The 59,624-nt window shown below is 56.3% G+C and overlaps 3 protein-coding genes and 2 long non-coding RNA genes across 16 annotated transcripts; 2 read left to right on the forward strand and 3 right to left on the reverse strand.

Moving 5' to 3' along the window:
• Positions 1 to 6,274: 6,274 nt before the first annotated feature.
• Positions 6,275 to 8,962, reverse strand: LOC144285731 (uncharacterized). The gene is made up of 4 exons (XR_013353964.1): positions 7,792 to 8,962; positions 7,403 to 7,499; positions 6,756 to 7,004; positions 6,275 to 6,506 (listed from the first exon to the last, which is right to left on the reverse strand). It is a non-coding gene; the product is annotated as an uncharacterized LOC144285731 (long non-coding RNA).
• A 2,558-nt stretch (positions 8,963 to 11,520) lies between these two features.
• MRPS2 (mitochondrial ribosomal protein S2) lies at positions 11,521 to 14,849 on the reverse strand. Its single transcript, XM_077851261.1, has 4 exons — positions 14,510 to 14,849; positions 13,903 to 14,028; positions 13,243 to 13,372; positions 11,521 to 12,649 (listed from the first exon to the last, which is right to left on the reverse strand). Exons 1-4 carry the CDS (start codon positions 14,832 to 14,834, stop codon positions 12,064 to 12,066), a joined length of 1,167 nt encoding a protein of 388 aa, XP_077707387.1. The 5' UTR covers positions 14,835 to 14,849; the 3' UTR covers positions 11,521 to 12,063.
• PIERCE1 (piercer of microtubule wall 1) lies at positions 14,395 to 18,439 on the forward strand. Of its 3 annotated transcripts, none has more exons than XM_077851264.1 (3): positions 14,395 to 14,978; positions 16,073 to 16,151; positions 18,065 to 18,439. In XM_077851264.1, exons 1-3 carry the CDS (start codon positions 14,833 to 14,835, stop codon positions 18,119 to 18,121), a joined length of 282 nt encoding a protein of 93 aa, XP_077707390.1. In that variant the 5' UTR covers positions 14,395 to 14,832; the 3' UTR covers positions 18,122 to 18,439. The 3 variants fall into 3 exon arrangements, with proteins under 3 accessions (XP_077707390.1, XP_077707389.1, XP_077707388.1); XM_077851263.1 differs by having other exon boundaries at positions 14,414 to 14,978; positions 16,002 to 16,151; positions 18,019 to 18,439; XM_077851262.1 differs by having other exon boundaries at positions 14,441 to 14,978; positions 18,019 to 18,439.
• Positions 18,440 to 21,642: 3,203 nt separating this feature from the next.
• On the reverse strand, positions 21,643 to 30,156 carry PPP1R26 (protein phosphatase 1 regulatory subunit 26). Of its 5 annotated transcripts, none has more exons than XM_077851257.1 (3): positions 30,084 to 30,133; positions 29,165 to 29,262; positions 21,643 to 27,229 (listed from the first exon to the last, which is right to left on the reverse strand). In XM_077851257.1, the coding sequence occupies exon 3, from the start codon at positions 26,704 to 26,706 to the stop codon at positions 23,158 to 23,160; it is 3,549 nt and encodes a 1,182-aa protein (XP_077707383.1). In that variant the 5' UTR covers positions 26,707 to 27,229; positions 29,165 to 29,262; positions 30,084 to 30,133; the 3' UTR covers positions 21,643 to 23,157. The 5 variants fall into 5 exon arrangements, with proteins under 5 accessions (XP_077707383.1, XP_077707384.1, XP_077707385.1 ...); XM_077851258.1 differs by having other exon boundaries at positions 29,215 to 29,262; positions 30,084 to 30,101; XM_077851259.1 differs by lacking the exon at positions 29,165 to 29,262 and having other exon boundaries at positions 30,084 to 30,156.
• Positions 30,157 to 30,328: 172 nt separating this feature from the next.
• On the forward strand, positions 30,329 to 53,232 carry LOC144285737 (uncharacterized). Of its 6 annotated transcripts, none has more exons than XR_013353966.1 (4): positions 30,329 to 33,946; positions 39,520 to 39,619; positions 48,708 to 50,627; positions 50,794 to 53,232. It is a non-coding gene; the product is annotated as an uncharacterized LOC144285737 (long non-coding RNA). The 6 variants fall into 6 exon arrangements; XR_013353967.1 differs by having other exon boundaries at positions 52,978 to 53,232; XR_013353970.1 differs by having other exon boundaries at positions 30,332 to 32,147; positions 33,074 to 33,946; positions 48,708 to 53,232.
• The last annotated feature ends 6,392 nt before the right edge of the window (positions 53,233 to 59,624 follow it).

Here is a 59,624-nt window from a genome sequence, read left to right on the forward strand (position 1 = left end):
TGTCATATCAGAAGAGCCACTGCCTAATTCATGGTCTAAAACTTTTTTATTTCCTTATATTTTCTTCTAAGAGTCTTCTCTTATGATTAGCTGTAATCTGTTTTGTTTGTCGGGCTGTAAGGAAGGGATCCGACTTCCTTCTTTGCCTGTGGATATTCAGTTTTCCGCGTGCCATTTGTGGAAAAATTTCCTTCTCCCTTGGTCTCATCATTCACCAAAAATCAGGTGACTGTAAATGCGAAAGTTTATTTCTGCACTCTTAATTCCATTCCACCAATCTGTAGGTCTATGTTTATGCAACTACCACAGGGTCTTCCTTGCTGTGGTTTTGTAATGAGTTTTGAAATCAGGAAGTGTGAGTCTTCCCTCTTTGTTCTTTTTCGATATTGTTTTGGCTGTTCTGGCTCCCTGGAATTTCCATATGCATTTTATCATTGGCTTGTCAATTTATGCAAAAAAGGAAAAAGAAAAGAAAGGCACCTGATATTTGCAGGGGATTGCACTGAAGCTGCAGTTCTGTTTGTGGAGCATTGCCATCTTAATACTATAAGGTCTTCTGGTCCGTGAATACGGGATGACTTTCCATTTATTTTGGTCTTCTTGAGTTGCATTGAATAATCTTTTGTAGCTTCCTGGTAGCTTTCATGGTACAAGTCTTGGGCTTTTTATTCTCAATGTCACATTGTTTCAGATGCTATTATAAAGCAACTGGCTTTCTTCATGGAGTGTATAGAAATGGACTTTTCATTGATATGTGCTGTTCTTTTGGTTCCAGATATACGTGATGGCTCCATGGCTGTGCATATTGCGGAATGATCACGCAATAGGTCCAGCTAACATCTATCGCCTCACATAGTTGCACATTGTTTTCATGTGATGAGAACGTTTACAATTTACCTCTCTGCAATTTCCAATGTGCAACACAGTATTAACTATAGTTACCATGCTGTGTACTACATGCCTGTAACTTATTTGTTTGAAACCAGCAGTTTGTACCTTTTGACCACTTTCACCCAATTCAGTCATCCCCCAGCCCCTGCCTCTGGCAACCGCCTGTGTTCTCTGTATCTGTGAGCTCTAATTTTTTTCCTTAAGTTTCCACATATAAGTGAGATAATATGATATTTGTTTTTCTCTGACTTACTTCATTTAGCATAATATCCCCAAGTTTCCTTTCTTTTTTCTGAGGCATTTATTTATTCATGAGAAACTCAGCGGGAGAGGCAGAGACACAGGCAGATGGAGAAGCAGGCTCCCTATGGGAGCCCGATGTGAGACTCGATCTCAGGACCCTGGGGTCATGATCTGAGCCGAAGGCAGACGCTCAACCACTGAGCCACCCAGGCATCTCGATATCTTGGTTCATCACTCTTTCATCCGGGTTGTCACAAATGGTAAGATTTCCTGGGTAGTATTCTATTATGTATTTACACACACACACACACACACACACACACACCCATATGTATGGACACACAAGCCCCCCATCTTTATCTCTCCACCCATCATGCACACTGTGGTGGTTTCCATGTCTAGACCCTTGTAAGGAATGCTGCCATGAACATGTTGGGAGAGATATCTTTTTGAGTTAGTGTTTTTGTTTCCGGTAGATAAATACCCAAGAGTGGGATTGCTGGATCATATGGTATTTCTATGGTTAATGTTTTGAGGAACTTCCATGTCGTTTTCCACTGCGGCTGCCCAAGTTACGGTCTCACACAATTGCTCTTTTGTCTCCTGCAGCCTTCTGAGCTACTTTATTACTCCAGTAGCTTTACTGGGTATTCTCTATGATTTCCTATATACATGGTCATGTGGTTTGCAAATAGAGATAATTTTATTCCTCCCCTCCAATCGAAAATGAATTTTTTTCAATTCTTTTGCTTAATTGACATGAATGAAACCTCCAGTAGAGTGTAGACTTAGAATTGGGGAAAGTGCACATTGATCATCTTATTCCTGACCTCAAGGACAAAGCTTCCAGGCTTTTCTACATTAAGTGTGATATGAGTTGGGCATGGTTCACAGATGCCCTTTATCAGGCTCGGGAGATTCCCTTCTGGTTCTAGTTTCTTGAGTGTATTTATCGTGAAATAGTTTTGGATTTTTGTAGAGGATTTTCTGCACCAAGTCATCTCTCGTTATCTCTTCTTCTGTTTATCTCTCTCTCTCTCTCTCTCTCTCTCACACACACACACAGAGAGAGAGAGAGAGAGAGAGAGAGAGAGAGAGAGAACTTCTTTGGAAGCCAATCCAAATCTAAATATTAAATCCTTGCTGCAGGATGGTTAAATGAAAGTTCTGGATCTCCCGGCCCTGGCTGTCCCTGTTCTGGCTGCTGTGTACCTGGGCGTGGGCTGCTTTAGTTGACAGCCCAAGTGAGTGAAGACTAGAAACTGAATTATTAATGGTAATATCCAGGCCTTGGTTCCCTCTTCTCCTTACTGATGTGCAAAATTTTAGCATTAAAGGAGAGGACTATACGGGACACAGAGCATATCAAGTGTGTGTCCTCACAGGTAATAACCAATAGGCCACCTCCCCTGCGTACCCAGCATGCATCCTTAGAGGGAGGATAGCATATTCCGTACTGACCTCCTGTTGTGGACATCCACGGTGTGAAAATACTGTTTTAGGTATATTTTCAGAGGTTGCACGTCTCCTCTGTTCTATTCCAGGAGTTTGGATGCTGATGGTGTTGCCAGCTGGCCTCAGGAGTGAGAGTCCCCCAGTTTGGCCCGTTATAGGTAAGAGAGCTTGGAGCGTCATTTGTATGTCTGAGGCCGGGAAAGGCAGGCTTTTCTCAGAATTCCCAGAAGAGGGTGCAGAGCCCACTATGAGGTGTGAGGTCTGGACTGGGTAGACACTTTGTCGGCACACTACCTGGCACTCAGTCTCTAAGGCTCATATATAAAGTGATAATAAGGTGGGATTGAGAAGGACAAAGATATTTTATCATTGTGTTAGTTGGGGCTCTCTAGAGAAACAACCAATGGGACACATGCATGCACATGTGTACACTGTGTGTGTGTGTATGTGTGTGTGTGCAGAAAGAGTTGAGATTGCTTTTATTTAATATGTTGGTTTGAGTGATCGTGTGGGCTGACAAGTCCAAAATGTGTAGGCTTGCAGACTTGAAAGTCCGGTGGGTTTCCAGTTGTTGCAGGTCCCAAGGCAGATTTCCTTCTTGGGAAAACATCCGGTGTGGCTCATAAGGCCCTCACTTGATGAGGTTCAGCCATACTGGTGACGGCACTCCCCTTAAAGTCAACTAACTGTGCACGCTATCTGTGTTTACAAAACACTTTTCCCGGCAAGGAGATTAAACATCCAACATTGGGTCACTTCACGCCACGGCCTGGTCAGGTTGACATGGAAGACTGAGGGTCACAGCCCACCCAGCCTTAACTTGGCACCCACACATCCCCTTTAGCCATATGTAATCTCCAAATGAAGAGAATACCTAAGTCATTTTCCTCCTAGCATGGCACATCTCTCCAGTGTACAATTCAAACCACACAAAAACTCTCCCAACGAGGATTCAAGGTTCTTGGGGGAAGTCCACTCTTTTCTTTGATATCCTGTAACTTGCATAGTATGATGTGAAGTTAACTATTCTCAATGCATCTATATTTTGCCACGTGACGAAATGAGATTAGATGAGATGAGAAGATAAGGAAGGGAAGAAAAGAAATTTATTTGATAGGCATACACACAGTCTATAGGGGAGGAAGACGTCCTGGGGTGGGTCCTGGGTTGTGGCTTCTCTGCAAGGCACTGGAAAGTAGTCTGTTTCCGGACAGGCATGTGGGAAGGGGATCATGTTGACAAACCTCTGTCCTCTTGCAGCACCAGTACCAACTCTGGTGCCTGCTCCACCCCAGCTCCAGAGCTAGCACCACTTTCATTGCCAGCTCCTGTCCAGCACCCGTACCAAATCTGGAGTTAGAGTCATTTTTGGCACCAGCCCAACAGCTAGATGTGGTGCCAGGTGTAGAGCTAGAGCCAAGTCCAGCACTAGTGCATGCGACAGTTCCAGAGCTGGAGCCAGTACCAGCTCCAGTGCCACTTCCAGATTCAGAGCCAGTGCCAGTTGCAGACACAGAGCCAGCTTGATCACCAGATATGGTATCAAATCCAGAGCTGGTGTTCTAATCTAAGCTCCTGTAAAAGCCCTAGAACTCTAGCCAGCTCCAGAACAAGTTCCAGCCAGCTTCAGGGCTAGAACCAGGTCCAGCACCAGCTTTGTCACACTACTGCAGAGATAGAGGCAGCTCTGCCAACATCCTTGCCAGCTCCAGTGCCAGCCAGCTCTAGAGTTTGCATCAGACCCCACATAAATTCCAGATTAACAGATGACAGAAACGAACTGGGGCCTGCTCCAGTATTAGCGCTGGCAACACAGCTGGAGCTACAGGCAGCTGTAGAGCTAGAGCCATCTCTAGAGCTAGTGCCAGCGCCAGAACTAGCTTCAGCACCAGCTCAAGAGCTTGAGGGAGCTCCCGAGCCAGCTCCAGCCAAAGCTCCAGACTCAGTCAATGCTACCACCAGCTTCTGCACCTGATCCCCTGCTATAGCCGGTTCCATTCTCAGCTCTAGCAACAGAGTTCAGGCCAGCTCCACAGCTAGAGTTAACTCCTGCTCTGACACTTGCATCAACTCCGGAGTTAGACGCAGCTTTTTTTTTTTTTTTTTTTTTTTTGCCAACTCTAGTGCCAGCCCAGTGATAGTTCTAGTGCCCACTTGAGAGTGAGAATCAGCCTGAAGCACATTCAGAGGCAGTGCCAGTTTCCAAGGAAGAGCTCGCTCCAGCACCTGTTCTAGCATTGGCTCCAGAACTAGAGTCAGCACCAAGATCAGAGCTAGAGGCTACACCAGCAACTGTTCTTGTACCAGATCCGGAGCTGGAGTTCTCACAAGTGCCAACTCCTGCACCAGCTCCAGAGTGAAAGCTGGCGCGGACACCAACCAGTAGCAGACTTAGATCCAGTGTCCCCTCAAGAGAAAAGAACCGGCTTCAGCACCCACCTCAAAGCTAGATCATGCTCTGGCACGAGCTATACACCAACTCCTGGGCCAGATCCTGTCCCTGCTCTCGTGTTAGCCTCTGCCCTGATGCCAACCTCATCGGTGGAGCCTGCACAGAGCTACAACCAGCTCTACCACCCATTTTACCACTGGCTACAGAGCTAGACCTAGGACTGGCTATACACTAGAGCCACAAGCACCAGATCTAGCATGCAAAGCCAGAGTCAGCTCTAACACTAGCTCTCACGCTGGTGCAGCTCGTGCACCACTTCCATGATTAGAGCCGTCTGTAACTCTAGTGCCAGCTATATCACTAGCCCCAGAGCAGCGGCCAGCTTCAATACAAGATCCACAGCTAAAGCCCCTCCAGCACCCACTCGGAAGTCGGAGCCAGCTTCAGTGTCAGCTCCAGAGCCAGAGCCACAGCGGTAGCTCTAGCTTCAGCACCAGAGGTAGCGTCAGCTCTAGAACCATATCCAAATACAGAACCAGCTCTAGATCTTCCATGGAGGTGGACTCAGCATTCTCTCAGCTCTAACACCTGCCCCGGAGCTAGAGCCAGGTCCAACGCTGATGCCTGCACCAGCTCCAGAAATTGGGGCAGCGCCAGTCTCAGCTCTCCTGCCAGTTCTGGGATCAGATTTCAATATTGAATAAGGGGAAACCTGGTCAAATAAACACACACATAAGGGTCCCTTTGAAAATACGTGGGCAGAGACACAAAGGTACCTGTTAGGTGAATGTACTTGTAGGAAACATCCAGAACAGGTAACGGAACAGAGAGAGAAAGCAGCTTAGGGGTTCCAGGGGCTGGTTTGGGTAGAAATGGGCAGGGAGGGCTTCTGGTTCAGGTGGTCCTTTGGGGAGCGATGAGGGCTTCTGGTTCGGGATGTCCTTTCCGCACCTAAGTTCTGTGACATTGTGTCTTAGCGTTGGAAATGTACTTAATGCTCATGAGTTGCTCAATTGAAAATAACTAAATCTATTTAAAATCCAAAGTAGAGAACAGCAGAAATAATGTGAAAAAACAAAAACAAAAAGAGACAAAGCAAAAACAAACACAAAAGCAAACAGAAGCCACAATAGGGGAGAGGAACACTCCACAGAGTGTTGAGTGGGGCATTGGGCTGAAACTGTGCATTGGGAGCTGGCAGTGAGGGTAGCTCCAGGGCTGGCGCTCCCTGAGGGCTGCTGGGTCCCAAGCTGGCTCCATCTCTTCTGCAAAGGTGCAGAGCTGGCTCCAGGTCCCCAGGTGGTGGATCCTGCCCTGGCTCTAGCTTGCTTTCTTGAGCCCCTGCAGGAGGCGGGCACTAGAGGCGGAGCTGCTGCTGCAGGAAGCATGACGCGGACTGATGGAAAGGCCTGTAGATCCCGAGCTGGCGTTGCTTCTGCTGCTGCTTCTGCAGCTGGATCGAGATCTTCAGATTGTAGAGGATCTGTGGCTGCAGCCACCACGAGCTGCTGAGGCGACCATGAAGCTGCAAGAGGAGATCAACATGTCTGCCTTCCAGAAGGGCCTTCCAGAGTAGGAATATCCCACTGCATTTTCTAGAAGCCGCCGCCAATATCCCACCATGGAACGTCTCCCCGACTGCCATCCCCCAGCTAGGTGCTCTGAGCCCAACTGTGGCTCCTGGCCCCACCCCAGCCTCTGGGGGCGCCTCCCTGTGGGTCCCAGCACCCACCCCTGCCCAGACACCCCAATTCCCCAGCCCCAGGCTTATCACCCTCAGGCTCGGCCTCTGTTAGCTCCTCCTCTAGGACCAGAGTCCGGTGTAGGACCTGGACCAGGTACAGTGGCTTGGGCAGTGTCACAGGCCTTCCCAGACAAGCCCCGGTCCCTTGTGAGGGGAGCCATGTGCGGCTACTCTGGGTCGGATTCCATGCTGGCCCTGCTGGGCAGCCTGGCACAACTGCCCCTCGGTAAGGGTTGAAGTGGGGTCTGCCAGCCTCCTTTCCACTTCATTTTTGATGTTCTGCAGAGAGGGGGACGGGCAGCCGCCCAGAGACCTCACAGCCCCGCCCGGCCCTCCTCCCTGTGCTCCTGCCCACTCCCCCTGTGCTCCCAGATCACACACAGACCTGGGTGTGCACAGCCCTGCACCCGGGACGCAGCGACCCATCCCTGCAGGGCCGGGGTCAGCCCTGGGCCGAAGGGCACGGCCCCCCCACCCCATCCCACCAGCCAGCCTGCACCTGGGGAGTGACCACCACCTGCCCACCAGGTTCTGACCCCTCATCAGCCTTCTCCCGTTCGCATGCCACATGACCCCTGCCGCCTCCCACATGCACCCTCGGGGAGGGGACCCGGGGCTGCAAAGGTCTGGTCAGAGGGGTGTGGGGCTGGCGGGATGGCCCTGGGGTCCCGTGTTACCTTTCGACCCTTCCTTCTAAGTGGCCAGAGGCGTCGGGGAGCCCTGCCAGGACACTCCCCGCGGGTGGCACTGCTGGCAGGGCGTGCAGTCCTCCCTCTGCAACATCCAGACATGTGGAAGCAGCAGGAAAACATGCTCTTGGATAGATGATCTCCAACCAAGTGAGCATGTAGAGGCCTGCCTCTGGAATGCGGGTGCCTGGTTACCCGGTTCCAAAACGGGGGGGGGGGTCTGGTCAGGGAGGTGAGGTCAACATGGCCTCCTCACCCAACTACTCCTCTCACAGGTGCCCCTGACCGCCCTCCACCCGAGGGGCTCCTTGCTCACCTTCCATCCTCGCCCTGTCCACACAGTCTCACCCACACAGCGCCCCCACCCCTGGGGTCACCCTCAGGCTCGGCCTCGTGAGCTCCGCCTCTAGGAGCAGAGTCAGGTTCAGGACCAGCAGGGCAGTGACCCGGGCAGCATCTGGCCAGGAGGACTTCCCCGGCCTTCTCCGGGCCCTGGATCTGGAAACCCTTCCTTGGCTGCACCCATCCTGAGCCTCTACTGGCCTGCACTGGCGGGGTGGTGCCCCTGCCCTCCCTCCAGAAGCTGGAGCAGGTGTCCGCTGCCCAGCCCCCTGCCCATCTCCTGTGTGGCGCTCTGCAGAGACAGTGCCCAGCAGCCCCCCTGGAGGCATCGCAGCCCGCCTGGCCCTCTGCACTGTCCTGCGCCCCAACCTCCTGCTCCCAGGTCGGACACACACGTGTCTGAGTGCTGACAGAGGTCCTCCGAGGACCGGTCCCGCCAGGTGCCCTGGAGGCAGGAGGGCAGACAGCAGCTCAGGGGCCTGGCCCTCCCTCCCACGCAGACCCCTGAGCCCCTGGGGATGGTCCAGCCTGACCCCGGGCCCACCCCAGCCACCCCCAAGGCCACCCAGGCAGGGGCAGGTCTGGGCAGCAGGCGGGGCTGGATGTCCCCACAGGGGGGAGCCCTCCATCCATGGTGTGAGCGCCCCTGCCTGCCTCCGGGGAGCTGACCTCCCTCCCACCTCCCTTGTCTGTCTGGGTCCCCCCTCTGCACTGGAGATGCCAGGAGGGTGAGCAGGGGGCACCGGGTCTGTCCTGTCCCTGCTCTGGCCGCACACAGTAGGTGCTGCTACTTCTCTATGTGAGGGGGAGGCACAGGCGGATCCCCTGCGCAGCCTGCCCAGTGTCCCTGTCAGGGCCCTTCGCCGCCCCGCCCCTGCACCGACAGCTGTCCCACTCCCTTCGGGGCACATGGGGTCTCCTCCTCTCCCTGAAGCTGCTCTGGGTGACGCAGCCCCCACCCCGTCCACTTCCCACATGCCGCGGGGCTGGGGGACTGAGGTGTGAGGCCTGGATGTGAGTGGGGGGCCCCAGGGTCGGGTCAGGACAGGCCGGTCTGGGTGGGCAGTGGAGGGGCCACTCCCCTCAAGGCACAATCTCAGCCCCCAGCCTCCCCGCTGCTCCCTTGGCTGCGGGACCCCGGCCACAGCTCTCTGACTCCCGTGCTCCTGCACGAGGGGCCCCCACACCTCAGCCCTGCAGCAGGAATCACAGGATGTGGGGGGCCAGGCTCTGTCCCCCACCCCCAAAGCCCTGCATGTCCCCTACCTCGGAGACAGGGTCTCTTCGTCCTCGGGTCCCTCATCCTTCTGACAACGAGGCAGAGGAATCCCTGTGGAGAGGAGGCCACCAGGCCCAGGTCCAGGGCTCCTGGTGACTCCCCGACTCGAGCGGCAGCCCCGAGCCCAGGGAGCTGTGTCTGCCGCGGACGCTGAATCATGCACAATGTCCTGAAGGGGCTTCGTGTCCATTTGGCGACTGAATGAAGCCCACCCAGCAGCTTCCAGGTGGCTGAGTGGGTCTGGGGCCCCCTGCCAGCCCCCAGGGCTCCCTGCTCTGGGACACCCAGGATGGGGCCCCGGATGGAATCTGCGACCTCATCACAGCCAGACTGTGAGGACAGCGGCTTTGCCCCGACACAGGATCTGGGGCCTGAGGCAGAGAGCTTCTCCGGGCGGAGAGGACCCACCTCAGCCCTGGGCCCTCCGTGGGCGGCCACAGGACAGGTGACATAGGAGAGGGCGCTGCCCTGGCTCCAGCAGCTCCCAGGGTGGCAGCACGGACCTCCACACCCTCGGGCTCTCACCACCTGCAGGGCTGACTCATTGTCACTACGGGGCTGAGCTGTGGACAACGGAGGGACACTTCACAATATAAACCGTGCAAAAATATTCCTGTTGCCTCCTGAAGGGCAACCGTTTGTGAACAGGTGATTTGGATCATCTTACACGTGTGTGAAGAGTGGTTTGTCCCTGGCCAGGGCTGGGGCTGGACCGGGGTGGGGAGGGGGGGGTGGACGGAGGGAGCGGCCCAGACTCCTTGGGTTGAGGTCATGGCCACATGAGGGGCAAAGCCCTTGGGGAACTCCGGGGAGTCAGTCTCCTGGATGACCTGGGGCAGGAGGCCCTCCCTTGGCCCTCCCCAAGCCGGGGTCTGGGGACCTCTCCACATCACAGCCCCCTGAGCTCCCCGGCCCCTGGTTGGTGGCATGGTACTCATCGCACCGTGGTCCTGAATCCCTAGCCCAGCCCTCCCGGGTCATTGTCCTGGTGACCGCCCCCAACACCGTCAGGTCACCAGGTGGTCAGGGTGCGTCCCCGCCGGGGCCCAGAGGTCAGATAGAGTGGGCTCAGCAAGCACTGCAGCAGCAGGGGGAGGGCTGGGGGCGACCCTCCTCTCCTCACCCGGAGGCCGGTCCCTGCCTCCCTCTGGCCTTAAGCACACTCACCTTCTCCTTTGGCTGCCTGGGCTCTCTTGGGGTTCATCTCCAGGGTGGCAACCTTGCAGGTCCCCTCCTGCCAGGATCATCCTTCTCTGTCGGTTTACAAGTAGCCCCCAGGGCCCCCTAGATATTCTTGGAGCACCCCAACCCCACCTGCCTGTCCCAGAAGCCCGCCAGTGCCTTTGGGTCCTTAGTGCCCTGAAAGTGTCTTGCTCAGTGTGGCTGCGCGTCCAGGTTGCTATTCACTTGGCAGGGGCTCCCCCCCTCCCCCGTCCTGTGTCCCCAGCACCCCCAGTACCAGGAGCATAGCGGTGACCAGTAACAAGTCCCATTACCCCTGGGTTTTCACCAGCCTTCACCCTGCAGCATTCCAAGGGACCCTCTGGGGACAGGGGATGACGGGGGCCAGGTGGGGCACCAGCACAGTATCCTCGGTGGTGTGGGTGGGGGCCGCTGCCCTGCACCCAGCCCCTACATCCAGGGCAGGACGGGGGCCTCCTCGTGTCGCTGACTGTGCTGCCCAGACCTGAGTAGTCCCGGGGGCAGCCTGGGCCGCCCCTCCCCACAGGGCCTGCTTCTGCAGCCTGGCATGCCTCTGTCCCCCCACCCCACCCCCAGGAACCGCTGCTCACAACTGGGTTGTATACTGTGTTTGCATTTTGAGGTCTCCTAGCTCCTCACCGCTGGCCTCTCTGCAGCTCCGAGCGGTGGGGGGCCAACACCTCCCTGAGACCTCAGGGCCATGTCCTTCCCACAGCGGGAAGCACCGTCTGGTGAAAGCCACAGAGGGACCCTCAGGTCACCTTCCTGAAATCTGGATTTTCATTCTGAAGTGTGCAAGTTAAAGCGGTGCTGGTCAGCCGGTGCTCCCTTCCCTGCACCTTGTAAATCTCATGGGCACATGGCGCCCGCAGAGGACAGCAGGGACGCCCTGCCATGCACCCTCACCTGCCCCAGGAAGAGGCCAGGTGGACGCCGGAACCCGTCTCCCTGTGCCTCTTTGCACAGGACGTGGACTAGCACAGGTGGCACGTGTCCACCTACAGGTGGGCTGCCTGATCCCAGATTCCACTCCTGGATGCCCCCTGCAGAGGCCTCCCAAATGAGCAGGTGTCGCCAAGTGCCGCGTTGCTTGAGCACCGAGAGTGCGGGCTGTGTGGCGGCCTGCCCCTTGGTGGTCAGACCCCTGACCCCTTGGTTCTGACCCACATGAGGCTTGAGAGCACTGTGTGCTCTGTGGGCCCTGTGGGTGTCGCACAAATGCCATATCCACAAGCAAAAGCACATAAACCACAACGTGGAACTCGCAGGCCCCAAACAGTCATTTGTTCAAACCTAAGTTTTATTCTGTGGGAATCCTGGGGTTTGCTTTGCTGGTTTGTTCCAACCTGGGTGTGCTCCTCTGCGGGGACTTGCCCTGCAGCCTTAGGTTACAAAGCAGCTCCAGAAACAGTGAAGTGGAGGAAGCAGCCCAGCCCTGGCATAGTTTGGTAGGGAACCAAAAGTCACCTGGCATGGGAGCATCCGATGCACACAGGACCCGATTCAAGGCATGAGTGAGGCTTTTCAGAGTCCAAGACAAGCGTGTTTCCTGCCGGGTCCTCTCTGGACAGGCTGCGTGTCCTCCGTGGGCCTGCTGGGCCCCAAAGGTCTCAAGTGGAGCCCTGGGGGGGTCGGGGGGGAAGGGGGCAGCTGCCAAATGGTGACCAGGAGCAGGGACTCAATCCATGCCTAGAGCAATGGGGAACCTGCTAAGGACCCGGCCAGACACAGGAAGAGTCTTCCTGCTCAGGGTCAGGGTGGGCTGCCACTCTACTTCAGGACCAGAGCAGGCAGGTCCCCAGGAGTGTCCCAGGAGCAGTCTGGTCTAAGCCTTCAGGGAAGGAGGGGCAGCCGTCCCCTGGCCCCCGGCCCCCGGCCCCTCCTTGCCCTGAAGTTCATACAGGGCCTCGATCTGCCTCCGCTTCTGCTTGGCCCGGTTGATGGTGGTCCGGAAGAGCCTGCAGAAGAGGTGCACAGCCGGGGGCGAGTCATCATTGCCAGGGATGGGGTATGTGATGAGGCATGGGTTGCAGTTGGTGTCCACGATGCCCACCGTGGGAATGTGCATCTTGGCCGCGTCTCTCACAGCCACATGGGGCTCGAAGACGTTGTTGAGTGTGTGCAAGAAGATGATGAGGTCCGGCAGGCGGACCATGGAGCCCAAGAGGAGAGAGCTGTTGGTCAGCAGGCCACCCTTGAAGTAGCGGGTGTGGGCATACTCGCCGCAGTCCTGGGCTGTGGTCTCGATCAGGTGTGAGAACTGCCGGTTGCGGCTCACGAACAAGATGATGCCCTTGCGATAGGCCACATGGGCAGTGAAATTCAATGCCAGCTGCAGGTGCACGGCCGTCTGTTCCAAGTCGATGATGTCCTGGCCCAGGCGGCTCCCAAAAATATATGGCTCCATAAACCTGCCATAGACCCCACCAAGGCTAGAGTGGGCAAAGGGCATGTGGCCAACCCCCCACCCACCAGCCACAGCCTTGGGGGCTGCGAGGCATGTTCCTCCTGGGGCTCCCCAACCCTGGGCACAATTTGCGACCCCGCCACTGTGACAGCAGTGTCCAGAGACAGTCAAGCGGCAGTGAGGATAGGGTGAGGGTGCCCCAGCTCTTCTGCCCCTGGGAGCTGGGCCCCATTGCTGTTCCCCTAGATGTCTTCCACCACCTCCCTCCCTGGCTTCCCAAATGTCCCTCCAAAACATCGTCAAGGCAGTTGAGCCTTATCTCAGCAACCCTGGAGTCCCCTGGTCCCAGCTCACAGGACTTGTTGGTGGTGGGTCTGCCCCGGGTAGGACCCTGAGACACAGAGGAAGAAATCTGGGGTGGGGACTGAAGTGGAGTCTGAGGATAGAGCCCTGCTTCTCCCTGAGCTTCAGGGGCCTCGTGTGGAACAGGATGGGGCTGCACGCATACTGATAGATGCCTTGGACTACAAGGACCCCAAGGCAGGAGTGCCCCAGGTCCCGCAGGTACCCCCACACTGGGCCCAGGGTGTCCGCTACCTGTGCCGACAGCCGGCTTTGTGTCCCAGGTGCACCCGGGCGTTGAAGAGACTTCTCACAGAAAACAACTCCTTGACGTTGAAGAAATCTGAGTGCTTGAGAGGCTCACTGAGGATATGGTGGCTGATATCTGGGGCAGGGAGAGGATGCTGTGCTCTGCGACCCCTTGGCTCCCACTGTGGAGGGGAGCTATATGGGGGCAGGAAGGCCCAGCAGCAGATGGTGATGGCCACAGGGTCCTCCCCACACATTGGGGCTGGAGCCAGGTTCTGACCCCGGCTTTGCTCCTGGGCAGTCCCTGTCAAGTCTTCACCCAGAAAGGAGGGGCCCAGCTGGCTTCTGAGGTCCTTCTGCGACGGCCCAGCCCGCAGAGGAAGGAAGGTCCCCATCAGGAGTCCCGGGAGGGCCCTTGCAAGGAGCCAGGCCGCACGTCTACCCCCCCACCCGCCGCTGCAGGTGCAAGTGACCCCTGCCCCCAGCCCCCAGCCCCCAGCCCGCGGGTCTGCTGCCTGCCGGCCTTCCGGGGCCCGCTCCCCGCTGCTCCCCGCTGCTCCCCACCCCCCAAGCTTCGCACTCGGGACTCCTCGTGGCAGACGACTCAGCCCCCGTGGGAGGGCCAGGCGCCCCCTCCCCCCCCCGCCGCAGGGGAGCCTGCCTTACCCGCGCTGCCCTCCGGCTCGCCGACCGCGGGGATCGCGGCGCCTGCCAAGGTCCTGCCGCTGGGCCGGGCCCGCCCCGGGGTCGCCGTCCCGAGCAGAGGCGGCCGCAGCGCCCGGGGCCAGACACCTGCGGGGAGAGCCGGCCGTCCTCGCGCTGTCCCTGCCCGCCCACCGCGCTCCCCGCGGGCCCCGGGCAGCTCCCGCCCGCACCCCCACGCCCGCCGCGGTCCCCGGGGCCCCTCCGCGCGCACTCACCCGCGCCGAGCAGCCGGGGCGCGGTCGCGGCGGGAGCCATGGCGCGGAGGACGACCCGGCGGGGACACGCTCTCGGGCCGCGCTGCTTCCGCCCCCGCCGGCGCCCCCGCCGCGCCCCCGCCGCAGCGCCGCCTGCCGGCCCGGAGGTGCCCCTGCGCGCCCCGCCCCGCCCCGCCCCCGCCCCCGCCCCGCCCCCACCGCTCGGCCCCGCCCCGCCCCGCCCCCGTCCGCGCGCGCCGCGAGCCCCACTTCGGCCCGCCGCCGGCCGGGAGTCACCGGGGCGCGCCCCCCGCCCTGCCCCCGGCTCGGCCCTGCAGCCCGCACGAGTCCCGGCCCCGGGGCGCCCTCCTCACCTCCGGCCGGTCTAGCACAACCTGCCGCTCTCCCCAGGAGCATCCCGGAGGACCAGGCGCAGGTGGAGTCTGCCCTGAACCTCCGGGCGCGGGCGGCCGTGCGGAGCTGGGCGTGGGCTTCGCGCTCCCCCGCCTGAGCCGGCCCAGGGGCAGGTCCGCGCTCGCCACCCCACCGCGAGGAGCCGCCACGGTCGCCGGCCTCCGGGAGCGCGGCGCCTTCGGGGCGGGGCCGCCCGGGCAGCTGACCCGGCCGTCGCCTGGCAACGGGACGCCGCGCCGCCTCTCGCGGCCTCCCACCCGCCGCAGCGCGGGAGCCCAGGCGCATGTCGGAGCCGAGCCCCCGAGAGTGCGCGGCGGCCGAGGAGCCCCCCGCCCCCGCGGGGCCCCCGCCGAGGACCAGCGACTACTACTGCGTGGACGAGAACCTGCCCGTCAGGTTCAACAACCCGGCGTGGTTCCGGGGCTACGGGTGAGGACGGATCGGGTCGGGGGCCACCGGGCCAGCGCCGGGCCTGGAGGGGGCGGGGGGCTCCCCAGTCCCCAGCCCGCCCTGCAGCCCAGGTCAACGGACTTGCCCGCGGTTAGCACCCAGGGAGCGAGGAAGTGCTGCCCGAAGCTGCAGACCCGCCTGCGGGGGTGCTCGGGTCACTGCAGGAGGGGCGGGGTGGCCAGGCAGCCGCACCCAGCCGCACGCCTCTCCAGCTGAGCAGTCTCTGCAGAATCCGAATCCCGCAACCACCACCCCCCCCCCCCGCAGCTGTTCTTGCAAAGCCTTAGACCCAAGTAGTAAAGTAGTAGAACACCCGCCACCACACCTGCCCTGCCCTCCCTCACCTAGTCTCCTCTGCAGGCCGGTAGACCAGATCTGTTAGTATTCTTGCTTTCCAGGAGAGACTGCTGAGGGTGGAAGCATAGCATCCTGCCCCACATCTGGTGGCATAAGGCACGGCTGACATCCCAACCACAGCCTGGGCTTTAGAGACTGTAGGCATGTTTTCTGCCCAGGGCTCTGAAAGTGAAGGGACCCTCCCACCCTGGGGTGGCAGGGTGTGGAGGCTGAGCCCTGGGTCCTGACCTACCCATCTTCCCCGGGAAATGACGGTATGTGCCAAGCCTCCACCCCGGTTGAGGTCTGCATTTGCCCTCCAGGAGTTCTTTTTTTTTTTATTTTTATTTATTTATGATAGTCACACACACACACACACACACACACAGAGAGGCAGAGACACAGGCAGAGGAAGAAGCAGGCTCCATGCACCAGGAGCCCGATGTGGGATTTGATCCCGGGTCTCCAGGATCGTGCCCTGGGCCAAAGGCAGGCGCCAAACCGCTGCGCCACCCAGGGATCCCCCTCCGGGAGTTCTTTAGGGCTTTGGCCTCCCTTGGGGAAGAGCCAGGGTGGAAGTGAGCCGAGGAGGCAGGGAGGCTCATCGTGCCTCCCGCGGCACCCCACCTTCGGAGCCTCAGCACCAACCTGTGGCATTCCCAACAGAGCGCCACCAAGTGAATATTCTAAGACTACAGGCTTGGGCAGAATTGGAGTAACTGTTTCTCATCTGCCAGGACCAAGGAGCCTGTCTCCATGTACAGGACCAGTAACCAAGCTTACGGGAGCAGGGCCCCCACCGTGCATGAGATGCCGGTAAGCCAAGCTTGGAAGCACCTGTGTGTCATTGGAACATCTCCAGGAGGAGGCTGTGACCCTGGATTTCTCATGAGGGGCGGTGGGGAAGGGCCCAGATTTCCAACCTCACAAAACTGGAGGTGGCACATCAAGTCCTTTCCAGACAGAGCAGAGCGGAAATGAGTGAGTGAGCAAACTTAGCGATGGAATGTGTCAAAGATGGAAAAGGTGTGTGTAGACTGGCTTGAGACGTCCCACCCCCTCTGTCATCTTAAGGCCATGAGTTTTGAGGCAGACAAGTGAACAGTTGCTTTCTTTCTGGAATAATACTTGATTTTAATGAACTTGTGGCCTAAAGAGACAGGACGGGCCAAAATCACAGGTGGCAGGAGGACAAGGCATCCTCTTGGCGGACAAGGCATCCATCCCCACGTGGCTGGATGTGGGGATCTGTGCACCTTTGGGGAATCCTCACCCCCTTCTGGAGGTTGATGTCACAGTCTGGAGCTCTAGAACCCCCTTCTGAAGCCCCCTGGTGTCTCTCTTGGGCCCAGGTGAAGGGCCAGGCTGACCAGCATAAGCATTCCCTGGATAACTCAGGACAGCAGGGCCACCCACTTTGGGCTGATGATGCTGTTGTTTCTTTTGAAATACTCATCATTTAGAGATCTGGCCAAGTTGCTCATTTGCTTGTTTCACATGGGAGATACAGCCCTTGTGAGGAGATTATTTATCTAGAAAGTTTCTAAAGCATTTAAGGGTCACTCACCCAGAATCAAAATGATTCCACATTTTTCCCAGGATCAGGTATTAACATGAAAAATACCAGCACACTCAACTCACTAACATGGGTCCAAATGTTTTACTTTTAGAAACAAGACCATTGAAAAAAAAAGTTCCTATTTTTTTTTTTAAATTGTGGGGGTTTGCCCCTCGCTGGTCTTAGCAGGCGATGGGCCGTGAAGCAGTAGATGCTCTGCAGGTAGGGTCGGAAGGAGGTTCTTCCTGCTACTAATTGACGGGCTTTACCTGCAGACTCAGGTCAGGATACCGAAAAGCGGGCTGCAGCTAAAGCTGGTCAGTAAGCAGCAGGAAGAACCTCCTTCTGACCTACAATCTTTTTTTTAAAAAAAAAGAAAGAAAAGAAAGAAATGCACTGAAGACATTTATTTTTGCCCCTGCCTCCTGCCAAGCAAAAAGAGTATCAGGTGATCTTGACACGAGGAGAGCTGAAGAGCGGGTCACCTGTCCGGGGTAAAACACCTAGCCCTGGCCCTGTACGTCAGAAATCTCAGGGTCTCCCCAATGACGCTGTGCTGCTGGTCCAATCACCACCCTGGGTGCCTGCGCACACGTGCATGGACTCGGCTGTGCTCCCCACCGCGCCCTCACCTCACTAGGGCAGCGCCTCCCCATGCCCCTGGGCTGGTGGGGTGTGGGCATCAGAGGCATCTTAGAGCTCTACAAGGGATCTGAGTGTGCAGTCGGGGTTGAAACCCACGGATGTGGAGTTCGTCTCTTCTTTACAGAAGAGAAAAGTGTAGTTCAGAGAGGTCCAGCAACTTGCCCGGTGGCACCATTGGCAGGAACAGAACCAGCTCTACTTGGGGTCAGGTGTGGCAGGGTTGTCTATGCCCGTGTATGATCCTCCTGTCCGTGTAGGGTGAATGGAGGTACTATTAGTGGTTATTCCCAGACATCAGGTATAAACGGGGATGGTCTGGGGCAAACCAGGCCATCCTGCCCACCCTGGCTTCTCTGCTTCCTAGGAACAGAGATGACATTTTCTTACAAATTCTTATCTTTCTTCCAGAAATGCCTGATGGCTGACTGCTCAGGGGCGTTCCCACACCCTATTAATTCCAGTGTCCCTTTTCGCTTCCAGAAAGTATTTTATCCAAATTCAAGTAAGTTTTCCAGACAACTTGCAGCAGGTGGAATGTTCCGGAACAACACTTTCAATGTCTACATGGAGAAGAGCATCGTGACAGGTCCCGACAACTACATCACCGCCTATGACCGGTTCAACTTCCACCCCAGTTACAACATCAATAGGCCATCTATCTGTGATTGAGGGGCCTCGGGATGCCAGTAGGGGTGACCTCAAGTGTGACCCCTAATCTCTCATCATTTGCCCGATTGTAAAAGTACAGACTTCACTGCTTTCTCTGGAAACATTTTTTCTCTCTCTAGATTAGAAAAATATGCAGATGGCGCTGTAATGTCCTATTTGCTCTGTTTTAAGTGTAAGATGGAAAAGATCCTCATGGCTTGACTTTCCATTAAAAACGTTGCCACATCCTGAATTCCTGACTCATTGGCAATTGGAGCAGGGCCATCCGGGGACCCAAATCTTGGCCTGATGCTAGGAATGTCTGGGTCCCCTACCCTATGTCGGGAGCCGGTTTATACTCGTGACAGGTTATGGAGTTCTAACGCACCCTGGCGGAAATCCGCACAAACTTGGCAAGGCCATGGCGTGGCAGGAGGCTTGGGTGCCCTGCCTGGGGCAAGAACAGGGGTTGCTTGGGGAGGGAAGACCGTCCCTTACCCACGCTGGCCAGCCTGTAGTCCCCGGGAATGTCCTGCAGGCACCGAGGGGGCTGGGCCGGGAGCCCTGGTCAGCGGTGCGGGGTTGGCAAGTGCCTCTTGTTGTTGGCCGGAGGGTGGGGGGGGGGAAGGGACTTCTCCCATTGTGTGCACTTTCAGTTTTCAATAAAAAGTTCAAAAAGCAGCAGGCAGGGAATGACACACTCTTATCTCTGTAGCTCTCGATTGATGTTTGCTATGCTCTAGGGGGTCCTCAGTGAGAAAAGTTTTCCTATACCAGAATCTTCCTCTTGGGCCTCAGTGTCCCTTCCCCCTTCCTGAGAGCAGGGCAGGTTCACCGTAGGAAGCCTGGAAAGCACTGTCCACGGGCAGCATCATCGTTACCGACCACTGATGGTAACTTGCTTACAAAAATTCTAGTCCCATGAAAATGGCAAGAAATCAAACACCCTGCCTGGTTACTTCTTTATTAAAACCTTTTAATTTTTAATACACAAAAGTAAACACGTTGGCAACATTCCTGGTGTCCAATTTGGGATGGAAATGGTTTCCAGAGAAAATCGATACCGTTGATGAAAAGACACGAAGCGGAGCCTGATGCCAGGACCGGTGCGGCACCTTTTTTAGCTGCAGAACCAGTGGGCTCTCCAGGCGTCAGACTGGAAGGGAATTTGTACAGCCCTTTGCTAAAAATACCAAAATACTGAGGATACTTCTGTGTTTAGCTTCTGTTGAAACCAAAACAAGAAATAGAGTGCCTTTTAAACCAAGTTTCTAAACTCACCAAAAAGAATGAATTCCTTCCTCGGTGGTTATGAAAGGCGGGTTAGCGACTCCGGGGAAGGACGAAGTGCCAGCTGGCCAGTGGGCTTCCCAGCGTGACCCGTGCCTCCTAGGGAGCGTGGGTGCTTTCACGCGTCCTAGCCAACAAACTGCTCTCTGTGTCAGAGCTGCGAACGAGGTAAAGCTTAGACTCTGCATGTATTCTAAATAGAATCCTCTAAATAGAACAAATGTCTGGGAAGATGGAAAACAGAAGTAACTTTGATAGAACATATGTGCCCATCTTGAGGAAAGACCGGGAGTGACTCTGGCTCGAGCTCCCCATGGCCACATCCTGGCGTCGGGGTTCTGGAGCATGGGGTGGCTGTACTCCTGCTCCTGTCTGTCCACTGGGGTTCTGGACGAAGGTGACATCATCTCCTGGGGCAAGTCCCAGCCCTGCAGCCCCTGGATTGAAGCCCACCTCGGGTTGCCCAGGGAGGGGAGGGTCCGGGCATCGGGCATCAGGGCCTGTGGGCCTGGCCTCGACTCTGCACACAAGTCATACAGAAACTCTGGTGATGATGAATGTCTCTTTTTTGGTACGTTTTCTGCCTGGAATCTCTACGCATGGAGTGAGGAGAAGAGTCTGTCGGGAGGTGGTCCTATGGGGGCTACAGGAGCACACCCCAAGTCAGCCTGCGACTGGGGTCGGGGTGGGGGTGCTGAGGGGCGGGAAGGACCTCTCCACTCTCTGACCTGGGTCCTGACTTCTCTTGAAGTACTTGCCGCAGTTACAAGTTAGCCAAGAGGCAAGTGCAGCATCTCCAGACTGTGTGGCCGGGGAGGCCTGTCTTCACCCCCGAGGAGGCCTGGCCCCGTGGGGACAATTTCCCCACCAGAAGGCTAAACCCCGAGAGGTAGGGCTTCAGAAGACTTTGCTACTTCGTCACTCGGTGTGGCTGTGGGTGGGGCCGAGAGCAGCGACCTGCTCACTGGACAGGGGTTTTCACATCAGTCTGTAGACTTCTCTCCAGTAGCTTTTCACCTTTCAGTTATAGTCACTTAGAAGAAACAGCTTCAAACAGATAGGAGGTTTGTCAACACGGCGGGGGTGGGGGGGGGGGTGGGGGGAAGAGTATCCCTCTGTCCAGAACACAGAAGAGCAGAAGTACCAAAGATTCTGGAAATAACTGCTCCCCACTGCTGGTCAGCCTCGCCTGGAGCAGACCTGGCTGTGGTTTGCAGACAGGGATGGTGGGTCCCTTAAGTAGTCCCTTAAATTAATTTGGGGGAGGGGGATTGGGAATCGAGGTGGCAATACTTCCATGTTTTTATAGGAGCAGGTGCTAGTTACTTAGAGTTAGGGCCTGGTTTCCTGATGCATGTGTGTCTCAGCTTGGGAAAACCTGACAATTCAGATTCTGAGCAACAGGAAGAACTAGTGACCCTTGCCTGTGGGAGAAAGACCCTTCTTCTCTAGATGTGGGTGGTGGGCATCACATATTAGCCAGCAGGGCCCTCCCTCCCTTCCCACCTCCCTTCTATTCCACCTGTGCCCATTCTTTCCAGAAAGATGCAGTGAGTCCCAGGATGACTTGAAAATCAGGCTTCTCCCCCTCTTTGCATGAAATGAATGAACCTCTGGCCCTCCCACCCCACAAACCCCTCCTTCCCTGGGAAATGAGGGTGTAGCTTGGATGTGACTCATGGAAGCTCCTAATGATTACAGCTTGACTTGGTAACACATCATCCCTCCGATGGCCCAGGTGGGTGCCTATCTGGCATCCCACGCGGGAGCTCCCAGGACACTGCCCTTTGCAGCTGCAGCGCCAGGCCTTCCTCGCTCACCCTACCACAGCCCCCTTTCCAGACAGGGTGCAGGGGCCCAGCGTGCGCCAGAGTTGACTGTGTGGGTGCAGAAGCAAGAGCTTTTTGGCAGTCCCAGGGACAGGACCCACGCCCAGCGTGTGTGAACACAAGGCGCGTGTGAACGGCTTGGCCTGCACTGCCCAGTAACCACGCAGAATGGAGGTGGGTGTCGCAGAGGCCGCAGGAACCCAGGAGGCAGGGAGGGGGCATGTGCAGAGGGTACTGGGTCTGGGGGAGACCCACCATGCTCAGAGCTAAAGGCACGAGTGGACCCTATCACCATCCCACAAAGGCCACCCCAGGGAAGACAGGCTGGGTCAGCTGATTCATGAGCAGTGCTTCATTTATTAGCATTTTAAAAACCCATTTCTTATGTACAAAACAGGCTGATTTTGATTTTCAAGTGTTAAAAGCACTCCTTAAAAAATTAAATAAAATTTAAAGCATGGATTACAGGAATTGAATTATTTTCCCTAGAAGCCAAGTGAGCTGGAAAATGCACCCCTCGAGAGCCAGGCAGGCTGAGGGCACACAGGTGCTCACTGGCATGCGGGTACAGGGGTGGATCGCTGCTAAACCCTGGGAAATTCACTTGTATGTTAGAAGACCAACTAACCTCGGCTGGGAAGTCAGCCTGGCTCCAAGCCCATCATGCTAGCTAAATTGCTAAGATAAGTGGTAAAAGTCGGGGTCACTAATGAACGTCTGCCACACAATGGCATGCCAACACTGTGACTGCTGAGTGCCCAGCCCATGGGACAGGGCCCCTCCTGTCTTCACAGCGGCCACAAGCACAGAGCCTCTGGGCAGAAGGCACTGGAAGCCACGCTCTTCTCTACCCTGCAAGGCCCTGGCTTGGCTCTGATGCAACATGAGGCCCCGTGCCCTGCCCACCTTGTGCTGTGCAGTGTGAGCTTGCCCTGAAGAGGCCCTGGTCCCTGGAGGGTGCTGGGCCTCATCCTGGGCTCTAGAGGCGTCTGGGCACCAGAACTCGTCCAGCAGTTCTCACCTCGTGTATTCCTGCACACGGATCAGGACGGGGACGTTTAAAACATACACATTGTCTGTTAAATTTTGGAACCGTGACTGAAAATGGAGAACAGTGGCTCCAATAGAAAAAGAGCTTTATTAAGCTGTTAGAATCACGCAGGGGTTGCACAGGGCTGGACATTAAACCCCATGGGCCGGGGCATGGACCAGACGTGCCACCGAGCCTCACTCGGTATTTCCACATGCAACTGGGGATGGCCGGCCTGTGCGCTCGCTGGCCTTTGTGCTTTGAGATGTTCTCTTATCGAGGCCACAAGTGCTGTGTCCAGAAGGCTCACTCTGGCCTTGTGGGGCTGGGGCCTTCATGTTGCAAGTGCTGTCCAGCAGCTTCCCAGAGGAGACCTCTGCAGGTGCTTTTGTGAACCTTGGGGCGGGTGGGTGGGTGGCGACTGCTGCTTCCCAGATACTACCAGCCCTTTCCAGCAGCGATCGGCCCAAACTATCAGTCAGGGTCACTTTAACCCTGGCTGCGGTGGTCAAGTGTCCACTCGTCTAACACTCACATGGACACCACGCAAAGCTGCAGGTAGGCACGTCCTACGAAATCCAACAACTGTATTTTCCAAAAATACTTTTTACAGCACTTTAAATAATTTACAAAAAAGCTACAAAAATCATATTTTCCAGGACACATCTGTTAAATAACACCATCACTCCCAGCGGATATAATATGTACAGGGCGGCACAGAGGGATTTCTGGTTTCTCTCCTGGGACGGCGAGCGTCATGGCACACACATGGATACATGTGTGTCTATCTGCTTCCCATGAAGACGGAGCCTGCAAGTGTCCTTACGGCTGGAGGGCTTTGCCCTGGGTCTCCGGGCCACCACCCTCCTCCATGGAGGTGTCACTGAGCTCGCTGGAGTCACTGCCCAAGGCCTCCCGGGCCTCATCGCCTCCACTGATAACCCTCCGCCTATACCTCAAGTCTAGAACGTCCTCCTCGGAGCCTGAGTTCCTCCTGGTGGGCAGAGCGCATGCCACCTGGGACTTGCAGGCCGGCCAGTGTCCACCCTCCTTCTTCGTAAGCAGGTGCGAGCTCCCAAACACGGGACTGTGGCCAGCAGGAGTCTCTCTGAAGGCTGAGAAGGACGGGCCCTGCAGGGGCAGACTCAGGGGTGGGCTGAAGACACTGGCCTGCCTGCCCCCCCAGGTGACACTCTTTCCAAAGTGGAATAGCTGTGTGGACAGCAGCGAGGAAAAACCTGTGAAGGGCAGGCTTTTCTTGGGGTCCTGGCCCTCTGGCCCGTGGTCTCTCTGGCCCCCGAGGCCCCCCCTCCACGTGGCCTCTCTGCCTTCTGGGCTCAGCGCCCATGTGCTCTGCAGCCGACTCTGGTGGGCGAAGTCGGCCCACGGGAGGGCGAGGCCGGCCTGGGGGCTCCCTGGCCCATCTGCTCCCAGCTTCCGAGTCCGTGGGCCCTGGCCCTGTGTGGTTGCAGCAAAGGCCACACCAGGGCTTTCTGCCTGGGCACCCGCTTCAATTTGAGTGGGCAGGGGGCCGAGAGCACGTTGCCTGGCACACTCGGTCCTTCTTGAGCTCTGATCTTTGTGAGTGCAAACCAGTCTCCGACCAGCAGCTGACCCTTTGGCAGACAGGGCCCCTGCCCCGCTGGTGTGCCTGGCCACAGCTGCAGGGAGGCAGGCCTGCTCTGCTCGGGGGCCGCTCCTCCCGCCCGGAAGGAAGGCTCTCCCTGTGCCCCCCAGACCTCTGGCCGGCTGCAGGCTGCCCCTGCCCCGCTGGCTCCGTGTGCACACACCAGGCTGAAGGGCCAGGGCAGGTGGCGGCACCTTCCGACAGGGCAGCTCCGGCCTGGGCACGCTCCCCATCCCCAGGGCGGCAGGGCCCCCTCCTGGGGCTTCTGAACCGCTTCCGGACTCTTTGGCCTTTTCAGCCAAGAACTTCCTGATCTCCAGCTCGATGCTGTCATCACTGTCCACAGAGCTGCTGTCGTCCGGCGGGGGCTGGGAGCTGGGGGCAGTGGCCTGAGGTTCACAAGCATCCACTTCCGGGCAGAACAGATTCCCTTCGGAGACTTTTCTCCTGAGCTGGAGGGCCGGGGCTGCATCCCTGGGGCCGTCCACCCTGCTTCTCTCTGTGTCTCTGCAGGAGACGCTCAAAGGCTTTTTCCCCAGGTTCTCCCTGCCATCTCTTTTGGGCTTTGAGAGGCAGCTTTTCAACAGATGGGGGCTTCTGTCCTTCCAGTCCTTCCGGAAGCTGCCTAGTTTATCCAAGAACTGGGGCTCAGTGGTGCTGAACCTGACCTTCCTCTTACATGCAGCCCTGGGGTCCTTCCACCTCTTCTTGAGCCTCCGCCTGGACCGCAGCAGGTCCTTGATGGCAGTGTCCAGGTCCTCGTCGCTGTCCAGCGAGCTGCTCTTGTCCTCGGAGCTCCCCCGCTCACCAGTGCTCCTGGCTGGGGCTGCCTTCCCGCGGCTGGGCCATGTGCTGCCCCTGGCATCAGGGGCACCTTGCTGGTCACTTAGCTCAAGTGGCCTGCAGGGGATGGGCTGGCCCCTGCTCTGGCCTTCCACCCTGGGGGCCTGGCCAGGCTGTGTGCTGGCTGGGCCGTGGTCCACATCCCGGGCGGCCTCTTGCACTGCCTCTCTCGCTTTCTTAGGTGTGGATGGCGGCACAGCGTGGCTGCCTCCTCTGCGTTTCCTCTTGCAGCTCAGTGACAGGCCCAGCGTTTTAGAGCCGGGGACCCTGGGGCCTGGTGGTGGCGCGGGGCTCTGTGTGGATGGTGGGCAGCTCTCCGTCCGGGCCAGCCAAGCCCCCGACTGAGCCTTCAGAGCCAGGAACGTCCGGATCTCCTGCTCTATGCTGTCGCTGCTGTCCACAGAGCTGCTGTCCCCGTCGCAGCGGGAAGGCACGATCAGGGGGTAGGAGAGTGAGCTGGCAGGTGGGGGTCTCTCGCTGCCCCCCACAGGGGCCGGCAGGATCGTCTTGGAAATGTCCAGGATAGCTTCAGCGCACATCAGCTCGGCGGACGTGTCTGCCCGGCATGGTGGCCGTTCCAGCAGCTCGTTTTCAGTGGCTCTGGGATCCTTGGGTGGCTTGGAGGGGTGGTCAGGGTCAGGGCCACCTGGGCTGAGGTCCACAGCCTTCGGGGCCACTGGCTTCTTCCTGCCTGGTGTTTTCCTGTGGGTTTCCGGGAAGGCACTTTTTGTGGAGTGGCCTGTGCTGTGTGCAGGAGGCTCGGGCCCCTTCCCCTCCCCGAGGGGCGTCCTCTGTGGCAGGTCTCCGCCTGCCTCCTTCCTTTTCTCCAGCTGGTACAGCTGGATGGCCTCCTCAATGCCATCGTCACTGCTGGAGCCGGATGCCTTACATACCAGGGCTGTGCTCTTGGCTCGCTTTGCCCTCCGCCCGAGGCCCACACTCCTCCTGACCACACCTTTACTCGGGGCTGCTTCTGCAGGGTGGCTGGCAGTGGCAGCTGGCTTCGCGCCATCCACACTCTCTGGCTCAATGGTGGCCCTGGACCCGAGGCCTCGGGGCCGTGTGCTCACCTTTGCTAGCCTAGGAGGTTTCCGGAAGACAAAGTCCTTGTAGGTTCCCATCACATCCTGCCGATGTGCCTTGGCCGTCGGCTCTTTGCTGGATCTAAATGCCAATCTGGCTGCATTATTGCTGGGGTCAGGTTTCATGTCCATGGAAACATCACATCTTGGGGTCTCATGCTGTCTTTTCTCATTCAGAAACTGTTCGATCTCTGCCTGGATGCTCTGCTCGAAGGAGTCGTCACTGCTAACACTAACTGGGGAGGCGGAGCCCCGGTCCTGGCCAGCTCCCACGCGGCTGCCAGGGGCGCCTCCTGAGCTGGGTGGGAGCTTCAGAGGACACGGGGCAGTCGGGGTGCTACTCAGACGAACCTCGAGTTTGGACCTCCTGCCCCCGTCTGTGGCCCCAGGCGGCTGGGTGGCCCCACTCTTGGCCTTTAGGTACTCTTGGATCGCTTCTTCGATGTCCCGGTCCACGGAGTCATCGCTGTCTGAATCCAGCACCAAGGGGCCAAAATCCGCTGCTTGTTCCTCCCTCGAGGGCACAAAATCAGCAGCGAGACCACAGGCGGCAAATGCAGGGTTGGCGGCCAGCCTGGTGTCCCGGCCTTTCTCTGCCCTCTGGCTCCTCTGTAGGGCAAGCTCATCGCTCATGCCCAGAGCAGCCTTGTCGCTCTGGAGCGTGCTGATGACCATCTGCACTTTGGCACTCACAGAAGCTCTCGAGACACCCTCTTTCGGCTCCGAGAAGCACCCGGGAAACCTAAAGCTCCCAGGTGTGCCAAAAGCCTCCCATTTTGACTGGAGAGCAACCACAGGAGGAGCGTTCATTAGAAACATTCTAGCAGATAGGGAGGGATGTGCAGAGAGGTGATTCTTTATTTTTCTGCCTGTTTCACATCTTGCGAGGAAAGAGAGGATGTTGGTAGGATGCTACCCTGCTGGCACACACGGCCGCCGAGGAACAGTGTACCAGGCTAGAGTCCAGAGGGCCGGGTCAGAGGCCGATGCCGGGTAAGCTGGGGGTGCCGGGCAGGTCACTCATGCTTCCTAGGCTTCGGTGTGCTCAGCTGCAGGGGAAGCGCCGGCTGTGGAGACCGAGGAGGGAACCGCTCTGAGCCACAGGCACCGCACTTACACAGAAGCACACGCCACGGTCCCTTCCTGTCCTGTGTCCCTACTCTGGCCTTCCATCTTTTTGGTAACAGAATTGAGGTTTTATCTACAGTGAAGGCTGTCAAGAGGTGCCGGCGAGAGATCAAGTCCAGACGTGCTTCCTCATGGGTTAAACAGAATGACTATGTGAATCTAAGCTTAGTGAGACTTCGTGGGTCATTTCACTCTTGATGCAAAAAACAAGCTCCTGAAATAAAAAGTGATATGATATGAACAATTAAAAAATTACTTCCTCGAACATCTTGAAGGAGTCACTTATACTAAAGCCTTTTTATTTAAAGACATCAAACGTGTATCTGTCAGGTAGTCTTATGGGCTCGTATTGCACTATCTAGCTAATTAGTAGAGAAGCTGCCCCAAACGCTGCCGTTGAGCCCTTTTTCATCCAGTGCAGTTACTCGGGCTCCCGCATCTCAGAGCAAAGGTGGCTGCACCAGCAGAGCTACTAGGCCTGTCTTGGGGACACTTTGAAGCCATGCTCGCACACAGCCTTTCCAGTAAAGGTTAGGACCACTCCTGCAGAGGGGAGCACGGCCTACACTGGAAAGAGTCACAGAACTATTCATTCCTAACCTGCTCTTCTGATCTCTCCTGACCACCTGCCTGCCCATGCACCCTCACACTGGAATGCAAAATAGCTGAGATGCAAGAGAACAGCTCCGCAGCATTTATAGGAACAGGGAAGTGGATTTCCACCCCAAAAGAGCACCATGTAAGGCACCCATACAACCCCAGTGGGTAGGCTGGAGCTAGCCTGCCTCTCTGCTTTGCTTTCAACTTGGATCCTCTTCTTGGATCCTCTTCTAGCAGGAGCTTTGGTCCTGACAAGCACGTGATCTTGTATCTACGTACCATAGTCCTTTCTAAGAAAGGGTGGCCAGCCACCTAGGTACAGACATGCCCAGGCAGTTGAAACCAGCAATTAACCAGAGGGCACAACAAATTCAGAAGGAAGCCGCTTGCTATGACAGATCCGTGCCCAAAGAGTGAAACTGTAATGTAAACACATTTGTTGTAATTCCTTGAAATTCTCAAGACCAGTTTTAGTGGCAAGATACAGCAGTCAATGTTTGCAAAGCATTTCAGGGATTCTCTCTTCACCCCACCCCCCACCCCCCTGCATCCTTTGTCCACTTCTGAAATAGACTTTTGGCTGCCAGGGTAAGGAAAATCAGAAACACCTAGTTCAGAGGCTGAAGCTTCAGCTAGTAAAGATTTTTTTTATTTTTTTGAGGGGGGGGGGAGCGGGGGGAGAAAGAGCATGAATTTAAGGACTTGAAATTAACATTTGGAAAATCTTAATCCTCCGGTCAAAGGCAGTTAATCACAGCTAATTCACAACTGTCCTGGGCCACAGCTCTGATGCCAGGGGCAGCGTGTGTATATCTCGCTGCCGGCCACAGCCTCTCCTGAGACATCACCCTCTGAAGAGGTTCCCAGTCACAGAGCAGTGGGTATGACGAGGGTGGGCGGGGGGCTCCTGCATGGGTCAGGGGCCCATGCCCACCTTGTTGTGCTCATTATCTGAGCTGCCTGGGCAAAATGACAGATCGTGAGATGTTCACATCGGCCTTGGGCTGCAAAGAGTCTAAATCAAGAATGTTAACTCCTTAAGCAGCAATACGGTGTTTAAAAACAGGCCCAGGGATGAACCCAAAGGTGCTGGGCGGCAGTAAATTCTACTCTAGAGCAAAGCTGCGGGAGGAAGAACTCTGGTCTCTACCAGCCATGTTCCCTGTGTTCCCCATGGGACTCCCAGTGAGCGATTTTCTGAATTGTCAAATCACCTAGTGCAAGAATGAGGTTAAAATTTCAGAGGGAATCTCCAGCGACCGCTTGTGGCTTTAAAACAATCAACTACGTAAGATGAATCATTCTGAAAAACTCCCCAAAACTGTACTTGGAGAGAACCGTGAGCTGCAGCCAGGGGCTCTGGCTTTGTAAAACGGCCGCCCTTAGCCCCAGAGCCCGGACCAGGTGTGGAGGGTGCCTGCAAGGACAGCCAGCCCCGCACCGAAGCCAGGTGGTGCCAACACAGAGAAAGCGGCAGAGGGCACAGGGACATCTTCCCGGTCTGGACAGCAAACCCCAGGGAGGAGAGAACCTTGCTTATGCTCGTCACCTGAACACTCTGCTCCCGGCAGCAACACCCCAACACATCTCTCAGCTCACCAAAAGGCGGTCCAGCTCCCGTTCTTCCCTCTTGCGGCAGCTTCGCCCCTGGGTGAGGGAGGCGAGGGTCAGGGTGCCAGGGCCGGAGGAGGGCCGGGGAGCCCGGGGCGCCCGGAGTGGGCGTGGCCTGCGGGAGGGGAGCTCTGCGGGGTCGCCGCGACCTCTCACCGGGAGAAGCCGCCCGGCCTGCGTCTGCGCCTGGGGGCGCGGCGGGCGAGCCCCCCCCGCCGCCCCGCCGGCCCTCTGACCCCTGGCACCCAGCCCCCCGCCCCCAGCCCCGGGGCGCCCGGCCAGGTAAGCGCGAGCACCTCCCGCGGGGCGGGCCGGCCTGCGCCCGGGTCTGCGCCGGGGATGCGCGGGGCCCCGGGCGCCGGGGGTGGGGGTGGGGGTGGGGGTGGGGGTGGGGGTGGGGGCCGACGAGGCGGCCGGGCCCGCGACCCTCCCGGAAGCCGCGGCCGGGGCGGGGCGGGGCCGCCTTTCCGCCGGAGGGTCGGGGGCGCGGGGGGGCGGGGACGCCAGGCCGGAAGCGCCCGCCGCGGGGCCTCACCTGCGCGCACCTGGGCCCGCCCGCGCCGCGGGCTCCGAGGGACGCGGGGCCGCCTCGGGGGCGCACCCCCGCCCCGCCCCAGCCCCCGCCCCCGCCGGGCGGCGGCCCCGGCGCTCCCCCCGCGCCTGGCCCGGCCGCGCTCGCCCCGCCCGCCGCCGCCCCCGGCCCGCCGCCCGCGCGCGCCCCGGGGAAGAGAGGGGAGGGCGGGGGCCAGGGGCGGGCGCGGCCGGGGAGGCGGCGGGCGGGCGCGGGCCGGGGCCGGGGCCGGGGGCGGGGCGGGCGGGCGGGCGCGGGCGGCGGCGGCGCCCCCTCCCGGACCTACCGGCGGCCGCGCTCCGGAAGCCGTGCCCGGTGGCTGGGCATCATGGGAATGGCACGGCCGAGTTCCGGGGGAGGCGCGCGGCCCGCCGGACCCCCGCCCGCGAGCGCGCGCCCACCTGCCGGCCCCTGCGGGGCGCCCCCGCCCGCGCCCGCGCCCCCGCCCCGCGCCCCCCGAGGCCCCCCGCGCCCCCCGCGCCCCGCGTCCCCCGAGGCCCCCCGCGCCCCCCGCGGCCCCCGCGGCCCCCGCCCCCGCGCGCCCAGCCTGGCTCGGGCCGAGGCGTCCCCGCGCCTGGGAGTTCGGGGTGGCTGACGTGGGGCCCCCGCCCGCCCTGCCGGAGGCGGGACCGACCCTGGGGGCCCGCCCTGTCCCCGGGTGCCGGCGCGGCGGGGGCGCGCCCGGGGAGCGCGGGAGGTGGGGAGCCGGAGGGGCTGCGGCCCTGCCCGGTGCCGCGACCACCAGGCTGCAGCGCTCCTAGAAGTGCCCCGTGAGGTCCCGCCCGTGCGCGGCTCCGAGCCCGGCGCGCTCCTCCCGCCGGGGTGTGCGCCGAGCTCCGCGCCGAGCCCGCCCGCGGGCCTGGCCGGGCCGGGCCGCAGCCGCGCGCTCCCAGCCCCGCACGCCCCGGGCCGCTGCTCTGCTCCGGGGAAGCTGACCAGGCCGCCAGCCTCCTGGGCCTTTAGTTGCGGCCATTGCTTCCCGGCCTGCGCGCTCCCTCGCCCCAGAGTAAGACCTCGGGACCCCAGGAGGTGAGGACAGGCCAGTCACCCTCCCAGGGAGGCCAGGCAGGTAGGAGGCAACGAGGCTCAGTCGCTGAGGATGGGGTCTCCGAGCACCTGGGCGAGCACCTGGGCGTGTGGTCCCTGGGCTGGCCTGGGGCTGGGGTTCTGGGGGAAGGTGGGCAGGGGGGTGGAGTGGAAGGGGTTGCATGGCTGGCTTCCTGTGCAGACCTGCAGCTGGTTCTAACATGAGCAGATACATATTAAACAGACATCCCATCCCGGGGGCCTGTTCGGGAAGGGGAGGGGAGGAGGGGAGCCAGTCTTTTGACGCCCCCCCCCCCCCCCCGCCCCACGAGGAAGTTCTGTTTCCCTCTCTTCGTTCATCTTTGCAGTTTTATGTTTCAGACGTCCCTGCTCACAGTCTGGGTGTCGCAGGTGCTGCTCGGGGTCCGTGGGCCCATGTGGCCAGAGCCTGCCTGGTGGCAGAGGCAGATGGAAAGAAGACACAGTGGCCATCTGTCTGTACATCCCCATTGGCTTCATTGGCCTCCACCCAGATGCCTCTGGGGGGAACTGGGGTTCGTTTCCCGTCTAGTATGTTCCAGAGGTTTGACAGGATGAAAGCCAGAGGCTTTTTCTCACAGGGAATAAGAAGCGGGCAGGGGGGTGGCAGGGGGAGAATTTCTAATCTTGCCAGTCTGGGGAATTTGGGGGCCAGGTGTCAGGAAACCCATTAAAGCATCATTGTAATGCCTTAGTGAGTTGTTTTAATAAATCACATCTTTTCGCTGTAAGAGTAATACTCGTTCATTAGAATTTGAGAAAGTGAATCTAATTAATAACCTAACTACGTGGAGATGTGGACTATAACTGTCTTGGCGTGTTTCTTCCCAGTTTTTAAATAGTGCTGTGATGAACATTTCTGATGATATTATAGCCACCCCCCACCCCTTATCCGCAGGGGACACGCTCCAAGACCCCCATTGGCCTCCTGAAACCATGGGCATTGCGGACCCATACGCAGGCTGTTCACTCCGGTACATACACACCTGTGATTAAGCTTGGCTGGTAAACTAGGCCGAGGTCGAGAGTGACGATAACATAATAAAATAGCCTGGTAGTAACGGCATGCCGTGCTGTGGTTACGTGGCTGTGGTCTTGCTCTCCTGTCGCCCTGTGCTCACCCCTCTAGGATGCCGAGGGGTACAGGCGTGGGGTGCCGTTGGGGGGCTGCTGCTGGCCTGAGCGTCTGGCAGAAGCGCCTGCTTCTGGACCGTGGCCACCGCAGGAACGGAGGTGGGGGGCTGCTTGGAAGTGTCCTTGGAAGTGGCCTGAGTGTGTCGTCCGGGTAAATTCCTCAAACAGGCACTACTGAGCCAAAGACTACCACACATTTTGCCACGGGGCCCTCTGGAGGCTCTGATTGATGTGGTGTCCCACGCCCTGTCCCCACATCCCCCTGTCTCTTACAGGCCACACTGTGCATTCCGGTTCAGGCTGACTCGAGGAATGGGCCTTTCTTTGCTTTGATTTTCATGCCTTTGACTATTGGTGATGTTGGACATCTTTTGATTTTGCTGGCAGCCGTTTGGAAGGTTGCCTGTATGAGTTCTTACGCATTTTCTTATTTCCTCTCTTTTTTGTACTCTAGAGCTCTACTCAAGGGCTTAGCCCCTCTCAACGATGTACTCATGTGCATCACATCAATTTTTCAGCTCGTCTTTTTAACTTTGGAATTCACCTTTTGTTTGTGATGCATAGATTTTAAATCTGTCAGGTTTCCTGATATGGATTCTAGCTTTGGGAAAAAGTCTAGGGTAGCTTTCACCACGCCAAGATTTCATAAGCCTTCTCCAGTTCAGTGGCTAGATTTCCAAATAAGAGAACTAGATAAGACACGAGGGGGGCGAGAGTTCACCTGAGGAAATCAGAGGCCAAAGTGTGTGGTGCAGAAGAAACAGTCTCTTCCAAGGAAGGGTGCTTTCTCCACTTCTGTCCAAAGGCACGACCTTCAGATAGATATATATGAGCCCCTCCCTCACACACACACACTCACAGATGCATACATGCACACACATGCATGCACCCACAAACACACACATGCACACAACAGGCATGCATGCATGCACCCCCCACATACATGCACATGCACGCATGCACGTACAAATGCACACACATGCACATACACGCACTTAAAGGCGCGCACACACACACATGCATGCACACCCACACATATTTTTAACTTTTGGAAACCTTATCTCTTGCATATTGTAGGATCTTCATGGGAAGAACAAGAAGCAGCATCTGTTTTTCATCAAAACTCTCCTGTCAAGACTCCTGGATGGCTCAGTTGGTCAAGTGTCTGACTCTTGGTTTCGGCTCAGGTCCTGATCTTGGGGTGGTGGGATTGAGCCTCACATTGGGCTCTACATTCAGCATGGAGTCTGCTTGAAATTCTCTCTTCCTCTCCCTCTGCCCCTCCTCTCCTTGCTCCTGCCTCTAAAATAAATAAATAAATAAATCTTTAAAAACAAATACACGACAAACCTCTCTTATCCTAAGAGGTGTTGGCTTTGGTGGTGGGGACTCTGGTCCACCCCTCCCACAGGGGGCCTCCAGTCAGCCCAGGCCCACTGCTTTGAGGAAGGAGAGTCCGTGACTGTGCTTTTGGCTGGCTGGGCCACTGTGGGAGCAGAGGCAACAGTGGCAGGGCTTCTGGTCAGGCCACTCTCCCCAGAGATGCCTCTGGCCCTCCGTTTGCCCTTTTGTCATGGGAACAGTGGATCCCTAGGGAACTTACTGTCTACATCTGCAAGGAAATGGCCAGGGACACTGGGGACCAGAGTGGTGCTAGTAGAGAAGCTGGGGCCCTTCGGATTGTTTCCCTTCACAGAGATAATGATGCTCTCATAAACTCAAATGAAAGAAGGCGCCCCCAACTCGAAGTTTGACAGTCTCCGAAGACCTGGGGGAGGCGGGTCCTGTTCCTCCTCATCCCTGTCTTTGTGAAATGAGAAATGCACTGGCTCTACTTGGAAGCTGGTCTGAGGCCACACTCACACCGTTCATACAGGGGGTCCCTACGAAGACTGTTCTTGGCTCTTTAAAGCAGAAGACCCCCCAGGGACCAGCAGCAGGGTCAGTCAGGTAAGTATGGGCATGAACCTCGTTGGGAAAGAGTGGGGTCTGCCCTTGTGCCCCTAGGACAGGTGGAGGTGAAGCCCCCCACCCCAGGTGGTGGCAGTGGCCGGACAGACCTCCAATCTCAGGCTGTGGGGAGTGGCCTGCAGTGGGAGCAATGCCCAGCTGCTGCGTGTTCCTGCCGACTGCTTTCATGCTCGTTTCCTTTGAAGTCATGGGCATTTTTGCTTCCATGCATACAAAACTTAGGTGAGATGTTTAATGCACATGGATGCATGCTTGCATGCTCCTATCTGCAGGTGGGGTCGTACAGGTGCTCCTCCCAGAGCCAGGGATGGGGCTCGGCCCGTGCCATTCCGTTGTTGGAAATTCTTTTCCTTCCAAACCACTATAAACATCTTTCACCTCAGAAATGGCTTTTAATGGCTTTGCTCAGTTTTATTTCTTGAGCGTCAGGTTCGTAGAATCACCCTGGCATGGATTTTACCCAATTTATTACTTACCGTTGCAGGGGCTAACGTGACTTTTACGATTGCTTGTTTATAAGATGGCATCCCAAATGAGAACACAAAATAAGCCTCCTGAGACGAAATTATTCTGGAGGGCCCAGTACATCGTATATGAGGAATGAGGACATGTCACCCCAGATTTATTCAAGAGGGAGCAGGAGAGTTTCCAATTCAAGATTTGAGAGAAAAAATGATTTTCTTGCTCTGATTCTTGGCAGAAAATGGGGTAGATGAAGCCCCTGAGCAGGCAATGTTGGGAAGTTTGTCCTGTCCTCTGCCTGCTAGGCCCACTGGCACCTGGGGGCGGCGTTGGGAGGTGGTGGGACTGGGGGCGCAGGGCCAGGATGGGGAGCCCCCTTCCAAGGTGGGAAAAACATTCTGAGAAAAAGGCAAAAGGGACAAAGACCAGCAGTAATTAGATGCCCCCAACCTGAGGAACTCTGGGCAGGAACTGCCCCTCGGGCCACACGAGGAGAAGTGTGCTCTGGGGCTCGGTGCAGGGGGACCCCTGAAGTATAGGGCTAGATGGGGGCTGTGCTGTGGATGCAATGGGGATCAGCTCAGTGGGGGCGAGGGGCCTGGCTTCTGCACCCCTGTCCGGGGGCTGCTGTATGTGAGCTGCCCCCAGGCAGGGGGTGACCGTGGCCCAAGAGTGTCCTTTCAGCTGGGGCTCAGCCCACAGGCATCCAGGCAGCTGCCCTGTGTCCCCTTGCGACCCGTCCAGGACCTCATCCCTTCATCACATATACTGAATCTTGTAGGACTTCCAGCAGCTCTGTCTCCATGGCCCAGGCAAAGGGCTGGGCCCCTCGCTCCATCCCCCTCAGACATTTTATCCAAACCACCCTTGGTGGAAGAGGCTGCTGAAAATGGGCCAAGAAATTATAAGATTTACGTAGAGGTAGCTTAGGTATAAAGGCCTGAGGCAGAATTTTAACCATCAGAATTAACCTGATGGCAAACGTGAGACAAGAAACAAATTCTGGCAAAACTGGTCCCGTGGGGGGTCTGTGCACGAGACAGTCGGCACTTCGGGCTCAAAAAAGTTCCCCACATCCACGGAAAATATTCTATTTCAGCTCTCCTTTGGCAGAAAGGAGAGGTAATCTGCCGTGCACTCTCTGAGGTTTGAAAAGGCAACACCGAAAATGTTCGATTAAAAAAAAATATATATTTTAAATCTGCTTTTAAAATCTTAGGTCTGTAAAGATGCCTATGTGTATCCCGAATCACGCAGTCCCTTTCTGAGATGTGAGATGGTGAGAAGTATCCTGCAAGCTTGGTAAAAGGCTTGGGGTCCTCTGTGGTGACCCTTGGGGGCTGCTGCGGTGTAGGAAGGGGTGCATGGGGAGTGGTGCCCTCCACGCCCACTGGGGCCTGTCTGGGACCCGAAGCTGATGGAAAGGTGAACCATCTGGGAGGGAGAAGCGAAAGCCCAAGGCCCTCCTCATCCCGGAGGGCCCTAACGTCAAACTAATGCCACCTCCAGAGATATACCCCGGCAGTACAGTTTGGGAACATGTGGGAATGTCCCCTCCAGTGCCTGACTCGGGGAAGTGTCATTAACGTGGAGACATGGGGATGAGAGATCTCTGTCGGGCTGCCTTAGTGTGAGGTGTCTGCAGGTGTAGACGAAGCTCCGTGTTAGGGTCGGCTGCCTTTGAACGCCCACTGGCCCCAGCCCCGTCTTCCCCGCCATGTGATGCCTGTAACTCAGCTGCTAGTGGTGCACACCCGCCCGGTGACGCTCTCAGGGCGGCCAAGCATGTAGACCATGTGAAGTGGAGGGTGAGGAAGGAGCTGGGTGGGCTGGAGCCAGGTGCAGTGTGGGGCGGGGCTCCTCCTGTGGGATTCCCCGGGAGTCCCTTCCAGGTGGGCATCTTTCTACCCGCCTGAGTGTCACGAGAACGTGGGCTCATTCTTTAGACCTGGGGACCCGGGGTCCCTGGCCTGTGGCACAAAGCCCTGGGGAGCAGGGATGGTGGGGAGGCCTGCGAGGCAGTGCCAGGTGCTCCAGTGTCAACTTGGTTCACTGGTTCATCCCAGGCGGAGGCTTCTCGCAGCCTGCCACTTTTCTTCCTGGCGCAGGCTGCAACAACAGGCTGTGTGTGTGACCCCTCCCCACCCCGCAGCCCCCCAGGGGAGGATTGAGAATGTGCGGGGCGTCCTCTGAGCCCGGCATGGACTTGATGGAGTAAGAACCCAGCAGATACCGACGGAAGGTGAAAATGGGCTCAGGATGCATTTGCTTAGTGCCTTCTGGGTGCCAGAGCCTGGCAGTGCGGAGGAAGTTAGAGTCCAGCCCTGTCCCCCAAGAGCCACAGTGGACGGTGAGAATCAGCCAGTACAGTGTGAGTAAGGCCGGGGGAGCTCAGAGTCAGGCACATCCAGGTTTGGACTGGAATGCACCAAGGAGTCACAGGCGAGCTGCAAGCAGGAGAGTGGCAGGATCAGAGTTCTTCTCCCCTCCTGGGCTGCTGAATTGGGCAGGGTGGCCATGTGCAGGTGTGTAGATTGCTCACTGAACAAGGAAGGCTAATTCACACAAAGGTTCTATATGGACAAATGGAGGCTGTCCTGGGAAGAAGAGAGGGGGAGGAATGGCTAGCAGAGAGGGTGGCCTCTCGTCAGATACTGGTGGGGTGGGGGGTCCCAGAGGGGAAGTGCAGGGGGAGGGCAGTGCACAGTGGGACCGGTGTGTGTGTGTGGGGTGACAACGAGTGAATAAATATAGCCTGAAGGAGACATCGTGCCCACGTGCTGAGGGCTGAAGGGAAAGGCACTATGAAGTACAGCCAGGCAACAAGGCGGGACAGAGCTGCTTAGGGAAGGTGACATCAGAACGGAGACCACAATGATACCTGGGAGTAAGCAATTCCAGCATGTGAGGGAAGGGTTTCCCTGCAGGGAACAGCAAGTGCAAAGGCACTGAGGCAGGAATGGGTTTGGTGGCTTTGGGACACAGAAGGAGCCTGGGGCAAGTTGTGTGTAAGGAGTAAGTGACGAGGCTGGAGGCAGGAGGCTGAAGGCAGGAGTCTGGAGGTGGGAGGGTAAAGGCAGGAGGCTGAAGATAGGAGGCTGAAGGCAGGAGGCTGGAGGCAGGAGGTTGAGGGCAGGAGGCTGGAGGCAGGAGACTGAAGGCTGGAGGTAGGAGACTTCAGGCAGGAGGCTAGAGACTGGAGGCAGGAGGCTGAAGGCAGGAGGCTGAAGGCAGGAGGTTGGAGGTAGGCTGGAGGCAGGAAGCTGGAGGGTGAAGGCAGAAGATTGCAGGCAGGAGGCTGGAGGCAGGAGGCTGAAGGCAGGAGGCTGGAGGCAGGAGGCAGGAGGGTGAAGGCAGAAGATTGCAGGCAGGAGGCTGGTTTGCAGGAGGCTGAAGGCTGAAGGCTGGAGGCTGGAGACGGGAGGCAGGAGGCTGAAGGCAGGAGGCAGGAGGCTGAAGGCAGGAGGCTAGAGACTGGAGGCAGGAGGCTGAAGGCAGGAGGCTGAAGGCAGGAGGTTGGAGGTAGGCTGGAGGCAGGAAGCTGGAGGGTGAAGGCAGAAGATTGCAGGCAGGAGGCTGGAGGCAGGAGGCTGAAGGCAGGAGGCTGGAGGCTGGAGGTAGGAGACTTCAGGCAGGAGGCTAGAGACTGGAGGCAGGAGGCTGAAGGCAGGAGGCTGAAGGCAGGAGGTTGGAGGTAGGCTGGAGGCAGGAAGCTGGAGGGTGAAGGCAGAAGATTGCAGGCAGGAGGCTGGAGGCAGGAGGCTGAAGGCAGGAGGCTGGAGGCAGGAGGCAGGAGGCAGGAGGGTGAAGGCAGAAGATTGCAGGCAGGAGGCTGGTTTGCAGGAGGCTGAAGGCTGAAGGCTGGAGGCTGGAGACGGGAGGCAGGAGGCTGAAGGCAGGAGGCTGAAGGCAGGAGGCTAGAGGTAGGAGGCTGAAGGCTGGAGGCTGGAGGCAGGAGGCAGGAGGCTGAAGGCAGGAGTCTGGAGGTGGGAGGGTAAAGGCAGGAGGCTGAAGATAGGAGGCTGAAGGCAGGAGGCTGGAGGCAGGAGGTTAGAGGCAGGAGGTTGAGGGCAGGAGGCTGGAGGCAGGAGACTGAAGGCTGGAGGTAGGAGACTTCAGGCAGGAGGCTGGAGACTGGAGGCAGGAGGCTGAAGGCAGGAGGCTGAAGGCAGGAGGTTGGAGGTAGGAGGCTGGAGGCAGGAAGCTGGAGGGTGAAGGCAGAAGATTGCAGGCAGGAGGCTGGAGGCAGGAGGCTGAAGACAGGAAGCTGGAGGCAGGAGGCAGGAGGCAGGAGGGTGAAGGCAGAAGATTGCAGGCAGGAGGCTGGTTTGCAGGAGGCTGGAGGCAGGAGGCAGGAGGCTGAAGGCAGGAGGCAGGAGGCTGAAGGCAGGAGGCTAGAGGTAGGAGGCTGAAGGCTGGAGGCAGGAGGCTTAAGGCTGGAGGCTGGAGGCAGGAGGCTGGAGGCAGGAGGGTGAAGGCAGGAGGCTGGAGGGAGGAGGCTGGAGGCAGGAAAGGTGGCCAGGGCCAGGAAAGAGCAGGCCTTGATTGGTTTCTAAGAGCCATATGATGCCATTTGGAGGTTTTATTTTAATAAATTTTGATTTTGAAATAATGTTAGATACAGAGAGAAGCTGTGAAAGGAGGACACACCTGTCGCTTAGACCGTAACCCGGACCTTCCCAGATACGAGCCTCGTGGTGCACCTGCGTCTTCCTCCCACCCCCTCACTGCTGTTCCCCGGAGAGTTGAGACCCTGCCTTCCCTGTGCATGGGACCGTCCCCTGGGTCGGGGGACAGGACGTTCACAGTGGTGGACGGGAACACGTTCATGCCTGTGCAGCCCCTTTATCTGCCCTGCACACCGCACTCAGCTGGCACCAGCTGTCCCGGCCTCATCCTTTGGGGCAAACACAAGCAGGTCGTGTGCCCCAGGAGGCTCAGAGGCTGTGGGTGCCCTCAATCCCCCCGCCCCCGGCCCCAGCCCACTTTGATTCTGCTCCTTTGCTGGTCTTTGTCCTCATGACCCTGGCGGTGTTGAAGAGCTCAGGTGGGGCAAGCCCCGATGGGTTTTCTTTCTGATGTGTCAGCAGGTTTGTGTCCTGGTCCCTCCAGCAGGCATGGCCGTCTGTCCAGGGCAGTGTCAGGGGGATCCTGCAGCCTGAAAATGCTTTTCCCTCCGGGCCTGAGTAAGTAAGTATCTGGGTGGGGACACGGGTACTCGGGGGTGATGTCAACATCCTGCTTCTGGTCACAGTTCTGCCCACTGCTGTCGCCACCTGCTGACAATTCTCCCCCCCCCCCAAAAAAAGGACCCCGATGATTGTCAGATGGTGGTTTTCCCAATTCCATCATCTGTCTTTATCAGTTGTCGTTCTGCAGAGACAGGCTTTCCGTTTTCCCTTCCATGTGTCTGTGCAAGCCCGGACTCATGACTGATTTTATGTGTCGTACTTAGTTCCTAACACTTCTGTTGTTGTTGTTTTTGGAATTGTCACGGTTTTGGCCAGGAGGATTTTGGAGAGTCTTGACGAGGGAGGATCACAATTCGATTCCGGTGTTAAGAGGACCCCTGTGAGCCCCAGACAGCCGCTGCTGGGCACATCCCGCGGCGGCGACAGCTGGGACCAGGGGTGAGGGCAGGGGCCGGCACAGACGCGGAGCAGCTGCAACCCTCGGACGCCGCCGGTGGGAACGCACGGTGTTGGTGCAGCTGTCTGGAGAGCAGGTGCCATTGAGGCCCTCTGTCACTTCGCGGGTTCTAGAAGCTTGTCCATAGGACGGCACGGGGCTCTTCTCTTGTGCCTGGCTTCTTGTACCTGCGGTGCTATTTTTGAGACGTCGCGCCCTCATCAGGTGTGTCAGAAGCGGGTTCCTTCTTGTGTGTCTGGCAGCGCCGGAAAGACCAGAGTTCTTGAACGTGCTTGGCTGCCCACACGCAGGCTGCTTCCCACTTGGGGCTCTTATGAACATGGTCGCTGTGAGCTCTGCCATGACAGGTCACAGTAACTTCTCCTGGGTTCACACTCGGGGGTGGAATTGCTGGTCACACGATTGCTACAGGTTTAGCTTTTATAAAACTGCCCTCCTGTTGTGCAAAGTGGCCCTGGGGGTGGCACACCAGCCCTGTGACCTCAGGCTGGGGCGGGCCGAAGGGTCCTCCCTGCCCCCTCCAGTGTGTTGGACAGACCCCTCGGGGAAACATGGGGTCCTCCCCCCTGGGGCCTCTTCGGGGCTGCAGAGTGGCATTCGGGCCGCTAAAGAAAAGAGGCCCCGGTTGTGAAGGACTTGCCACCCACACAGGGCAACAGAGTGGCCGAGGCTGGAGACCTGAACACACTTAGGAAGTTCTAAAGCCCCTCCTTCCCTTGAGCTCTGATTCAGCAGCTGCACTGGGACCCCCGCCCAGGTGGGCCGGTGCCGCCCTAGAGGGGCAGGTGCAGTGGGCCTGGTGGGGGGTGGGGGCGTGACTTCCAGCCTTCACAGCTGTCCCCCGGGGCTCCTGTGTGCACAGAATCTGCCCCAGGGTCGGCTCTGCCCCCGGCCAGTCTTGCCCTTGACAGGTCAATCAGATCGGAAGCCCTGGGGTGGGCCTCGGGGCTCCCGGTTGTCCTAACGCCCAGATAGGTAGACACCCACCAGCCGTGGGGCTGCCCCCTTGAGCTGGCCCCAGGGGACCCGGCCTCCCTGGGCCACAACCCAAGAGGCTGCCCTGCCTGCGGGCACTGCCCACTCAGCCTCTGTTGTTGCGGAGTGCTGGGGACCCCTGGGAGAGTAAGGGGCCAGCCCTACTGGGAATTTAGCTTCTGGGCTGTTTGAGGCTCCAGGAAGAAGAGAGCACAGGGGCGGTTACCATCCAGGTGAAGTTGGTACCCTTTCTGTGGCGGGGAGACAGGCTGGGTTTGATTTTTTATGTGGAAGCTAAGCAACCAGGTGAGGAAGGAGCTTTGCCCGCAGGTGGTCCCCAGGGCTCAGAAGCAGGGACAGAGCCACCCGCCCTCCCAGACAGCTGTTCTAGTCATTCCTTTCTTTTGCACACTCATTAGAGGGGCAGTGGACACGTACGGTGCAGGCTCCCTCCTAGCGCCAGGACACCCATGGTGGACGGACCAGCTGCATGGTGCAGCCGGCCTCCCGCACGCTCAGCCCCCTCCCCAGCTCCGTGAACCGACTCCACGTCGATGGTAACCTGTTGTGAGTCCGTGCTCCTGCTGCTTCCTACAGACCAGACCCCACTCAGCAGCAGGCTGTGCTGCAAGCACCCCCTACCCCCATTCCCACTCCCATGACACAGGACAGCCATCATGGCCCACTTTGGGAAATGAGTCCTGGGGTGATTTCATCAAGCCCCGCATTGCACCTGACACCCACAACCTGCCTGGTGACTCAAACCTTTCTCCCAAATTCTCCCTGGATTACTTTTCATGTCTGCAGAAGTGAAATCCTCCTGGACAGCACTGCCGTGTGCCAACTCACAGGGCCCAGAGGGCCATCCTCCAGAGTGGGCATCTTTCTCAGGGGTAGGGTGGGGGGAAGGATTTGATCTTTAGTCTGCTAAAATATTTGAATTTTATTCTCCAACTTATAAAAGCAATATGGGCTTCTTGTGGAAAATCTAAAAGGTAGTGGATCTGTACAAAAGAGACCTAAAAGCACTGAGGATGGGCAACCGTTTCTAACCTCCTTGTACTCCCTTGGAGGCCCGAACTTTTCTGTAGTGAAAGAGTTCAGCTGGAAGCAGGGAGAGAAGCACCCAGGACAGGGCTGGGCTGTGGGGATCTGGAGCAAGAGTGACCCCGGGACTGGCCAGGGCTCCCCAACCGGCTGGTCTGGTGGCACCAGGGCCATGGGCGATGGCCACCGGCAGGGGCCACTGTTCCTATGTGACATCATGGTTAGTAGTAAACTTTCAATCAGTGACAAGGGTGCACGGAAGGGGGAGGGGTGATGTATAACCCACCTCCTTCCTCTGGCCCCCATTGGATGATCCCAACCAGGGGGAGGGGAGCCCAGAATCCAAGGGCAGGGAGAGAGGATGGTGGACACAGAGGTGGAGGGGAAGCATCCGGCGCAGTGGTCGAGTGTCAGATTTCTGATGAGGTCTATGGTTGTAAGAACATTTTGGGAAGGAGAATGGCAGGTTTTTGTTTGTGTTCTAGAAAGGTCAGCTGGCTGCTTGGATAATAAATCCAGGTGATGGGAGCGAGGTCCAGGACAGTTGGGAGACCACCACCGTCACTCCGGAGGACGAGGGAGCACAACGTTGTTCAAATGGGCTCCAGTGGCAGGGTGTTTGTTTCTGTAGGGTGCAATGCTCTCTCCTGGATGGAGCCCCAGGGCTGGCTGTGCAGATGCATCAGGCTTTATCCTACAACAGCTCTGTGGCCTCTCTGGGCCGCTGTCCCAGGTCATTGCTCACTTTGACCAGCTTCTCTCAAAAAGCTGCCGCCAGCCTTTGCTGCACCCCAGACACTTGGTCCCCTGGGCTCCCCCACAACCAGCAGCTCTGTCCTCACTGCTCCAACTCAGCTCCTGGGGAAGGAGTCTGGCTGGCAGGGGTCGTTTTTCCAACCCAGACTCCCAGTCACAGGTCACAGGTCAGAGACCGCTCTGGGGCTGGCTGGCTGTGCTTGGGTCAGGTGTCTACTCCAATCAACTAGCTTAGAGGGTGGATGGCCTTGTAGGGAGAGGCCAACATCCAGAAGGAATGCTGGGTAATAAAAGGTTAGCCACTTGGGAAATGGAGTCGAGCATTAGGTGCCCAGCAGGTATCTGGGACTGAAAATGACCCCGAGCGGACCAGCTCCTTGTCCATCACTCACCATTCCCATTGTCACCCATCCTCACCCATCCACACTGTCGCCTAAGCCAAACCCCAAGGTGGGGGTGGGGGAGATTGCAAATGAGGGTGGTGATTGCTTCTACCCCATATACCTGCTCCTTTCAAGGTGACTTTGCTGCTCCTCCCACCCAGAACTGGGGTCTCTTTCCACCCCTTGACTCTGGGCTTGGCCATGTGGCTTGCCTGGGCTGATGGGTGTCAGCAAATGCGATGTGGGCAGAGGCTTGAGTGTCCATGCACGTTGGAGCTTGCTGATCTTGCTGGTCTTGGAGCTCTGAGACCCCCGTGGGAAGAAGACCCCCCCCAGGCTGGGAGAATGATGCGTTACTGACCCCAGGGCAGGAAGGAGCTGTCCCAGCCAAGGACACCTCAATCGTCTGGCCACTGGCCAACCCACCTGCCATTACCAGATTTAAATCTGAGTCTGCTCTCTGTAAGAAAAAGTATGATGCTGGAAGATACATGCAGAGCATTTCACTATTTTTAATCTATCTATCTATCTATTTATTTATTTATTTATTTATTTATTTATTTATTTATTTATTTAAAGAAATTTTATTTATTCATGCATGAGAGACATAGAGAAAGGCAGACACAGGCAGAGGGAGAAGCAGGCTCCATGCAGGGAGCCGGATGTGGGACTCAATCCCGGGTCTCCAGGATCCCACCCCGGGCTGAAGGTGGCGCTAAACCGCTGAGCCACCGGGGCTGCCCTAATCACATTTTTTAAAGGATTAGTTGTTGAGTTCTGTCCAATTCCATTTCATAAACGTCACAATTCATCCATTATTCTTCTACCGGACAGATTATGAATGTTCCAGCACACGTCCCCATGCTCGCACACTTTGGGGGAGCACAGCAGGCGCTTCCTTACTGCGAGTAGCCACTGCCAGCTTTCCAGAGGGGTCACACCACTCACACTCCCACTGGCCAGGCAGGGCGGGGGGTCCCAGCAGACCTGCATCCTTACTGACACTTGTTACTGCTGCCTCTTTGTCTTCAGTGCCCCCAGCGGATGCGATGTGTTCCCGCCCCTGAAACATTCCCCTCTGCGATTCCTAGAAATGTCCAGCGCTTTCTCAAGTGGGTCTGTGGTTGTCAGAAGCGCTCTTGGGTAAAGACCCCATTTGAGTCTCTTGTCCATGTGTACACTGTGTCGATGATCTTTTTCTCACTGATTTATTTAAAAAATTTTTTTTTTTTCGATTTTATTTATTTATTCATGAGAGACACAGAGAGAGAGAGAGGCACAGACATAGGCAGAGGGAGAAGCAGGCTCCTCGTATGGAGCTCAATGTGGAACTTGATCCCAAACCCTGGGATCGTGACCTGAGCCAAAGGCAGATGCTCAACCACTGAGCCAACCAGGCATCCCTTTTCCTATCATCCTTTAAAATCTTTATATTTTTGCCTTTCGCGTTTAAGTGCTACAGGCCACGTGGGACTGGTTTTTGTGCACACTGTGTGAATTACGGATGACATACATTTTTAAAACTATGAATATTTCTTTGTCCAGATCCACTAACTGAAGAAATACTTCCTCTCCAATGTTCTGCAATGCCACCTTTGTCATAAATCAAGTACCCACTTAGGCAAAGACTTGTTTCTAAGCTCCATCTTCTATTGCCAAACCACGTTGTCTCAGTTACTTAATTACTGTCTTAATTATTCATTCAGCAGCTGACGGACAGTCTAATTTGGGGCAATTACGCAGCCATTTGAGTATGGCTTCTTCCGCTTAGCGTAATGCATAAGGAATCCATCCACGATTCTGCATTTCCTACTGATTTTTTCCTTTTAAGTTTTGGATAGTCAATTGCTGATGTACCACGGTAGGTTTGTCGTTCACCGGCTGATGGACATTTGGGTGGTTTTCAGTTTCAGGCTGCTCAGTGTTGCCATAAACTGTACGGAACATGGTATGGACCGGTGTTTCCCTCTCTCGGGTAGATAGCAAAGAGTGAAACCATTGGGTCGTTGGGTACATTTTTACGAAATCGCCAAATTGTTTGCTCCGGTAGCTGCGTTCCGACCAGCAGTGAGAGTTCTAGTCTCTCCATGCTCTCCTCTGCTCTCTGGATGGTCAGCGCACACGTGCGGGGGTTTCGATGATTCTGAGCCGTGTGCAGCAGCATCGCAGCGTGGTCCCAGGCTGTGTCTCCTAAGGACGAAAGATGCTGAGTCTCGTTCTGTGCGCTTATCTGAGTGGAATTCATTTCTATTCTTATTCCTTAGTGAATCTTCCCCCACTTCTGAAGTTAACAATTTTTTTTTGTTTTGTTTTCATTCGTACTTTGAAGTTCTTTTACATCCTGGATACGGGTCTCTTATCAGCTACGTGTTTTGCCAATATTTCCCCTCTCCCCCGGTCTATGGCTCCTCTTTTCGCTTTCTTAACAGTACGTTCAGAAGAGCTGACATTTTTCATTTTTTGATGAAGTGTATTTTGCAATATTTTTCTTTTATGATTTATGCTTTTGAAGTCAGACCTGAGAAATCTTTGCTAGAGCCGTTAAGATTCTCTCCTATGTTTTCTTAAGGAGGTTGGAGTTTAAAATTTTACGTTGGGTCTATGACCCACTCCAAGTTAACTCCTGTAGGTGGTTCAAGATGTAGGTCAAGATTCTTTCTTTTGGCATATGGGTAGAGCTAACAGTCCTGGCCTTCTCACTTTTTGAGAATGCTGTCCTTTCTTTGTGAAGTTGCCCTGGCACTTTTGTTGAAGAGCAGTTGGTCATGTGTGTTTTATGTCTGCGTCTGCGTTCTCTATGGCCTTCCCCTGATGGATGTGCTCACCCTCCCACCAGTACCACGTGGTCTCATTTGCTGTCCTGACACCAGGTAGGAGGAAGTCTTCACCTTTGTGTTCCTTGGTCTGTCTTTGAAAAAGCTTGTGGATTTCTTTTAAAAGCTTCTTTTTTAGAGGAATTTTAGGAATATTCAGGATGTACATTTGTATCAGTTTTGGCAAGTTTCATTTTTCATAGAATGTGTCCATTTAATGTAGTTTTCAAGCCTTTTGGCCTAAAGTTGGGTGTAATATCACTGTGGATCTTTGGCACTCTATGAGATTTGAAGCAATGGCCCCTCTCCATTTTTGGTATTTGGTTACCTTCCCTCTGTTTTCAGTATTGATCTTCTCACTATGGGTTTATCAGTTTCCTTCTTCTTCCTTCTTCCTTCTTCTTCTTTCTTCTTCTTTCTTCTTCTTCTTCTTCTTCTTCTTCTTCTTCTTCTTCTTCTTCTTCTCCTTCTCCTTCTCCTCCTCCTCCTCCTCCTCCTCCTCCTCCTTCTTCTTCTTCTTCTTCTTCTTCTTCTTCTTCTTCTTCTTTCTTCTTTCTTCTTTCTTCTTTCTTCTTCCTCTTCTTCTTCTTCCCAAGTGTTTTGACTTTGTTAACACTTTCTATGAACTGCTTTTCTAGTGCATTCATTTCTATTATTTCCATTATGCCTTCCACTTTCTTTGGGCTTAGTTTACTCTTTTTTTTCAAGTCTTTTTTTTTTTTTTAATGAATGCTTAGTCATCAATTTTTAGCATTTCTTTCTTTTCTTTTTTTAAGATTTATTTATTCATAAAAGACACACACAGAGAGGCATAGACACAGGTGGAGGGAGAAGCAGGCTCCCTGTGGGCAAGCCTGATGTGGGGCTTGATCCTAGAACCCTGGGATCATGACCTGAGCCAAAGGCAAATGCTCAACCACTGAGCCACCCAGGCATCCCAATTTTTAGCATTTCTTATTTATTTCTACATACTTCCTAAGGTTATAAATTTCTAGGCATGACTTAAGTAAGCTGCATATTATTTTTTTTAAATGATTATTTATTTATTTATTTATTTATTTATTTATTTATTTATTTATTTGAGAGACAGAAAGAGCACAGGCAGTGGGAGTGGCAGAAGCAGGCCCCCCACTGAGGAGGGAGCCCGACTCAGGGCTCCATCCCAGGACTCTGGGACCATGACCTGAGCCAAAGTCAGATGCTTCACCTGCTGAGCCACCCAGGTGCCCCTGCATCTCAAGTTTTGATATATTAAATTTTCATGATCAGTTAAAAATATTTTTATAGTAATTTTATAGTAATTTCCAAGCATGGCCATTTCTGAAATTAATTTAAAAAATGTTTCCAGCTTAATTTTGTTATTTTGGTTATGTGTTGCTTTTGACAAAGTACCCCCCAAACAGTGTCTTAAAATGACAACAGCCAATGGCATTGATTTTGCTCATGACTCCAAGTTTGGGTGGAGCTTAGTAGGCGGGACTCAGAGGCTGGGGCTGAATCATCTCAAGGTCCATCCTGTCTGCCACTGGGGGCTCTCAGGCAGAACAGGACCCCTGCATGTGCCCTGAGCTTCCTCATAGAATCATGGCTGGTTTTACCAGTGAGATCTTTCTGAGAGAGAGCCAGGTGAAAGTGGTGTTACCTTTTAAACTCTGCCTCAGGTGTCCCCTAGCATCAGTTCCACTGGCCACAAAGACCCACCAGGTTCAAAAACAGGGAATTAGGTTCCTCTCTCAATGGGAAATGCCAAGGTTCTGAAAAATTCTGGAAAAGAACTAGCGTTGCAGCCATTTTTGGAAAATACAATCTATTGTATTCATTGTAGTCAGACGATATAGTCTGCATGATATCAGTCCTTTCGCATTTTTTTTTAGACTTTATAGATTAAGTTTTGGGAGCATTTGAGAAGGATATGTACCCTATAGTCATAAGAAGTAATAAAATGTCAGTCAATTTCGTTCCTTATGTTGATCAATATCTGAACTGATTTTCTGTCTGATTGTTCTAATATGTTACGATCTCCCATTATGATCATAGGTTTCTCTATTTTTCTTTGTTTATTTGAAAGGTTTTGCTTTATGTATTTTGCAACTATTTTATTAGGTGCATAAAAATTTAGACTTGTTACATATTCCTGATAAATGGATTGTTTTGTCAGCATGAAGTGGTTCTCTTTATCTCTAGTAATGCTTTTTGTTTTAAAGTTTTTTTTTCTAACGTTACTATAGCAGCTTTCCTTCGGTTAGCATTTTATGCTATCTTATCTGTCCTGGGACCTTCAATCTTTCCAGATGCTTGTGTCAGGGGTATATTTCCCACCCTCCCACCCCATCCCAGTGATAATTCCAGGTTACTTACTTTGAGTAACTTATTAAGGTTATTTATTAAGTACAAATAATTTAAACAAACCCATCCAGAAGAGTGAACTAAAAGGACACATTTTACTAGATTTTTATGTATTTTTTAAAATTTATTTTTATTTATTTATTTTAGTTTTTTATTTTTAAAGAGAAAAAAAGAACCGGGCACGTCTCCTCTTTTCTGGCTGCTTGGTATTATGCTTGTTTGTAGAACAGCCTTGAGGGAAAACAAATGATTTTTCCTTGCTGACACTTCACAGAAGGAAAGTGATTCAAAGATCATCTATGTCTACAGACAGATGGGGACTCCTGGCTCTGGGTGCCCCCTGGGACCCTGTGAAGCTTGGAGGCGAGAAATTGTACCAGGATGGAGACAGAGATGGAGACGGAAGGGAAGCTCCTCCAGGACAAGGAGGCTGAACTTCAGAAGGACTCACAGGAGCCAGAACTCTCAAGCCAGGCCAGTATCCTGAGGTGTGAGCCGTCCACTCCAGCCCGAACCCCAGGGCCTCCTCTTGTGGAAATGACCTACATGTCGGGTTTCCAGGGACTCTCTTATAGGAACGCTCTTTTGTGGTTAGATTCGAGGTAAAAGGCCCAGCTTAAAGTTTCCCTCCCAGCAAATTCATCCAAACCTTGTGAGTGGAAGAGGCTGTTGAAAATGTGTCAAGAATGATAAAGCTCAGCCAAAAAATGGGAACCTGAGAGAGTTCTCCTATATTGATGGAGACAATGAGGAAAATGAGGATGTGAATGGGGTGGGGATTGCCTGCCTTGAACCACTGCCACGTGCAAATGACCTGTCCCATGGGACTCCTTGCTGCCAGGTATGTGCTCTGCCAAGTGATTTATGAAGACCGGCCTGACGGCGAGTACATGAATCCCTCTAACCAGACTCAAAAAAGATCCAAGGTCTAGGAAAAGTATTCCCTCTAAACCAGAGGTTCTCGATGGGAGGTGGTAGGGCCTCCTGGGGACATGTGGTCACGTCCAGGGACACTGCTGGCCGTCACAACTGGGGTTGCTGCCCACATTTGGCATCCAGTGACCGGGGACCCCAGCATGGGAAGTCATGCAGCCCCACTGGGAGGAGGGCCGTGGCTGGGGACCCTGCTTTCAGTGAATCTTTCAGGAAAAGCAGAGTAGCAATATGAATTTTGGCAGGAAGAAATATAGAGGGTTTTATAGTTTTGTGTAAAAATATGTTTATTATCAAGGAAAGAGCTCCCCTCCCCCACTGAACTACCTCCTCTCAGAGTCTCTTGGAACTCAAAAATCATGGTTGCTCGTCTACCGTGATGATTTAAGGCAAAAGGAGAATTAATTGGTTTAAATGTTCCAACTTGAAGGAGAGTTTTGGTTGATGGATGCACATCTGCCACACAGAAGGCGCTTAATAAATATTTGTAGGATAAATGAAGGTGTGCAATCCTGGCTGGCATGGGGAAAAGGCAGGAGTGTGAGATCCAACTCCCAATGGGGACCAGTAACCCTCCCTGCTCCCACAGCTGGACAGCGGGGTGCCAGCCCTCCCATGGGAGGATGCGGCAGGCCTGGAAAACCCTCTCCAAGCTCCACAGCTCCCAACTTCAGAGCAATAATTAAAAAATGCTCTCTGGAGTAGGAATTTTTATATTAATGTATTTCAGCACAAGTGCTTCCCTCTGTTAAGTGTCTTTTACAAAAGTGTGTCATCCTTCCTCATAGAAAGTATTCTTAGGACATGGTAGTTAGACCCTCTGCCTAGGGTTGTAAAATCTCACAGGCCAGCTGATATCCAGGGCTCTGGTCGGGAGAGGAGGGCAGATGGCTAAGATGCAAATGCAGGCAGGTCGTAAAATCCAGTGTGTGTGTGTCTGCGTGCATGCACATGTATGCACACATGAGTGTGCATGGATGCTGCACGCGTGTGTACACACCTGTGCATGTGTGTGTGTATGCAGGTCATAAAGAAATGCAAATTATGATCCAAAGGTTCACTACATGGGTGGTGTGGTTAATGTGCATGCGTGTTCATGCATGTGCACGTGTGAAGGGGAGAGCTTCCCCTTCTAGGTGGCTGATGTGGGATCGTGCCAACCTGGAACCCTGTGGCCACGTGGAGAAGGCTCATTTGCAGAGGGAGGGACAGAGAAGGAGGGAGACAGAAATGCCCCATAGCCTCTGCTTGGTCTCTGGACCCCAGCTCCCCGCTGCTGGAAACTTCCTTCCTGGGGTAAGCTGCTTTGCCTTGTCTCCACCTCTTGTAATGGAAAGTTCTGGCCAATAGACCTTTCCAGCAGATCCGTACTTCCTGAGGATCTTGACGTTCACCAAGTCCTTACATGGGTGAGCTCAGACATTTGTAAGACGTGAGTGTTTAGATAGCGAACCAATTTCAGGTTGTTCGAGACAGGAAGCCGTGGGACAACTATCGGTCGATGAGTCCCGGATGTGACCGCTTCTGTGAAGCGTGCCACATAGCCGGATGGTTTCACCATAATGTGTGAGTCCTTGCTGGGGGCAAGCCAGTGCTGGGGCCGTACTGAGGCTGCGCTGTTGCAGTGCAGGGAGCACCTGCCATCCGCCTCTCCATGGGCTTGGGCCTCTCCCAGCTGTGGCCGGGTCCAGAGAGGGAGCTTCCAGGAGGAGCTGGCGTTCCAGGAGCATCTGGTGAGGGCTGCCCGGGTTTCGGCTGAGGGAGGAAGCGGCCAGAGCCCACCCCGCTCTGGGGAGATGGACAGAGACCCCACCACCCCAAGGAAAGAGGGTCCCAGACTTCAGGGTCATGTTTTATTGCTGCCACACGTGAGCTCCTAAGACCTCTTCAAGCCAGGAATGTAGCTTCGTGCAAAAATTCCTAAGGAAGAACACACTTCTGTCCTTTGTGTCGGGGGACAGTGGGGACCAGCTCTGCAGTGCTAGGAGTGCATGGTGACCTCTGGAGTGCACCAGGAAACCTGGAGCTCTCCAGATCTTTACACCGCCCAGCCTTCAAGCTGGCTCCCTGCTGCCACTGAGAGAGAGTGCCGTCCAACTGTGAAAGCACTAAAAAAAAAAAAAAAAAAAAAAAAAAAAAAAAAAAAAAAAAAACCCAAGGCAAAAGTCATGAAACATAAATACAAACCTTTCTAAAAGACACAATTTGGTGGCATCTCACACATTCACCATGTTCCAGGACTACCTTCTGTGTCTGGCTCCGGAACAGCCATATCACCCCTCCCCTCCCTGGGAACCACCCCTCGGCCTCTCCTCTCCAGGGACTGGCTGGTTCTGGACACTTCGTTTGCAAGGAATCATAGAGCACGTGGCCTCTGTGTCTGCTTTCCTGCCCTGGCATCGTGTTTCCAGGCTCGTCCACGGCTGAGTGATGCTCTGCTGGATGGGCAGGTCCTGTTGTGTTTATCCATCTGCCCGTGGAGGGACATCTGGATCGTTTTCAAATTTTGGCCATTGTGAATTGTGCTGCTCTGAAGGATTGTGTGGAGGTTTTTGTTCGAATGTCTGTTTTCAATTATTTTGGGAAAGCACTTGAGAGAGAGAGAGAGAGAGAGAGAGAGAGAGGTCTGTCTGTCGTCAGCTCCAAGAATGTTTCTCTGAGGCAGCCCCAGGTTGGGACCAGCATGTGTCCTGGAGAGAAAACTGTAAGCTGAATGCTCCTTGCACCCGGGACCAGGCCACATTTGTGGGAAGAGGCAGCTGGAACCTCCTGCAACATGTTTCAAGGGATCAGTTCTGTTTGGCTGGAGGTGCCCGGAGAAGCCAAGGCTGCTGTCCCATCTCTGCAGTGGGCTGGCGTCATGGGGCAGAGCTGGCCCCAGCATGGACATGGGCTGGGGGTCTGCATGATTTGGGCTGTCCCAGGTTGGCTCCTGGGTGACCATAGGCCCCTCTGGGGGTATCGGGGGGGCAGATCACGGAAATCAAACGTCCAGCAGCTCAGAGGCCATTGGGACCATTGGGACCCTCATGGGAGCAGAGACAGTCCCTGTGAGGATAGGCCTGCTGCTGGCCCTGAACCCAGAAGGCCTTGTGGGCTGGCAGGTGGTCACGCCCGTGGTGCCAGGGCCTGGCTGCTGAAGAGAGGCAGGGGAGCCTGTCCTGTGCTGTGGGGATGTCGAGGCTCGTGTAGGCAAGTGGGGCAGGTGGACTCATGCTTCACCCACATCTTTGCCAAAGGTGCTAGGTACCAGGCAGGCTCTGGGGTCCGTCTACTGGCCTGTATTCCCAGGGTTGAAGCTCTGAGGAAGGGCCTTGTGGGGACATGGCTGGGGGGTGGCATCCCTCTACCAGCAAGAGAGGCTTCACCAGAAACCAAACTCACCAGCCCCCTGATCTGGGACTTTCTGGCCTCTGGAATGGAGAAAATCAAGTTCTGTAGTTTTAGCTGCCCCATCTGTGGGGTCTTTTATGGTACAACATGAGTTAATGGGCCCCTTCCCCACTGGTGGCTGGGAGAGCCCTGGGCCCCTCAGGTGAACCCAGGGTGATTTCCCTGAGACTGAGAGGGACTGGAGCTGGGCAAGGGGGAGGCCAGGGTCCCATCCATATTTATTTAATGTTCTTTTTTTTTTTTTTTTTTTAAGATTTTACTTAATTTATCCATGAGAGACACACACACACAGAGAGGCAGAGACACAGGCAGAGGGAAAAGTAGGCTCCCCGTGGAGAGCCCGATGCGGGACTTGATCTTGGGACCCCGGGATCACAACCTGAACCAAAGGGAGATGCTCAACCACTGAGCCACCCAGGCTCCCCTAACATTTGACATTTTGCCCAGAGTGGATACTTTTGCATTACCTTTGATTTAAAAATTACATTAAACATATTTTAAAAATCTTGATGACTGAGTTTTCTGGTGTTTTAAATGATTCTGTGCTCAAGGCCAGAGCCTCACTGGCCTGACCTCATTCAGCCCCACCTCTGACGTTCCCTCCCGGTCCTGCAGCTCTGGGCATCAGCCAACAACATGATACTAACTTCAGGTGGACACATGTCATGATTCGATGTGGGTACGTACGGCAAAATGACCAGGACCCTACCTCTTGTTACCACCTGCCGCTTCACATCCTTACACAACGTTTTATTCTCTTTGTGGCTTTCACATTTGCAGTGGGGTCTGATTCACGGTGGCTGTGACGCCCCAGGACCTGTTTGTCCCGGCTTGAACCTCTGACTCCCTGCGCCTGTTTTTCCAAGCCCCCCACCTGCACCCTAGCCGCCTCTTGCAGGGGTGCCGCTCCACCCTCACCTCGCCCAGGATGCTCAGGGGGGTGCGCGTTCAGCAGGGGGCACTCACGCCTCCTCGGAGCGGGTGCAATGGGCGGGGTGGCTGTTGCTTCAGGGCTTGAAAAATCCAGCTCCAAGTAAGTGGAGCAAGAAACACCTCCTTCCCACGCTTGCCGCGTGGACCAGATGCTTCTCGTTTCATAAAAGCGCCTTTGCAGTCTTTCCTGTTCGTGTCCTTGCCCCTGGTGGGCCAGCGGGGTCTTCGGCCCCTCCTGCTCCACGCAGCCCACGCAGCAACACCCTCCCCCCCTCCAAGGGTCGCATACGTCCTGACTCGAAGACCACTGTTGTAAAGAAAATGCAAAGTGGCTCACGAGTAACGTGATAGATCGCACCCTGGTATTGACAACTCAGATATTTTGGCTGAATAGAATCCATTCCCAGAATTCCCATTCCCTGTTCTTCTTGCCTATTGATTGATTGATTGTATTTTTAAAGATTTTTTTTTTTTTTTTTATTCATGAGAGATACAGTGAGGGAGGCAGAGACACAGGCAGAGGGAGAAGCAGGCTCCCCACAGGGAGCTTGATGCGGGACTCGATCCCAGCACCGGGGATCACTCCCTGAGCTGAAGGCAGATGCTCAACCGCTGAGCTACCCGGGCGTCTTGCCTATTTAAGTGTGGTTCCAGTCCCTCTCCGCGGGACGGTGCTGCACGGAGACCCGGGTGCTGCGGACACTGTGTTCTCTATGCCTCGCAGAGTCAGGGTGCTGGTGCCCCCCGTCCCCCCAGAGCTGGGACCCCTAGTCCCTGTGGGTGTGGCTCTGCCCCACTCTCTGCCTCCCTCGGGGCTCTGGTCCCAGAGCAGCACCCTAGGGGGCAGGATGCCTCGATGTGCTCCCTACCCCCTGTGGTGGAGGCAGGTCCCAGGATGCAGGGTGACCTCAGTCAACCCGATTGGTGTCCTTATAGGAAGAGGCCGGGACACAGAAGCGCAGAGGGATGGCCGCGTGTAGGACACAGCCAGCTGCAAGCCCAGGAGGGAGGCACTCTTTGCCCTGTGCCCCAGGCAGTCCTCCCTCCAGGTTTGATGGTGCCGGGCAGCCGGCGGCCGGGAGGGAGCTACAAGGCAGCCTGGGTGCAGCCGCTGACTCCGGGGGCCCTGCTCGCTCTGGGCTCATACAGGTGCCCGAGGCTCAGCGGGGCTCTGGGCACGCTCCCAGTCCAGCAGGGGACCCGGTGAGCAGCAGGAGGACGCAGCAACCATGACTGGGCAGGCCTCGGGGTGCACTGCATGGGGGGAGAGCAGGGGCGCCTGCTCCAGCCTGGAGGCCAGCAAGAGAGCCAGCGCATACATGCGAGAGGGGACACCCACCCAAAGGGAGCTCTTAGGGGGCAGAAGGGCAGGAGGCAGGGCTTCCAGGTGGTCAGGTGTGCGGGGAGGAGGGCTGGGCCAGAGTGTCGAGGGAGTGGGTGGGCCCGGGCTCAAGCTGGTGAGGATTTCTATCTCGGCTAACACCTGCTGCCCACGTGGGACGTGCGAGACCCGGGCAGCCCTCACTGCCAGCACCTCTTTCCATCCTCAGCCTTGGCACTACAGCTCAACATCAGGGGCCTGGGGTGGGGTGCTGAGGGGGGCCAGCTTCCTGGGGGGACGGGGAGCCAGGGAGGGAGGTCCCGTGGGCAGCAGGTGCCCATGCAGGACCTTTCAGCCACAGGGAGGTGGCGCAGCAAGGTGGACAGGACGGGGCTCTCAGACCCTGCGCTGGCCGGCTGCTCCCTCAGGGTACCGCCACCTTGCCCCCACCCACACTCTGCCCAAAACCCCCAGAGCCCCCCGCTGCAGCTGCACCTGAGCTGACAAATAAAGCTCCCTCCCTCTCAGCTCTGGAGACCCTGGGGAGGCCCATGTGGGCAGGATTGGGGGAAAGAAATCCTGGGGAGGAGGAGAGGCAGGGGCTGGAGACAGGTGACCTGTAACGTCCTTGTGGCTTTCTGGGGGTGGGACCCTGAGGGGGGAGGGGAGCACGGAGCACTTGCCACCTGCCCCCTGCCCCCCAGGAGGGCACTGTCAGAGGCAGCCTGCTGCTGAAAAGCTTCTGGCAACACCTGGCCATCTGCTCTGCTCGGGAGAGGAGCACCCAGTCCCGAAGAACCTGCCTTGTCTGACCCCAGGCCTATTTCCAGAACTTTCTCAGCAATGGGGAGACAAGCCTGGGGCTTTGTGGAGACCTCTCAGGGCACTGGGGTCCCCAGAGGCGAGGCTGATTGGAAGAGTTATTGGTCTGCCCCTGGTGGCAGCTCAGAGCACACGAGGGTATCCCCGCATCCTGGAGGCAGGAGTCCTAGACGGAGGGTATGGGCAGGGCTGGTTCCTCCCGAGGCCTCCTTCCTGGGCTCGCGGACGGCTGTGTCCTCCCGGTGTCCACACACAGGCATCCCTCTGCGCTTCTGTGTCCTGGTCTCTTCCTATAAGGACACTAATCAGGTTGAATGATGTCACTCTAGTGACCTCAGTTTACCTTGAGCACCTCTGTCAAGACCCTGTCTCCACACAGTGACATCCTAACAGGCTGGGGGTCAGGACTTCCACATGAATGGGGGGTGCTCAGGTCGACCTGTAACAGGAGGTGGGTTGCAGGCCAGCAGGGGTGGGGGACCCGGAAGGGGGCATGTGGGCAGAGCTGGCCCAACAGGAGCTGTCCCCCGTGGCCACACAAGGTGTGGAGAGGGAGGCCCAGTTTTGGAGCTGTCCGTCAGGGAGGGAGGGGCACCGTCCCTTGGCTGGTTGGTCAAAGCTCGTCCCTCCTCCTGGTTGGCCCCGAGTCCTGGAAGCCGACCCTGGCCCCGCAATGTGGCACTTTGCCAGTCTGGGTGGGGCAGAAGGCTGTTGAGTCTCAGCACAGCCCAGCCCAGGGCAGAGCCGAGCCACTGTGGGTCTTAGGGAGGAGGGTGGCCCTGGGTGGCGGGTTGGATGGAGTCCTCGGGCTCCTCCCTCCTGCCAGGATCAGCCCAGGCCTCGGTGTGCCTGCTGCTCCGCTGCCAGCCTGGCGGCTCCAGCCCCACCCCGGCCCCTGCTGCATGTGGGGAGCACTCTCAGCATCACTCAGGGGGTCCCTTCCTGCTGCAGAGGGGGCAGCTGGGCCCCAGAGGGAGTGTGTCCCCCAAGGGGGCCCAGAGTCTGGATGGCGGGCCAGACGCCCAGCATGCCCGGCACGCCTGACCCCCGAAACCCAGCGGAGCCCTCCTGGCGTCCTCACACAGCTCCTCCCTCGGCAGGGGCAGCGACAGCAGTGATAACAGTGGGGAGGACCGTGGGAAGCTCCCCGAAGCAGGAGCAGGTGCGAGTGTCCGTCGGGGTAGGTGGAAACCCATCGCCCAGTGAGCAAACTGGCTCTGAAGGCGCCATCCCCACCCGTGGGAGAATCTTAATCGTGCTGGTTCACGGTGACTGTGTCTCTTCAGGACTTCTCCTGGCCCCTCTCGGGAGACATCAAGGTTCTTCCTTCCACATCGCCCTTGCACTTGTCCTGGGGGTGCGCAGCTTCTGGGGGCCTGGTGGCACCCGAGTCTTGGTGGTGGGCTAGGTCAGTCCTCAGCTGCACCCCCCTGCCCCCTGCCTCTGCCGGGAACAGTTCCTCTGCTGTCCCCTCCGGCTCTGGGCTCCTGCCAAGTTCTCCCTGGAGAGTGTGCTCCATTGCATCTGAGCCCAAGTCCAGATGGCACATGGACACAAGTGTCACCTGCCAGGAACCTGATATCTGCTTAGGGTTAAAATGTGGCACAGAAGTTAACCGGCTGCCCCATCGCTTGCTCTCTCATGCTGTGTGTCTTTTCCAGCTTTTCCCAGTCTAGCTTGGTGTCCACGGCTGAGGACCAGGCTGCAGGGGAGAGGCTGGCCCGAGGCCACAGGATGACCTGGTGGCAGTGCCTTCTCCCTCCAGATGCCCGTTTACACGACAGACGTGCCTTCACGGGAGTCCTTCAGCTGAGAAGGGAAGTCGGGGTGGGAGGGGGCTCTGGGGGCCTTCTGTCTGTCAACCGTGCTCCATGTCCCCCCTCCCAGCCTGTGGGAAGACGGCCAGCCCATCTCTGTTTCTGGAAAGTCCATTTAGGGGAGCGTCTGGTTCTGACCCATACGTGGACATGGGTGTGAGCAGCTTCATTACGTTAGATTCCCTGTCCCTGGGTGGGCTGCACAGAACGGAGATCCTGCCGTTGGACAGGTCCACACTTGGCTCTTTCTTGTGCTCAGTGTGGCCAGGGGTTGGGGGACGAGGATGTCACAGAACAGCTCAGGCCCAGACGGACCAGCTGTGAGCCCCCTTCTGTCGGACAGTCCCGAGCGTCCTACTCAGAACACCTGCTCAGGGAGGCCAGTCTGCAAGCCCTGGAGAAAAGAGCTCCAGTCACATCAATCTGGGGAGGGTCACTCTGCACGACGTCCCCTGTGCTTCCTGGCTGACAGCACATTTCTGCACTTCGGGAGTTGCTGTGGGGGCCAAACATGGACTTTCTGGTGTGTCTGCCCCAAGGGATGTTTCCTGGGAAGCCCTGGGAGGGAGCCCACTCTGAAAATGCCGTCTCTGGTGGGCCTTGCCCACCCTCTGTCTCTCGAAGACAGTTGCCCATCAGGATGGGACCCACCTCCTAGAAGAAGGAAGGAGGTTTGGCCCCAGGGGAGGGGGGTGGGCAGCCCACCCTAAGTACCGGCCAGTGTTCTCAGAGGGGTCCTGGCTGTCTACTGCCCAGCACTCCTGCCCTGGACTGTCCCCTCGGTCACCTCTCCCACCAGATTTTGAGCACACACTGGGAATGTGATCTCCGGTCTCGACCCCTGCGGTGGGCAACCTCACAGCCCCCAACTTCAGAAGGGACAGTCCCCTTAGGCTGGGGCCAGGCCTGGCAAGTGAAGTCTGTTGAAGTCACACAGGGAGTGGCCTCGGAAGGTGATCAGTTCTATCCAGCTCCAAACTGCACACTTTTTCCCTACAGTCCAACAGGAGCTTGACATGATGAAAGTCTGATCCCCAGAGTGGGACTTGTTTGGGTCACGTGCTTCCCAGTGTGTAGGGACATGGCTGTGGGCCTGGGGGAGCCACAAGGCCGAATGCTGGTGATGAGGCCACAGTTTGCAGAGCTCGGTGGTCTGGGCCCCGGGGCCCACAGAATAGGATCTAGTGCTCAAATAGGAGAACTCAATAGGATCCAGTTAGCAAAACTGTGTGTCCAATGGAGGCGCTCCCTGGAGGGCTGTGTGCAGTGGTGGTAGCTGGATGGGGCTCCTCTGGCAACAGGAAGCCCCAGCCTGGGCATCGGCCCATCCTGGGCTCAGGGCAGGCTGTCACCTGCATGAATCCTCGCAAAGCCTGGTGGCCTCTGTACTTCTGAGCTGGCCCTGGAAACTGTTCAGCTGTCTCTGGGGCAGCTGCCCGTTGGGCAGTGGCTTTGGAGGTGGCTGGAGTGTGGCTGGGGTAACTCCTCCCAGCTGGGGTCAGGGCCCATCCCCAGCAGTGTGGGGCTGTGAGTTTGGGGGCCTGCTAGTGTCCTGCTGAGGGGTTGGATGAGGGGTCCTGCGCCCTGCATGTTGTGTGGTGGGCTCTCACGTGGTATGGGCCATCTCCCTGGGTGCCTGGCCCGCCCTGCTTCTGGTGAGGTTGCCTCCCTCCGAGGCTCAGTGCCCCGCATCCAGCCCAAAGCAGCCTGAGGTGCTTGCCCATGGCTGGATGCTGGCAAATGGCTCAGAGGTCAGGGCAGCCCCAATATTGGGGCCAAGTCCTGGGGCTGAGCAGACCTGATGGCAGGGGTCATCCCATCTAGTACCTGAGAGGGCTAGGGGGGTCACATGGGGGCAGAGCACCTAGGACCACCATGGGAGAGTGAGCACATATCTGGGCATGGGGTGCTATTGATAATAATCCTGGGATCCTTCCCTGTGGCTGCTCCTCTTTCCTGTGGCTGTTCCCCTTCTCCGTGGCTGCTCCCCTTCCCCATGGCTGCTCC

Source organism: Canis aureus, chromosome 16 (assembly GCF_053574225.1).
Source record: "Canis aureus isolate CA01 chromosome 16, VMU_Caureus_v.1.0, whole genome shotgun sequence".
Classification (NCBI taxonomy): Eukaryota; Metazoa; Chordata; class Mammalia; order Carnivora; family Canidae; genus Canis; species Canis aureus.

Bases quoted from the DNA above. Each gene is read 5' to 3' on its own strand.
- PIERCE1 (XM_077851262.1), top strand. From the start codon at position 14,833: ATGTCGGAGCCGAGCCCCCGAGAGTGCGCGGCGGCCGAGGAGCCCCCC. The intron at 14,979-16,072 runs GTGAGGACGGAT...CTCATCTGCCAG, and splicing joins GCGTGGTTCCGGGGCTACGG to GACCAAGGAGCCTGTCTCCA. The intron at 16,152-18,018 runs GTAAGCCAAGCT...TTTCGCTTCCAG, and splicing joins CCACCGTGCATGAGATGCCG to AAAGTATTTTATCCAAATTC.
- MRPS2 (XM_077851261.1), bottom strand. From the start codon at position 14,834: ATGCGCCTGGGCTCCCGCGCTGCGGCGGGTGGGAGGCCGCGAGAGGCG. The intron at 13,373-13,902 runs GTAAGGCAGGCT...TCCCTGCCCCAG, and splicing joins CGAGCCGGAGGGCAGCGCGG to ATATCAGCCACCATATCCTC. The intron at 12,650-13,242 runs GTAGCGGACACC...GGTCTATGGCAG, and splicing joins AAAGCCGGCTGTCGGCACAG to GTTTATGGAGCCATATATTT.
- PPP1R26 (XM_077851259.1), bottom strand. From the start codon at position 26,706: ATGTTTCTAATGAACGCTCCTCCTGTGGTTGCTCTCCAGTCAAAATGG.